This window comes from Miscanthus floridulus, chromosome 6 (assembly GCF_019320115.1).
Source record: "Miscanthus floridulus cultivar M001 chromosome 6, ASM1932011v1, whole genome shotgun sequence".
Lineage (NCBI taxonomy): Eukaryota > Viridiplantae > Streptophyta > Magnoliopsida > Poales > Poaceae > Miscanthus > Miscanthus floridulus.
In genome coordinates, this window is record NC_089585.1 from 20,526,517 (window position 1) to 20,598,605 (window position 72,089).

Consider the following 72,089-nt stretch of genomic DNA (forward strand, 5'->3'; position numbering starts at 1 on the left):
AAGAAGCGGCCAACCCCAAGTGATCGACCAGGTCTTTCAAGCCTATGGAGGGCACCAAGGATGTCCTTATTGACCCCAACAACTCAAAAGGCAAAGCGGTACGCATTGGCACCACGCTTTCCTCTAAATAGGAAAGCGCGCTCATCGGCTTCCTCCATGCCAACAGAGACATCTTTGTGTCAAAACCCTCGGACATGCTAGGTATTCCGAGAGAAGTAGCTGAGCATGCCTTGAAGATTAGGCTAGGCTCCAAGCCAGTGAAAGAGCGCCTGTGTCACTTCAATGAGGGGAAATGTAGGGCCATCGATGAGGAAATTGTGAAGCTATTAGCGGCAGGGTTCATCAGGGAAGTATACCACCTAGAGTGGTTAGCCAATCCCGTTCTTGTACAAAAGAAGAGTGGGAAATGAAGAATGTGTGTTGACTACATGGGTCTCAACAAAGCATGTCCAAAGGATCCATTTCCTTTACCATGCATAGACCAAGTAGTCGACTCTACCTCGAGTGTGAAACCCTTTGCTTCCTTGATGCATACTCCGGGTACCATCAAATCATGATGAAAGACTTTGACCAGCTCACGACATCTTTTTATCACCCCATTTGGATCATTCTGCTACGTCACAGTGCCGTTCGGTCTGAAGAACACAGGGGCTATGTACCAGTGTTGTATGCTCAAGTGTTTTGGAGACCTCATTAGGAGAACCATTGAGGCCTACGTGGACAACATTGTGGTTAAGTCCAAACGGGCTGACCAGGTCGTAGCCGACCTTGAGTAGACCTTCACAAAACTTTGAGCAAATGGCATTAAGCTCAACCCCAAGAAGTGTGTTTTTGGGGTCCTGAGGGGTATGCTGCTTGGTTTCATTATCTCTGGGGGTGGCATCGAAGCCAACCCAGAAAAGATCTCAGCCATCACAAGGATGGGCCTGATTCAAAACATGAAGGGGGTACAACAAGTTATAGGGTGCCTCGCCGCACTCAACCGCTTCATCTCATGCCTCGATGAATGAGGTCTCCCCTCTATCAGCTTCTGAAGAAGGCCGACCATTTCAAATGGATGCCCGAGGCCTAGGAGGCGCTTGACGTGGTCAAATAGCTCCTAACAAAGGCCCCAATCTTGGTTCCTCCGATCGATGGAGAACCGCTTCTACTCTACATTGCGGCCACCACACAAGTGGTCAGCACCGTCCTGGTGGTGGAGCGAGAAGAAGAGGGGCACGGCCTCAAAGTACAGCACCCCATGTACTTCATTAGTGAGGTCCTGTCTGATTCTAGGACCCACTACCCCCAAATCTAGAAGCTCATGTACACTATCCTCATCACTAAGAGGAAGCTACGCCACTACTTTGAGTCACATCAGGTGATGGTGGTGACGTCCTTCCCTCTCGGTGAGGTCGTCCAAAACTAGGATGCCATGGGAAGAATTATGAAGTGGGCACTTGAGCTAATGGGACAAGGCATCTCATATGCCTCCTGGATGGCCATCAAGTCCCAAGTGCTAGCTGATTTTGTTGCGGAGTGGACCGAGGTCCAAATGCCGCTAGCAGTCATTGACTAGGGGTATTGGATGATGTACTTCGATGGATCACTAATGAAGAAAGGCACCGGCACTAGGCTAGTCTTTGTTTTGCCCCTTGGGGTACTCATGAGGCACATGGTTCATATCCATTTCCCCTCCTCCAACAATGTGACTGGTATGAGGCGATCATCAATGGCCTATGCATTACCATCGAGTTGGGTATCTAATGCCTCGACGTCCGAGGTGACTCCTAGCTGGTCATTGACCAAGTTATGAAGGAGTCGAGTTGCCATGACGCCAAGATGGCTGCATAATGCTGAGAAGTCTACCAGCTAGAGGATAAGTTTGATGGCCTTGAGTTTAATCATGTCCTAAGGCATCTCAATGAAGCGGACAACGCGCTGGCAAAGGCGGTGTCCAGTCGAGAGCCGGTGGCAATAGGCGTCTTTGCTAGGGATCAGCACAAATCCTCGGTCCACTACAAGGAGCCAAAATAAGCTGGTGATGGGCCGCCTACCCTAGGCTCGGGGGCTAACCAGCCATTGGCTTCATTTGACCCTAAAGTCATGGAGCTTGACGAGGATCAAGCGACAGAGTCTGACCCTCTGGCCGACTAGAAGATGCCTTACCTCGACTATCTTCTCTGTGTGATGCTACCAACAGACAAGATAGAGGCTCGATGGCTCGCGCATCATGCCAAGTCTTTTGTCCTTGTTGAGGGTGAAATCTACAAGTGAAGCCACACCGGGATCCTACAGTGCTGCATCCCCATCAAATAGGGGAAGCGGTTGCTGAGCGATATCCATGGTGGGATCTGCGGTCACCATGCCACGCCTAGAACCCTAGTTGGAAATGCATTTTATCAAGGCTTCTACTAGCCGACCAAAGTAGCCGACACCGAACAGATTGGGTGCACCTGCGAAGGGTGTCAGTACTACGCTTGGTAGACCCACCTACTGGCCCAAGCACTCCAGACAATCCCCATCACGTGGCCATTCGTGGTCTAGGGGCTTGATCTAGTCAAACCTCTCAAAAAAGTGCCTAGAGGCTATACCTACTTGCTTGTCACCATAGACAAGTTTACAAAGTGGATAGACGCCCGACCGATCTCCATGATCAAGTTCGAGAAAGCCATGTAGTTCTTCCTTGATATCGTCCATCGCTTTGGTGTACCAAACTCCATTATCATGGACAATGGCACGCAGTTCACTAGGAAGAAGTTCCTCCAATTCTACGATAAATATCACATCCACATCGATTGGGCCGCCGTAGCACACCCTCGCATGAATGGGTAGGTCGAGTGCACAAATGACATGGTCCTACAGGGCCTCAAGCCTAGGATCTTTAACCAGTTGAACAAGTTTGGCAGACAATGGGTCACAGAGCTTCCCACTGTGCTCTAGAGCCTAAGGACAACCCCCAGCCGGGCCACCGGCTATACACCATTCTTCATGGTCTATGGTTCTAAGGCTATCCTCCTAACCAACCTCGACTATGGAGCGCCAAGTGTTAGGGTGTATGACAAACAGGGACCGAGGCATCCCTCGAGGACACCATGGACCAGTAGGATGAAGCATGCGATGTTGCCCTCCTCTACTCGGCCAAGTACCAATAAGTGTTGCACCGGTACCATAGCTGATGAGTGTGGGGTTGGGCCTTCAACATCGGAGACCTAGTCTATCGCCTCATTTAGAGTAGCAAGGACCACCACAAGCTCTCTCCGCCATGGGAGGGACCATACATCATCACGGAGGTGCTCCGGCCAGGCGCCTACAAGCTCAAGACCATCGACGGCGAGGTCTTCATCAACGGCTAGAACATTGAGCAGCTATGTTGTTTTTACCCTTAATAAACGCACACCTTCTCTTATTAGTTTCGCTATCAATCTCACCAACCTTTAGTGACACCTGGCCCCAGCAATGGTGGGGGGTTGGGCCTCACTCAGGGCATAAGAAGAGTGTACATATCTGGTAGACATTCTCTATGCCCAACCTTCTCTCACATTAAGACCCAGAAGTGAGGTTTATGGAATCAAATGTTGAGTAAAACAGGTTGGACTGCGAGAAACCTATGCCTCGGCGGCTACGACATCTTTGCTCACCAGCGTGATCAGAGTTTTTTCTGCACCCTAGGCTTTTCTTGTCTTAGCTACCAAAAAAGTCAGTGCGCGTCTAAGAGTATATCCACCTGGCAAACATTCTTCGTGCCCAACCCCCACTCACTCACGTTGAGACCTAGAAGCTAGGGATATGGAAACAAACTTAGAGTAAAACTGGTCAGACTATGAAAAACCAATGCCTCGACGGCTATGACATCTTTGCTCACTAGCGTGATTAGAATTTGTTCACCCGCACCCTAAGGTTTATGGCCTTAACGACAGAAAGGGTCAGAATGCACCAACCTTTTTATACGAAAGGTGGAGAAGGGCCAAAAAGCTATTTGGTCGTAACAAAATTAGAGAGCTTGTCCATTTATTTCAAGTTTGCCGCCTGACTTATCTGCCTAACTAATTTTTTAGGCGGGATGTTCTCATCCCCTATCTCCATAGGTAAGTCCTATCCCTGCAGGTAACACAAGTCGATCGGATGGCTTGGCCACTATCGAAAGACGAGTAGGGAGCAGCAGGATGCCCCACGTAGGTTATGCTGACCCCATCACGAACGACAGATCCTGATTCCACTCAAACATATCCAGTAAGAGCTCCCCAAACCCGTCACTTGTGCCATCAAGGTAGGTCCTGCGCCAACAGGTCGCCCTTAATTTGTGCATGTTTTCTCTTATCAATTTTGCTATCGAGCCTTTGACCCCAGCAACGGTAAGGGGTCAGGCCTCACTCGAGGGCTGGCAAGAGTATCTATTCGCTAGACATTCTTTATGCTCGACCCCTTCTCATGTTAAAAAACTAGAAGCAAGGTGTGTAGAAACAAACTTTGAGTAAAGCTGGTTGGACTGCAAGAAACCTACTCCCCGATAGCTACGGTGTTCTTTGCTCACCAGCGTGATCAAAGTTTTTGTCCTTGCACCCCCGACCTTTAGCCTCTGCCTTCTTGGGAAGGGTTTGGAGGGGCCCACCTATGGAATCTCCATTGAGGAGAGGCCAATAGGTCACCCAAAGTTGATCGGATGGCTCCGACCACTACTGAGAGATGGGTAGGGAGCAATGGGATGTCCCTTGCAGGTCACACCAACTCCGTCACAAACGATGAATCTAGACCCCAAACGAACATATCTGGTAAGAGCTCCCCGAACCCGTCACTTGAGCCATCGAGGTAGCATTACCAACCCTCACTTTACTTTTCTAGTATATGAGCATTCATTCATCCATTCTCTTGCATGCATTCATACATTCATCTCATATATCCAAGCATTGCATATGCAATTATTGCATCACAATGCTTCACGTCATGCCATGTCACGAAGTGGTAGTCGTCTCATTCGACATGAGTGGCAACTGACCGAGGTTCGAAGGCCGGCCCACGAAGGGCTCAAGGTGGCCTCGTGTTAAATAGAGCCAAGGGAGAAAAAAGTAGACGAGCCCTAGTGGCCTTGCCCAACCCCGCTTAGAAGCGGATAGGGACATCTAGACCTTTTTCGTTCGATCCTAACCTCGAGCCAAGCCCACAAAATCTCCATCGAGGAGAGGCCAGTGGGCCACCTGAGTCACTCTTCGAAGTGACATGGGCATCTACCGAGAGGTGGGTTAAGGAGTAGTGGAATGCCACATGAGGGCTATGCCTACCCCATCAGTGGATGATGGACCCAGACTCCACTCGAACATGCCCGTTAGCGAGCTCACCGAGCACGACACTCGAGCCATCGAGGCAAGTGTTGTTAGCTCAGCCCCTCTAGTTGCAAAAACCATAGACGAGGTGATGCATGAAACACGGTTGACCCCTACTGAGCCCCATGGGGCTCGAGGGCTCGAGCTGCCCGACCCAAACTTAGGAATCCACCTGACCAAGGTTCAAAGGCCGGTCTACGAAGGGCCCGAGGCCATCTCACGTCGAACAGAGTTAGGGGAGAAAACACAAATGAGCCCTAGTGGACTTTACCTGACCCGCTCAGAAGTGGACATGGTCATCTAAACCTTCTCGTTCGATCCTAACCTCGAGCCGAGCCCATAGAATCTCCATCAAGGAGAGGTCAGCAGGCCACCTGAGTCACTCTTTGGAGCGACACGGGCATCTAGCGTGAGGCGAGTTAAGGAGCCATGGAATGCCACATGAGGGCTATGCTGACCCCATCACGAATGATGGACCCAGATTCCACTCGAACATGCCCGATAGTGAGCTCACCGAGCGCGTCACTCAAGCCATCGAGGCAAGTGACGTTAGCTCAACCCCTTCGGTTGTGGAAACCATCGATGGGGTGACAATCACAAAGACGAACTGACCCTTGACCGGACCCCTGCTATATGCGAGGGCTCAAGGAAAGTTGGACTCGTAAGGAGACTGAACGCATGGTCATAGAACGATGGATTAGATCCTAGGGAGAAGGTACACACAAAAACAAGAGACGCTTTCTCCTACTAGTTTTGCTATCCTCTCCTCGATCTTTAGTGACACCCGACCCCAGCAACAGCAAGGGGTTAGGTCTCACTCAAGGGCTAATAAGGGTATACATACACCCTTTCTAAAACAGTCGCCACGCCCAACACCCTTGCTCACATTAAACCTAGTAGCAAGGTCTGCGGAAATGAATAACTAAGCAAGGCTGGTCGAACTACGAGAAACCTATGCCCCAATGGCTATGGCACTCTTGCTTACCAGCGTGATCAGAGTTTCCCTCCTACACCTTGAGCTCTATGGTCTTAACAAATAGAAGTGTTAGAACGCACCAAAACAAAAGAATAGACTTGGTCAAACAAAACAAAATAAACAAGTTTGTCTAAATGATACACAAGGGTCGGCACTTGTCCGTTGATTATAAGAATGATCAACCTATTTCACTAACTAGCCCCTCCGGGGGAGAACTATGCCTTTGATCCTGTCCGCCATGTCCTACAAAAGGGGAGCCATCGCCGCTTCCATCTACTCTCGTGGACTTCATAGCCAGGCGTGAAGCCATGGCTCATCATCTCTAGATCAATGCTATCCCCATAGTGAGAACGAGCAATCACAAAGGACTGATTGACCCTAGTGTGAAGGGCATTCCTCTTGAGTTGGCGCACCCACGCCATGATCTTGATGGCATGGGCCGCGAGTGAGCTGGTCCCCTCCAACCATACCACCTCAAGGTCATCGCAGACCACTCTGAGGGCAGTGCTTAGGATACCGAGCTCGTTGCTCTCCACCTAAAGATTCCTCCTCGCCTTAGCGAGGTCCATGGCTAGCCTAGCAGAAACGCTCTTAGCCTCTAGCTTTTGGGTCATCATGTTTTTGAGCTCGGTCTAGAAGGAGCCGACCTTCTGCTGTGCATCATCGCGCTCTTGGTTGGCCTAGTCACGCTCTCAGAAGCCCTGGTCACGCTCCTCGTGAGCCGCGCCACACTCCGAGCGGAGCATCTCCATGGTCTAGAGCAGCTCAACCCGCTCCTTGCGTAGTCGGGTGACTGCCATGGCATCTAGTCTCACCCTCTTCTCTAGGGCCGTGAGCTTCTCCTCAGCCCCCGGCTTCAGCTCCCTTTCCTTCTCATCCTTGGCCAGAAGGTCGAGGATCCACTAGCAGGTCTCGACGTCCTTCTGGAGCAGCTTGTCCTGCTCCTTCCTGACCTTAGCGGCCTCCTTGTCCCTCCGTGACCTCGCCAATAGGGCCTCGAACGCCTTCTTAGCCTCATCAGCATCCCAACGGGCCTCGGCTACCCGTGACCTAAGACTGTCTGCCTCCTCGATGAGAGGAATCATCTCGGCCACCCTCTACTAGGCGACAACAAGCTAAGCGGTCACCTCCTCGATGAGGCGGTCCTAGGTCTCCTTCTATTGATGAAGGAACCAAGACTTCCCCTAGCTGCGAGCTATGAGGGACTGCAGGGAAACGATGGTCAAAATACAAAAAGTATATAGAGAAAGAAAAGGGCAAGAAGCAGGATTAGGCAAATACCCTATTAGAGGGAACAACAATGTCGCGCAAGGCACCCCTAGCATGGTCCAAGGCTTCCAGCACGGACTCAATCCCCATGTCAAGGCTCTCCCACTGCATGCTCTCGGCGGCGGCGTCGAGGGTGAAGAACGTCGATGCCGGATCCTGCGGATTTGTCCACCAGAGCAGGGGCTCACCCCACATGGTTGAGTCACTGCCTACCAATGTTAGGGCCAAGGATGACTGCCCGCTAGTCCTCTCTACCATCACCATGACTCCTAGGGCCCCTCAGCCATGTCCCGTTCCGTCCGGCCCATGCCAGGCGCCGTCGCTTGGGCCGCCAATGGCGCGGGTCGTGCTGGTGCCTTAGGCGCCACTATGGCTGTGCTCGGTTGTGACCCATTAGTCACAGCTACCACCACCTCCACCTGCATTGGTAGGGTCATGACCGGCTATGTCATGCCCACCATGGTCGGTGCCACGAGCACGGTCAATAGCCCCGTCCGCTCCATCATCGGCAGCGGTATCATGGCCATCGCTGGCTGCTCCATGACCTCCAAAAGCGCCCTTTGAGCCCCCGCGTCTGCCCATCCCACCAAGGGCATGGGCGCTACCATGGGCAGTGTCCAACCGGCCGACGACGCGATCACACTAGTGTCGCCCCTACCCAAAATGGGCGAGACACCAGCCGACGGTTGCCGCCTCAATTGGAGGGCGACACTCTTCTTCGACGCCAGCGCCAAAGGATTGTGATGCCTACCGACGATGCAAGGGACGAAAAGCATGAGTCACGACAAAATTTGACTAAAATAGGAAAAAATAGGGGAACTGACAACTCACCTCAGCACCGTCGGGTGGAAGATGCGTTTGGGGGGTGAACCCCCGACCTTTGATCCGCCTTGTTGGAACGAGGCCATTTCGAGCCCGCCCCTTCCTCCTAGGCAGAGGGGCTAGCTCCCCTTGACTCTTAGGGAACGATGGCGAAGCCACCTACCTCCACCGACATCTCAGGTGCGGCAGCAGAGCCGCCCGCCCCTGTTGACTCTTGAGGGAGGCCAATGGTATGGCCCACCTCTGCCGCTCCCCGGACGTTCCCTCCCTCCATGGAATAGGAAGGATCCTGACTCCTGCAAGGACAAACCAATACCTATCAGCGCATCCTTGTTCTCTAGGATGTCCCACTCGACATCGTTGGCTACCTTGTCGTCATCGCCATCGTTATCATCGTCGTCGCTGTCGGTGTCCTCCCCCCGTTCCCGCACTTGCTGCTTCTGTTGCCTCTTCCTCTTCTTGTCCTCCTTTGCCTTCCTCAGTCGCTCGACCTTAGCGTGATTTGCCACCCTCATGGATGAATCCCTTGGTAATGGCATCGGGTGATCCGTGAAGATGAGGTCCCTCAGCTGGTCCTGCCCCACTCAAAATTAGTATCAAGAGGTCGGGAAATCTATTGAAGAGAAGGCATGAGAAGGGTAAACTTATGAAGATGACGTGGCCTGGTTTTGGCCGCATCAGAGGATGTCCCGGTACCGGGTAGACAAAATCGAGGGGGGCGCCCGCGTCGTCCCACGAGAGCTCCATTGCCTCCTTGATGCGTTGCGTGATCTCGGAGTTGGGGAGCGCCCCCTTGGCGAGCGCCGTTCCATCAAACGATGCCTTAGGCGCCATCGCGTACAGCGTGAGCATGCGCATCATCAACGGTGCCACCCTCCTTGCGTGGTAGGCCCCAATGATGCCCAACCCCTTCAAGGCATTCTCCTTGAGGATGTGGATGGTGGCGATGTGGTCCCTGATCTTCTTCTTGTCCTTCTTCGGGACACCCCACTTCCTCCACGACTTTGGGGCCTCTTCGATCAGGTGCTCAGTGAACTCCGGCAGAGGGGCAGCGGTGTCATTCTTGAGGTAGAACCACTGTGAGTGCCACCCCTTGTTAGACGTTGATAGCCGCATCAACGGGTACTCACCGACCTAATTGTTCCAGAGCTGGATTGCGATGCACCCCATTAGCATGTGCAGCTCCTGCCTGCTGCTCTTCTCCCTCTACTTTTGGAGGGTGACAGCAAAGAAGTACCTCCACAAATTAAAGTGGGGGCTGATCCCTAGGAACCTCTCACACAGGGCGACGAACACCGCCATGTGCTAGATCCCATTGGAATTGAGATGCTGCACTTCGATCATGTAGTAGTGCAGCAGCACCCGAAGAAATATGTGGGCGGGGGTCGCGAACCCACGCTCATGGAAGTGGGCGAATGGCACATCCTCCTCGCCTAGCAACAGCCACACCTCGGCCATGGTCCGCACGTGGAGAAGACCGCAACGAACGAGGCCCACCATGCGCTGGAAGGTGATGTCAGAGCGGCACCACGGATCCATTGAAGATAGGGGCAGGTGGATGTGAGCTTAATGGTGGTGGGGATGCGGAGATAGGAAACTTGAGCGATTAGCGGCGGTGGCCATGGCTGTGGAGGCATGGATGCAAGATATGGAATCCGGGGGGCGAACCCGTTGGTTTTATAGGGGTGACGGATGCAAGGAAACCAACCGCCCGCCTAGATCTCTGCGCCTACCATGATCTATCACAACGTCCCACCATGGGACGTGCGCACGCAATCTCTATCCGTTCCCTCAGAAAACTCGCCGAACATTTTGCCTCTCCGGACAGGCCACGACTCGTCACGAGTAAGAGGAATACGGATCTAAAAGCACCTCTATGGCCCGACTGGGCCCAGGAGTTCATAGGTTGGCCTATCGACGGGTTTGACAACCGCTCCAGGCACCTTTATGGTGAGAGATGGAAAGGGATAGGCCCGCTAGCGGCCGATACTTAGGCGCACGAGCGCCGCAGGCATCCCAGCCCACATTCGAGTCTTGGCCGGATATGATCCATGGTTTTTTCCTCGAAAATAAAGGCGGAAGAACGTCGGGACTGGTCGAACGGACCCAAGAACTATATGGATTGATCGCTAAGGGTCTAGAGTTGGTCACCAGTTGACCCAAAGCGGAGTCCCACAAACAGGATGCCGGGGCCACACTTGGACTAGCTAGCTAACAACTCACTGAGCATCGTGGCTCGTCCATAGAGGAAAATCACGGCACGGCTCAGCCCCACCGGTTGCAGAAACCGTGGATGGGGTGACGATCACAAAAACTAGCCGACCCTCGACCAGACCCCGGCTACGCGTGGGGGCTTGAGGAAAGTTGGGCTCGTAAGGAGACCGAACACACTATCGCAGAACGACAGACCCCCGAAGGGGTCAAAATCAGGGAAGGACCTTTTTCGACCCACCAAACCTCACGGTTATACCCCTGAGGGGTCTAATCTCGATGAAAGGGAATCATCGTCCCTAGATCATGCCGTGGGTGACAAAAGAAGGCCAAGGCCTTTAGAGTGCTCGCACTCGGAAAAGCCTCTGAAGCAGTATTCTACTCCTCCGCTGGCTTAGTGGCTACTGTCGAGGACCAATACTAGGGTACCCGAAGAGGAGGAGCTAATAACTATCAACATTAATTCATTCGAGCAGTCAAAAGCGCGACTACAGCTCCAACCGACCCCCAGGTATGCAAGCTCTACCTCGCTCGGCCTCTAGGGGTGGGCTCCACCTCGCCCGGCACCGAGGCCGCGGGCTCTGCCTCGCTTGACCTCTAAGGGCTGGCTCTGCCTTGTCCGGCCTCTGAGGGCAGGCTCCGCTTCACCTGACCTCTGGGTGCGGGCTCTGCCTCGCCCGACAGTGAGGCCGCGGGCTCCATCTCGCCTGACCTCTAAGGGCAGGCTCTGCCTCGTCCGACACCAAGGCCACAGGCTTTGCCTCGCCTGATCTCTAGGGGCGAGCTCCGCGTCACTCGACCTCTGAGGGCGGGCTCCGCCTCGTCCGACACCGAGGCCACGAGCTCTGCCTCGCTCGACCTCTGAGGGAAGGCTCCGCTTTGCCTGGCTCTAGGGTTTGCGCTCCGCCTCGCCAGTCCTCTAGGGGGACTCCGCCTCGACTGACCCCGAGGCCGGGGGATCCGTCTCGCCCGATGGAGACCTATACCGCCACCAACCACTCCAGGTCCAAGCGAGTGGGCCTGGATCAAAGCTCTGACACCAGGGAGGTGACCGGCATGCCCGGATATAACATGTGGTTGTGACGGGTCATACCTGGGGATTCACATCAAGAACAGCGTTGGACGTACTGGTGCTGCTCTGCCTAACCCTCGTACGGGCACTGACAGGCACATCAGTTCACCACGACGTCCTCCAGGACGGAGTGGAGCGCCACGACCGGGAGACGATGCCTGCGCATGGCGCCAGTGACGGACAGGGCCGCAACGTGGAGCTGTCCCTGTTGACGTCGACAGGGTCGGCGAGACCCACGTGAAGGAAAAGAAGGACCTGACGATCTTGGAGGATTTCTTCTCCTTCTCATTCTCCTCTTTTACCTCGACTGTAACCCTGCTTTCCCTTGGCCTATAAAAGGGAAAGCAGGGCGTCCCATAAGGGGTATCGCATCGAAATACATCACACCGATTCGGGCTCGAACCCCGAACCGATTAGAACACACAAGCACACAGCCGAGAAGCGACCGAGCCCTCGGCACCCGTTCGCTCCTCTCACCAGAGACTCGGGACATGTCTCTCTCTCGACCGTTTGTAACCCCTATTACAAACTTTCAGTGCTAGTAACACGAGCAGCAGCAATGAACTGTACGTAGGGACATTCTGCCCGAACCTCATTTCCTCTTAGCACACTATCCAAGTCAAACACGTAATATTAGAAATTTACTAGCCGGTGGCAACTCAAAACACCGACAAGTTCACAGCTTGCCTACTACTACGAGGCATCACGCATAGTCATATGTAGTTGTATCTAAAATGGCGTTTCATAGCAGTTGGGCCACACATTTGTTTCTACAGGTGCCTGCTCTTTATGTGCCACCTATGGAAAAAAACAAGCGTCAGCAAAAACTGTTTCTATTCTAGTACATTGCATAATTTCGAAACACAGACCAACAAAGTTATTCCATTGAATTAGCAAAGGAAAATGATAAGTGCATGGGGATAAGATGGTTTTATTTTTGTATCGAGCCCTTTGTGATGTAATTATGCTAAATAATTTTATCAGATTGATAGGTGCTTGTAATAACTGAGTAATTTGGTTGTCGAGGTAATAATTGTTTTTGGTTAACCCTCTTCTAAAAAATATTTTTGAATATATATTGAAATTTGAATTTGAAGCAAACCGAATGTTTAATTTTCACCGGTTATTAGGTATATCTGATCTGGTGATCGACGATGACAGTAAGGATAACTCCAGGATAGCGTTTGTGTCGGTGATTGACGATGGTAAGGATAACTCTAGGATAGTGTTTGGGTCGGTCCTATGTATCATTTTTTGTTTACAGTGTTAAGTGTTTGCGTTAAATTACATTTGTTTATGCCTCCACCGCAATCGGATCCCATGTAATCAGATACCGTACCATGCAAAATCGTTGGCCCTCCCATGGCTGTGTAATTGCCTAAGCAAACAGCAAAGCACCTATATATCGTCTTCGTTGCCGGATACCCCATCGTCGCCGCCCGTAGTGCCACGCCGCCATGGCTCCTTTGGCGGCTGGCGCCCATAGTCTTGGTTGCTAAGTACTGGATCCTCGCCTCCCGTAGTGCCAAGCCGCCGCGCAGTCCCTCAGAGCCCACTGTCTTTGTTGCCAGGTACTGGATCCGACTCACCTGTAGCGCCCACCGTCTTTGTTGCCAGGTACTGGATCCTCGTCGCCCGTAGCGCCGCTCCGCCACCACAGTCCCTTGGAACCCACTGTACGTCTTTGTTTGTTGCATTGCCAGGTAGGCAGATACTGGATTGTCGCCGGCCGTGCTGCCGCTGACTAGTGGCCACCAGACGCCTCGCCGCCGCGTGCACGCTTTAGGAAGCTCTGTATTGTCCGAGGACGAAACATGAAGCACCGTACCCTGCAGCGGGAACACAATAAGCTACTGCAACGGCACACTTTGTCTTGGCGCAGAGGCTAGCTCCTGCCTCCTGCAGGGTGAACGAAGTCGATGGCAGCCTTCTGGTTTTCGTTACGTCGTGGAAACCAAACAAAACCCGTGATTTGTTACATTGTTATCATCAGCGGTCGGTGCTTCTTACTAATTGCATTGGCGTCTGCGTTACAATTTTTAGGTGGGAATGCAAAAGCCGTAGTCTGCTGGTCCAAAACTAGACTAGCTCCGCAAAAGTACTTGGGGTAACAACTATACATACCTCGACAGATTACAGAATGGCACAGAAACATGTTAAATTAAGTGATGAGAGTTGATTTTGTAGTAACTAAAGCACGCTTGCTGTGAATCTGTGATGATCACTTGGTCGAAGAGGAGTGCCGGAAGAAGAAGAATGCGAGTGGCGTCGATAACAACGAAGAAGGTGTACGCAATAATGCATCAATGCAACAAAATTGACACAGGCGAAAGGATCGGACTTGTAGCTAGACCGGCCAAGGACATCGGATCCTTCGAGCGCTCCTGACATGCCCCACACACATACTTGAAGTCTCTGGATCATGCATCTCTGGCACGTATATATTCAGATCCAGGGTGCACCCACCGTACGTACGTGCACGACAATTGGTAGCTAAGTACGTAGCTACCTCAGCACATACGACTTGTGTAGCCCTGTCTCCTTTGGCTTATTTGTCTGTTCATGCATTTTGACATTTCAGTTAGTAGCTGGGATATGATCGATGTGCCCTATACTGCACGGCCGAATGGATGAATGGATGGATCCATATGTATATATGGGACACGGACACGGCACGGTCCCGGCTGTCTCGTTCTTCATACATCCAGCATGTATACGGCTTACAGAACTGCATGTGTACCACGAGCAGCAGCTAGCGATGGACGGAGAAATTAGGGTTCAGACGGAGAAATTAGGGTTCAGACGGCGAGACGTACAACAAATTAAGTCGCTACAGTACTCCAGATCGAAATTTTTAATTTTTAACACTTTTTAAACTATTTTTAATTCTACCACTGTTTATTTTTTTTAAAAGTAACACTTTTGGACGCGCCTGTTTACGCTGTCGCGCCATGCATTGCGGCGTGGCATGGGACGGTCAACGGCCGCGGCAACCGCTGACATGGCGGGGCCTACGCGCCGTGCATCATGGCACGTCGGTGCCGCGCCACCCATCATGGCGCGGCTAGGCTGACGCGCCCTAGCCATGGCGCGGCGGTCAAAGCGGCAGCAAGTGGAACAAGACACTTCTGTTATGTTCTCACATGAGCCAAGTTATTTCGTCGTGTCGGTTTAACGAATAGGTCAACAGGAAGGTTAAGTGCACGAGACAATCAATACACAAGTTCAGCAATACTAACTTGTACACGTCTCAAGTTCATCGCAAGGTCGACAATACCTCTGTTCAACATAAGTTCAGCATGTCATAACTACGACACAAGTTCATCAATACATAAGTTCGACATTACTTGACATACTACATGTTCCATCAGTATATGGATGTCCGAGTACAAGTGCATCATGTCATTTTAAAGAACTCCTACGACCCAGGAGTATATGGGTACCGCGGACGTCGCTGCCTCTTCGGATGTGAAGGCAGCACGTTAGGGGTGAACCCAACGTCGGTACGGTCTTGCTGGCGGTACACCCGGCGGTACTGCTGAGTGTAACTAGGACCCTGCAATTACAATATAGGCATCGTTACTTACAATGTTTAAGTAATTGTGACGTATATGGCGAAGGGTTGTTTCAAGTACCTGTTCGTCAAACTATGTAGGAAATGGTGCATCACCAAGCTGAGACATCCCAATCTCATCGTCGTCGTCGTCCTCATCCTCGTCGTCGTCCTTGTCCTCGTCCTCGTCCTCATCCTCGTCCTCCTCAACATCGTGCTCCACAGGACCCTTGCATGCATTGCTGGGAGTACGAACATAAGAGGTCCCAGCAGCCATCGTGTCGGAGGAACCTGCTCATGTCGGCATAGTGCTCGAGCGTAAGGAACGAGACAGGTTCGGGTCATAGGGCATCTCCCACGGAGTATCCACGCAGCTGAGCTTCTGTGCCAGCTTCTTGCAGCTCCTCCTCACTTTCTGCAAAAAAATAAAACATGGATGAATGAGTCATGGGAAACATTTAACCACCGTCATGGCTTTGAGAATAGAATGTACATCGATGAAGATATGTAGAGTGTCGTGTGGCTCCCCTCTGGTCTCGTAAAGTCGCACGGCTGCTTCGTTGGATAGGCTTGTCAACTGTGTTGCCTGCATACACAATCGAGGTAAGTTCGTATTACTATAATTTATAGGAACGCCGACGTGCAATTGTATTGAAATTCAAATTTCTTACCACGTATCTCTGTAGCGGGGCTCTCTGAAGCTGCGTCTCCATCCTTGTCGCCTCGTCATATGCATCAGCGGTGTCATCCTCGTCTTCGTCCTCATCAATTGACTTGTTAGTGTAGGAGGCCTACATATGTGTGCGGATACTCCTATGCAACCGTTGTAGGTAGCGGTCAAAGTTGCGTTGGTCGTGCGGCGGTTTCTCGGCGATCAGGACCCTTTGCCTATTCTCCTAGTCATGGACGTACCCCGCGTGCGTCATGGCCTAATTCTTCTCCTTGTACATGTTCCTTCGATCGTACCTAAAAGTTTAACGTAAGTTAGTGGTTGTAAGTATGCACATGACTGCTAAATTATTATGTTATAGTCGTCGCACTCGTGCAACATTCTGTTGGTTGTGTACAGTGGCGGTTGGCATGACTACAATCTTTCGAACTGCATATACACCCTTATAGGATAGTGCATCTCGACCATGTGGAAAAAAATTAGTGGCCCATTAAAAAGCCACCATCCGACTCTTCCTCGGTGCGAGGACTCAGGTATCCCTCTAGCTCGAATCTGGACCAAGGACATCAATTCACCTGAAAGTTAGGTAACTACAGTTTGATTTTGGGAACAATAAAAAAGCAACAACACCGACTAGCAGTATTAAAGTGGTCGTTACCTGGTGCTGTGTCAAGACGTCTAGCATGTCCGAGTACTTCCTATACCACCACTTCGTGTTCCCTCTAACTACCTCCGCTTCTTGCCAGATGTACAGAGCAGTCGGTCCTACATCCATGTGATTCCATGCCTGCATTGAATAGGATAGTCAGTCACAAGTGCGGCATCAAGTTTGAGGAAAATAAAAAATCGATGCACTTACAGGTAAACCGTGAACAACGGGCCTCCCGACTGGCCATCGCTCCCAACACCAAACCTGTAGTAGGTGGGAGCAACCTCCTAGGTTGGCACCTCCTGTACTGTGTCGGCAGGCAATGCAGAGCTGACGATAGATCCATGCTAGGACCGCGTTGCCCCAGCTGTATGCTCCTATATTCTCCCATGGCCGGCTCAGTATGTCGAGGAAGGCCCAGCTGATGGTGTTACTCGACGCGTCGGAGAACAGGAAGGCGCCTAAAAAGTGCCACAACCATACCCTAGCATATCTCTTGATCTCCTGCTCTGGAGCGTCTGGGTGCAGCGGCGCCCCGAAGTTTTCTGTTATCCAGACTGAACTAACACCGGATGTTTTTCTGAAATTTTTTAAGGACAATTACATAAGAGCTGAGGGAACAAAAATAAACATTAAATTACACAAAGACAATACGCATCATAAAAGTTATGTACTACACCCTCCATTTAAATAGCAAAATAATTTACAGAATATGTAGATCAACGACAGACTTAGACCATAACATATATTTGTGATATAAGAGACCAACCAAAGACTTGCATATGTTGGTGTCAAAATGATAAATGTTTGGAACATAGAAATTCTTACTTTGCTCTCTTAGCATCCTCGTCCTCGGGTGGTCTTCTGTCACAGAACTGCTCCACCAAGTTCATCCAGTGATCGTTATCAAGGATCCCAGTCACTGGAAGACCCCCCCCCCCAACCGTAGACACAGAATCATCTTCACGTCCTGCATCGTGATAGTCATCTCGCCACAAGGAAGAAGGAAGGTGTGGGTCTCTGGCCTCCACCTGTGGGTTTTTAATTCAATACAATAAGTTTTTTAATTCAAATAATGACATAAATCAATGCTTTGTACTTCACCAAACGTGTATCAAATCATACCTATCGACAGTAATAGTGAGAAGTGCAAGGTCGAGGATCGGTAGCCCAGTGTTGAAGACCCAGACGATCTCAAGGAAGCCGGCACGCTGAATGTACGGCTAGTTTCGCTCGTCCTAGCAGCACGACTGGTGTGTGCGTAGTCTAAGAGGTAGCAAGTCCTTCTTAAGCTCCAACAGGTGCTTGGCTCGGTGGTCCTTGTCATAGTGCACCTCAAGAATGGGGTACTGTGGATGATGATCCCCCATCCTGGTTCAAATTTCAAATGGATGCAGTCAAACTAAATTTGAATCCTAACCCTAGCAAAAAAATGACAGAGATGCAGAAGAGCATTACCTCAACAAAGATTATGGGTCACCACAATCCACCAATGGAAAGGAGATGGCCGGCGGCGGCAATGGACGGCCGGTAGCGGCCTACTTCTAGAGGGTGGAGGCAATGGCCGGCTGGCCGGTGGCAATCCCCCCTTCTGGAGGACGACGATGGGCAGCGCAGCAATGTCCCTCACGGCTCGAGACAGTGCGGAGAGATGGAGGGGCGGCGACGAGGACAGGTGGCGCGCGGCAGTGGGGAGATGGAGGGGCAGCGGTAGCAGTAAGGGAGGCAACGAGACAAGGGGAGATGGAGATGGAGTGAGGGAGGACGGGCACACAGCGGCGGGCGCGGCGGGCGGGAGCGTCGGGCGCGGTGGCCGTGGCGGCCGTGGCCTCGTCGGGCATGCGCAGCGGCGGTGGGCGCGGCGGCGGCGGGCGTGGCGTGGCGGTGGCGCAGTGGGCGGGAGTCGCGGCGGCACGTTTTCTCGTCTAAGGACAGAGACACTGAGAGAGGGAACAAGGGGTCTGACGTGACGCATGATGCGTGGCGTGGCAGCCCCACACCGTGATGCGTGGCGCGGCAGGCCCACCGCGCCGTGACGGGTGGCGCGTCAGACCTGCCACGTCAGTGGTTGCCGCAGCCGTTGACTGCCCCCTGGCTAGCCGCCATGCATGGCGCGGCAGCGTGAATTAGCCACGCCGTGCAAACAGGCACGTCCAAAAGTGTTAGTTTTAAAAAAAAAACAGAGTTGGTTTTAAAAAATAGTTAAAAAATATTAAAAATAAAAAAAAAATCTCCAGATCTATATAGCTAGCTACTGATCCATCTGTTGCTGTTGCTGCTCGAATAACAACCTCGCACCTAACTAGTTGCCGACGAATCGTCGACATGCTGTCCAACAAAAGAGTTATATTAGGTCGGCGGAGGGGATAGATAGGAATAGGAATAGGAATAGGAGAGCTAGCACCATCAGGCAGGCCGGCCGGACAATCGATCCATCCATCCAGGCCCAATTATCTGCAGTGCAGCCATGCAGGTGCAGCTCTCCCCACATGCATTGATAGACGACGATGATGGTCTGGTCTGGGTTTGTTAGGCTGCACCGCGTCGTCGTATGTGTTACTCTTGTGGCAACCAATCTGGAGACGCCGGGTCTTGATGCGCGTCCATGTTGCACGCACGACCTCACAGCTACTGGTGCGCAACTAATAAGCTGGGCCTGTTAGCTGCTGCGCCTGGGCACACGGCAGGTGAGCAGGGCAGCAGAACCTACTGACAGCCATGAATGCCCTGACGTCGAGCGCACAGCTAACTGCCGTCGGCTCTGATTCATGCATTGCACTGCATGCGTACGTCCACGCGCAAGTCGTCAAGTCGATAGATCCACCTCTTCGGACACCGCCGGGACCGTGGACGTTGGGCTTTCAGTGAGAGAGATCAATCCAGACGAAATGTCATGCATGTGTTGCCGAGCGAGCATCCGAGGCCAGACCACCAGAGGCCTACACTAGTAGAGAACAGACCTTTGATCCTCGGCCAAAATGGGCTCTAGTCCCGGAATTTTTTGCCCCCGGGACTAGAAATACCTTTAGTCCCGGTTGGTGGCTCCAACCGGGACTAAAGGTTCCTGCCCAACGGCTACTGCGCCAGACAGAGGTGGCAGGGACCTTTAGTCCCGGTTGGAGCCACCAACCGGGACTAAAGGTATACTTTTACTCCCGGTTGGTGGCTCCAACCGGGAGTAAAGGTCTACTCCCGGGCCGTGGCTGCGCCCGGGGTTGGAAAGTTACCTTTAGTCCCGATTGGATCTATCAACCGGGACTAAATGTTCTCCCTTTATAAATCGGCCGTCTCCTCCTTCCTCCCCGAGCCCGAGCTCAGCACATTTTGAAGCTCACTGCAGTAGTGTTCTTGCTTCCTCCCTCCCTCCATTGTTCCTCCATCCATTCTTCGATTCCTCCGTCGATTCTTCAGTTGTAAAGGTTACCAATCTCATACTCTCATTTTTTACCATTTTCTTATACCATTTTATTCACTATATATATTTATGGTTCTTTATTGTGGTTTTTTTTTCATTTGTAAGCAATTTGAGCTCAAAATCACTTTAAGCTTGCATATTTACATGAAAGAAGGTTAAAGTATATATAAATATAAAGTTAGAAAATAGTTAGAAAATTATAGCAAATCCTTACTAGTTGAACTTGCGGACCGTGTTCAGGTCGGCGAGGATGTTCTCTGCCGAGCGGTAACGGACGTCAAGGAGGAGCTTTGATTCTACGAGGGAGAGCGATAACGGTCGTGGAAGACCGTGTTCCCTTCCTCGTAGAATCGGAGCTCTTCCTTGACCAAGTACGGTGCCGTCCGGTGGAGAAATCCTCGCCGAGCTGATCACGTAAGCAAGGTCAACTAGTACGGATGGTTATTTATTCACATGTCCCGATATCGTCGTAGTAGTCTGTCAATCACCGTACCTAAACGTAGTATATATAAATAAAAACTTAGAAAATAGTTAGAAAATTATAGAAAATCCGTACTAGTTGAACTTGCGGACCGTGTTCAGCTCGGCAAGCATGTTCTCTGTCGAGCGGTAACGGACATCAAGGAGGAGCTTTGATTCTACGAGGGAGAGCGACAACGGTCGTGGGAGACCGTGTTCCCTTCCTCATAGAATCGGAGCTCTTCCTTGACCAAGTACGGTGCTGTCCGGTGGAGAAATGCTCGCCGAGATGATCACGTAAGCAAGGTCAACTAGTACGGATGGTTATTTATTCACACGTCCCGATATTGTCGTAGTAGTCTGTTATGTGTGTACATTCCCATTCTTCTGTTAATTTGCGGAAATATCATATGAATTACTTACCTGCCGCAGTAAAAGACGAGAACACAATGACCATTAAAAATATCATTGTTTAGAGATCTAGATAATTTTATAGTTTGTTAATTTTATTTGTTTATAAAAGAAGAAATTTATAGTGTATTAAAAAATGAGTATAGAGAGTAGATGGCAACTGCTTCCGGGTCCTCGGCCTCTCATGGGTTTCCAAAGCGACTTAGGCCGGGCCTTCCTCTCATTCCATGCGGCAAGTGTCGTGATGAGATGAAGATTGTGATGGAGTACCGAGTGAAGAAGGAGGGTCCCAACAAGGATCGTATCTTCTACAAGTGTCCGGATCGCAATGTGAGTTATTTTATCGTATTTAATGATTATGGTTAGTTTATACCTATTTTCATGATGGTTGTGATTAAAGTTCTAGTTTTTTGTTTTAATTTTAGTGGGATGGCAGTGGACGATGTTCAGGCTTCTACTGGGAGGAAGAGTATGTTGAACTCGTGCAAAAATATCTTGCACAACAGGCAGATACGGCGGCTAATGAGGCAGTGATCCAGTCGAAGAAGCCCAAAGATGTTGCACAATCGGGGGATCTGTCTGTTTTAGTTGAGATTGGTCGCGAAATCCTTGTGCTCCTGAAATGTATTTTAGCTTTAGTTCTTTTAGTGGTAGTTGGGATTGTCTACATTGTAGCGATGCTTTCATAAATTTGTATCTTTTGTGGTGGCACGCATGTTGTATAAATAATTAATTATGATCTAGGTTTTAATATGATATTTATGTCATGTAATACAGATGAGCCGTCATTGGATGTATAATGCTGATCGCCGCTCACAAGAGTTCATTGACGGCGTGCATTCTTTATTACGTGCGGCCGAGACAAACAAACGCGACGGTTTCATGTGCTGCCCATGTGCCATATGTAAGAATACGGTGGAATATCCTTGCTCAAGGACTCTTCATTCACACTTGTTCAAGTCGGGTTTCATGCCAAACTATATTTGTTGGACAAAGCACGGAGAAACCGGTGTTGTAATGGAAGAAGATGAAGAAGAACAATGGGACGACAATGATATTATTCCTGATGGTGCGTGCTTCAATGATACTGCAATGGGAGAAGCTGAAGAAGAGGTAGCCGCAGAAGATGAGCCGGCTGATGATCTTTGTCAGGTCATTCGTGATGCACAAAGAGAATGTGAAAGTGAAAAGGAGAAGATCAAGTTCGAGCGGATGCTAGAAGATCACAAGAAATTGTTGTACCCAACTTGTGATGCAGGGCAGAAAAAGTTGGGAACCACACTAGAATTGCTGCAATGGAAGGCAAAGAATGGTGTATCTGACAAGGGATTTGGAGAGTTACTAAAAATCCAAAAGAAGATGCTTCCGAAGTACAATGAATTGCCCGCCACTACCTACGAAGCAAAACAAGTTGTCTGTCCTATGGGGCTAGAAATAGAGAAGATACATGCATGTCCTAATGACTGCATCCTATACCGTGGCAAAGAGTACGAGAAATTGGATGCATGCCCGGTATGCCATGCGTCGCGGTATAAGATCAGGCGAGATGACCCTGGTGATGTTGAGGGCGAACGTCCACGTAAGAAAATCCCTGCCAAGGTTATGTGGTATGCTCCTATAATACCACGCTTGAAACGTCTGTTCAGAAACAAAGAACATGCAAAATTGTTACGATGGCACAAAGAAGACCGTAAGGTAGACAATATGTTGAGACACCCTGCTGATGGGTCCCAGTGGAGAGCAATCGATAGAGAATTCCCGGAGTTTGCAAATGACGCAAGAAACTTAAGGTTTGCTTTAAGTACAGATGGTATCAATCCTTTTGGAGAGCAGAACAGTAGTCATAGCACTTGGCCTGTTACTCTAAGTATCTACAACATTCCTCCTTGGTTATGCATGAAGCGGAAGTTCATTATGATGCCTGTGCTCATCCAAGGCCCGAAGCAACCTGGCAATGACATCGATGTGTACCTGAGACCACTTATTGATGAACTTCTCATTTTGTGGAATAAAGAAGGTGTACGTGTGTGGGATGAGTACAAACAGGAACACTTTGATCTGCGAGCATTGTTGTTCGTAACAATCAATGATTGGCCTGCTCTAAGTAATCTTTCAGGACAGTCAAACAAGGGATATAATGCATGCACACACTGCTTCGGTGATATTAGAGGTGTATTCTTGAAAAAATGTCGAAAGGTCGTGTACCTTGGCCATCGTCGATTTCTTCCTGCAAATCACCCCGTAAGAAAGAAAGGTAAGCATTTTAAAGGGAAAGCAGACCACCTGACCAAGCCTCGCAACCGAACCGGTGAGGATGTACTCGATATGGTCAATGATGTGAAAGTCGTCTTTGGAAAAGGACATGGAAGCCAACCTATTCCGAAAGACGCTAACGGTCACGCACCCATGTGGAAGAAAAAGTCCATATTTTGGGACCTACCCTATTGGCAAGTCCTGGAGGTCCGTAGCTCGATCGACGTGATGCACCTGACGAAGAATCTTTGTGTGAACCTGCTAGGCTTTATGGGTGTGTATGGAAAGCCTAAGGACACATTTGAAGCACGACAGGACCTGCGTTGTTTGAGAGAAAGAGACAACCTGCATCCAGAGAAGACAGATGATGGACGCCATTACTTACGTCCTGCTAGCTACACTCTAAGCAAAGAGGAGAAGGAAATCATGTTTGAATGCTTAAACAACATCAAGGTACCATCTGGATTCTCCTCGAATATAAAGGGTATTATAAATGTGACAGAGAAGAAATTCTGTAACTTAAAGTCCCATGACTGTCACGTTCTCATGACGCAATTACTTCCAGTTGCATTAAGAGGAATTCTACCTCCAAATGTACGTCTAGCCACCGTAAAGCTATGTGCATTCCTCAATGCAATTTCTCAGAAGGCAATTGATCCAACTGATCTAGCTAAACTACAGAATGATGTGGTTCAATGTCTCGTCAGCTTTGAGTTAGTGTTCCCTCCTTCCTTCTTTGATATTATGACACACCTCCTAGTTCACCTAGTCAAGGAGATTTTCACTCTCGGTCCTGTGTTCCTACACAACATGTTCCCCTTAGAGAGATTCATGGGAGTCCTAAAGAAATATGTTCACAACCGTGCTCGCCCAGAAGGAAGCATCGCCAAGGGCTATGGAACAGAAGAGGTCATTGAGTTCTGTGTTGACTTTATTCCCGACCTTGACTCGATTGGTGTTCCTGAATCGAGACATGAGGGGAGACTAAGCGGAAAGGGGACACTAGGGAGGAAAACATATATTGGTACGGATGATGATTATTTCAATAAAGCGCACTACACAGTTCTACAGAACTCCTCTTTGGTAGATCCGTATATTGAGACACACAAGGATCTCTTACGATCCGAGTTTCCAGGCAAGACTGAAGCTTGGATTACGCATAAGCACATGGAAACTTTCGGCGGTTGGTTGCGAAAAAAATGTCAAGGTGATGAGAGCATCCATGAGCAACTGTATTTATTGGCTATGCAACCATCATGGCATATCGTCACATACAAAGGGTACGAGATAAATGGGAACATATTCTACACAGTAGCCCAAGATAAAAGGAGTACCAACCAAAACAGTGGTGTCCGCATAGATGCCACAGACCCGAATGGGAATAAGCAGACATATTATGGACGCATAGATGAAATATGGGAACTAGAATATGCACCTACTTTGAAGATCCCATTGTTCAAGTGCCAATGGGTCAAGGTGACCGGAGGCGGAGTAACAGTAGACAACGAGTATGGAATGACAACAGTAGACCTTAGTAATATTGGGTACAAAGACGAACCATTCGTCCTTGCCAAGGATGTGAATCAGGTGTTCTATGTCAATGATATGTCTACCAAACCAAAAAGAGGGAAAAACGATAATGACTCAACCAAAGAGCCAAAGCGCCACATAGTTCTTTCAGGGAAAAGAGTCATCGTGGGAATTGAGGACAAGTCGGACATGTCAGAAGAATATGAAAAGGATGACCGAATTCCGCCCTTCAAAGTGAACAAAGACCCTAGCATCTTGGTAAATGATGAGGACACTCCATGGTTACGAAGCGATCATAACCAAGGGACATACGTAAAGAAGAAGTTCACTGCTGTGCCCACTTGATGATATAGTGATTTAATATAGTGTGTGTTTGAGATATTATGTAATAATTGTGAATTCAGATGTTTATTATGTCATATTTCAAATTAAATCAATGTTTGATTTGGTGGGATTTCTCTCTCAAAAAGGTAAATTAGGATACTGAGTGATGAAAAATTAAAATATTAACGTTAAAATGATGTGAAAACAAATTTCCTGTCCAAAACCAATAATTTTAATAATTTTAATTAAACACTACATTTTTGCATTAACGAAATAATAAATATTAGTTACATTATGTTTTATAATTCTAACAAAAAATAAAAAAAGTTAGGTTATCGATTTTTCCTATGTGCAATAAACAAAAATAAAATTCATATTTTTAACAAAATAATTTTATGCCTTTTATTTAATTTACTATGTATTTAATAAAAACTATTGCATTTCTATTGTATTTAACAAGACTATTGCTTAAAACAGGCGGGAAACGAAACTGCAGGCCACCTTTACTCCCGGGTGGGAAGCCCACCCGGGAGTAAAGGTGGGCTGCAGTTTCGTGGCCCGCCAAAAAAAGCCTTTACTCCCGGTGCGTGTTACCAACCGGGAGTAAAGGTATACCTTTACTCCCGGTTGGTAACACGCACCGGGAGTAAAGGAACCTTTACTCCCGGTTGGTAATACGCACCGGGAGTAAAGGGTTTTTACTCCCGGTTGGTGGCTGGCACCGGGAGTAATTCTCCTCTGCTATATAACCTCCAGCGCCTGGCAGATCGATCTGCTCGTCTTCTTCCTCGTCGAACACCGCCGCCCGGCCTCTTCTTCGACCTCGCGCCGCGTCGGTTCGCCTTCCGTGACACCGGCGCCGCCGTCTTCTTCCTCGTGCGGCCTCCACCGCGCGCGCCCGTGCCCCTCCTCCGCGCTTGCCCGTGGCCCTCCACCGCGCCCTCCTCCGCGCCCGAGGCCCTCCACCGCACGTTGCCCCACCGCGCCGGCCCGAGGCCCTCCAGTACGTACACTGCCGAGCTTCGAGGTGATATATTCGTCGATCTCTTTGTACATTCGTCCGAGCCCTCCACTGCCGAGTTATAGATCACATCGAAAACTACAACTTTGGTGTAAGCCATGTCAACGGTCGAGGTCGATTGAAAATTCCAAATTTTGAATCACAAAATCTATAGAAACTAAAAATGAATATTTGGAACTCTAAATGATTTTAAATAAAAACATATCTTAAGGCAAGTTTTGAATATTTGGAACTCTAAATGACAAGTATAATTAAGGATCACCAATGAAATTATTTTAGAAATTAATTAGATCGATGTAAATCCATGGCTTGTATAATAAACACGCTATATATTATTTGGAAACAACGCTACGAACCATCCGCTAATGATCCAGCCCATCAACCGCCATATATTCATCACTATATGATATGCCATTATTTCAAGATGCAGTTTCAATAGAAGAATTTTTTCTATCTTCATAGATCAATGTTTGTTAACGAAATTTTATCCAAATATATTCATGTAGGGTCTTTTTTTTGAAGGATTTGTTGTAGGATATATAATGGTCAAATAGGAACTCAATTTTGATACCCAGTTTATAAACTAAGCGTTTTTTAGTTTATCAAAAATATCACATGTTTCTTCATTTGTGAACTTTGAATATACAGATATAATAAATATTAATGTTGCTAAAGTAATATGAGCATTACATATTTTTTTCCGGGAAGACTATCTTCAAACTTTATATCATAGCATCAGAGATCGCCTGTAGAAGAAGAAAATAAATTCTTATCATTTCGGAAATAGTAATGGTTATATGAGCAATAAGACACGTATACTTACATTTCATAATGGCTTATACTTATATTATTAACATAGAATTTTCTCATATGATGAATGACTACATGGTTGATCACATGGTACATAGGATCACAACATCACGCACCGACACCGCCCCGGCCCGCCTCACGTCGTCGTCGTCGTCAGCACGCCGGCCCGCCTCACGTCATCGTCGTCAGCACACCGGCCACCGCGCCGACACGTATATATACGTCATTTGTATTCATATGCATTTCGTCCATGCGTTTCTATGTATACGGCGGAGCACCGCCGCCCTCGTTCACCCATGTGTACAGACATATATACGGCGGAGTGGAGCACCGCCACTCTTGTCACACCGCCCTTTCTCGTGCCCTAATTCGCCCTAGTACCGACGTAGTTCGTCCTAGTGTGGCGAATTGCGTCCGTGATCGAGGGGCAAGATTTAATAATGCATATTGTTTGTAGATTTTACGCATGTAATAAGCAAAGATTTGACGTACTATATATTGGTTTTGTTTTTTGAAGCTAGATGGCTGACCCGAGAAATATGGATGAGGAGGAGTTGATGATGAATTTGATCAACACTGGCACTCAAGTTGCCGGCGATGATGGTGCTAAAAATAACGTGCAAGAGGATGTAGATGACGGGAGTCAGTACTTAGCTCTTGAACAAAATGAGCAACAACATATTGGCCAAGTATATATTTTTTATTATTAGCTATATATATATATATTATCATATGTCTTATGTGTGCTCATGACATTAAAAATAATGTTTATGTTTTGTAGCCCTCTGGATCGACATCAACAACTACAACGAAGAGTAAAAATGTTCGAGGTCCCAAAAAGCCATTGGAGGGTCGCTTCATCATCTCGGAGTTCAATGTGGATACAGGAGAACCGGGGGGGGCCGAATAAAATGAAATTTGTGCACCACTGTGGTTACCTTGTACGGGACCGGCTCCCGATTAGTACCCGTGAATGGAAGAAGAAGACCAATGCTCCTCATATCAGTTTTGTCTCCGATCGTGACAAGGCGTTAATTTGGAATGATGTCTTGGTACATTTCACGCTCCAAACAGATGATTATGATGATATAATAGATGGTGATGAATTGAAGGAGCGAGTTAGGGATTGGGCAATGAAGAAGATGGCCACCCAGTTTCAGACTTGGAAGAAACACCTATACACGACGTATGTCAAGAAGAACATAGCACCAGATTTTACTGTCCCAGGCCCGATCTCAAAGCAGAGGCCCTATTGGGATGAGTTTGTACAGTACAAGACTTCAGAAGAGGGTGTGAGTCGGGTGATAAAGAACCAACGTAATGCCCAACAGAAGACATACCACCATACCTTGGGATCAGGTGGCTACCCGACTGCCATTAAGAAGTGGAACAAAATGGAAGCAGACCTTCTTGCTAAGGGTATCAGACCAGAATCACTCGAGTGGGGAGAACGTGCAAAGAATTGGTTTTTCGCTCATGGGGGAACACTAGACCAGGAGACAGGGAAGTGCGTTTATGGCGCAAGACTGCAAGAAGCAGCAGAAAGATTGTTTTATGCTCAGAGAGCTGCTGCTAGTGGTGAGTTCAGGCCCAACAGAGAGAAGGATGAGCTGACATACGCCATCGGGACTATTGAACATGGTGGCCGAACTAGAGGCAAAGGAAGTGTCTCGTGGGAGCATGGATTCCCTCAGGACAGACCTTCCTACAGAAGTCGCCAGAGAAAGAAGGAAGAAGAGGCACACCGGCTCCAGAGGTTGGAGGAAGCGGTGCGTGAAGCACAGGAGCGGGAAAAAACCTTGAAGCGAGAATGCAGGAGGAAATCAAAAGGCAAGTGCAAATAGCAGTGAGTGCAAGCAAGCAGGCATCAGAGCCAGGAATCAACATTAGCCAATCTGTTCAGTTGAAAAGCAGCTGCGCTTCCATGGAGATACCAAATCAAGGGGACACAGGACTGCGCTTCCCTGTGGATGACGTCACTGAACCTTGTACAACGTGTGAGCTACACATTCCGAAGGAGAATTCCACAATCAAGGTGGCTATCGGTCTTGTTAATCCTATCGACCGAACCAAGACACCAAGGATTCATGGGAATATAATCCAAGAAGGATATGCCACCATCTCGGTAGATAAAGCTGAAAAAGGTTTTAGTGATTTGCCTCTTGACATTCCTGGAGGTGATGGCGAGAAGACTCTAGGAGAAGCGGAGAAGACATTCATTCTATGGCGCAAGCGCTACATCATCATTCCAGGGATGTCGGCTCCACCTCCTTCTGAACTACCTCACCATAGGTACGTGCGGATGAAAACACTACATCATTAATTTGTATTGGCTTAAATAATTAACAATCTGCTCATAATAATATGTCATTCCTTTTTTTGTAGCAGATCCTCCCCCAACCTAAATCCAATTGTTCAATCGCCAGATCATCATAGTGCTCTGTATGATGACATTGTGTTGGAAGACGAGGCTGCATCCACACCCTCTCCAAGGAGGTCTCCAACGCCACAGCCGCCACCTCCAAGGAGGTCTCCAACGCCGCTGCCAACACCTCCAAGGAGGTCTCCAACGCCGCTGCCAACACCTCCAAGGAGGTCTCCAACGCCTCCCCCGCCCCCGCCTACCAAGAAGCCTAGCAAGAGGCCAGCCCCTCAAACGAAGAATCAGTCCCCGCCTGCAAAGAAAGCCACCGTGAAACCAAGGGCTATTCCCAAAATAATATCTGAAGAGAAGGAAGAAGGAACTGATGCATATAAAAAAGACATGTCTAGATTCTATGACAAACTTAAAATGAATCAAGAAGCAAGGAGAAACCCAGAGAAACCGTACTTCTTCGTAGCTCCGGATATTTTAAGAAAAAAGGTGACTTCTTACCAGCATCAACAGCGGGAATCTCGTAAGCCGTCCAAATCAACGTTATCAGACTATGACCGCACTCTCACCAAGTCAATTGAGGCGGCACAGAAAAAGAAGCGGGCAGGGAAAGGAGTTGCCCAACTCGGACAACAAGCGCACCAATCAATCCCCCCGCTAGTTGTTGGTAATGAATATGGTTCGAATTTAGGATTAATGCATCAGGCAAACATACCTCCGGATGTCGATTTGGATCACCTTGGTGAATTTCTTGATGAGACTGGTCTCGACCTTTACCAGATGTTTGGTGATGGAAAAATTGAGAGTGCGGCGGAGGTTGATATTTGGAAGAAAAAATTTGTACTAGGCCAGAGTCTATACAACCCTCAAGCCTTATCTGATCTGGGGACGCAAATGTACCTGCTAAACAAGTGGTACATGCAGGCGTCTACCAGTGGAGACTTCTGCGTTGGTGTCAGAATTAGAGACGAACATTGGTTCCGTGGCGATGATGTTATGTATGTTGACTTTGCAGAATTTCATCAACTATGCCACCTTACCTCTCTGGACAAAGTTATCATTAGCTGCTATTGCCTGTAAGTAATAATTCTTTCGATCTATTATTAAACTCATCATATGTGTGCATATGCATATAAATTATCCTAACAAGTACTATATATATGCAGATTTACAATGACAGAGCTCAGAAAGGAAGGCTGCAATGAAATTGGTTTTGTTGATCCGCATATAGTATTCAAAGACCCAATTACTCCAATGACTAATTGGAAGTCTGAGTCAGAGAGTAACATCATGAACTTCTTAGTGAACCAACGCCACAAGAAGGATATACTCTTTCCCTATAACTTCAAGTGAGTGTTAATCATGTCGATCATAGCCTTAATGGCTCATATGTTGATTCTAGTTAATTAATGAGTGTTATACGTTATATCCTATAAACACATGCAGCAATCACTGGATATTGATGGACATCGATCTGGTGAAAAGTCACTTGATAATCTATGACTCGATGAGAAAACCACAACAAGACTACCAAGATATGATAGATATTATCCAGAGGTAATTTCGGGATCTCTAGCAACTATATATACACACAAACATGATGATTAACTATATCTGATGACGTGGCAAATTTTTTATTGGGCAGTGTTTGGAAAACCTTTATTGAGAAGCAACACATGGAAAAATGCAAAGCGCCACTGAATGTAATCCCATTGAAAGTAAGTCCCCTGAATCGCATCATCTTTATTAATTAAACATATAGCTTTCACCGGATCACCAGATTGGATGACAAATCTTTTTCTCGTAAAGTGGTGTCTGAGGCAGGAACAGGGGAACAACTACTGTGGTTACTATGTTTGCAAGTTTATCAAGGTGCTCTTCCAAAGAACTCCTACAGAGAGACTCAAAGTACGTTAAAAATACACTATATATTCATTTAATTATTATTATTGATTGTGTTACTATGTCTTTATATATATATATATATGTACATATATTAATTTATTTTCCTTTAATTCAAACCTGTAGACTCGATGGTTGGAGGAAAAGGTCATACGGCAAGACCAAATCAAAGCAATTCAAGAGTCTATAGCCGGATTTTTTAATGAGCAGGTCATCGATTCCAAGGGCGAGTTCTACTTCGACCCAACACTGCCATTGAAGCCAAGCTAGAGGATGAGAAGAAACTTGTTATGTCACAACAACTATAATGCAATCTTTTGTAATATATGCACATGAAATAATATAATGTAAAATACACATATGCATGCATGCATGTAAATATATATATGATGCATGCATATATATATATATATATATATATATTTCTATGCTTGAATTGTGTGATTTAATACGTTCATTGTGCTTGAACCGAAACATACTATATGCGCATATAAATGTATAATTAGCAGCGTACAATACGACTTCGAAAACCTATTTTGAAAAGAAAACAAAAAAATGAAAAGAAAAGAAAAAAGAAAAAAACCTTTAGTCCCGGTTCGTATTACCAACCGGGACTAAAGGTGCCGGCCATCGTGGCATGTCAGGAGGCACCTTTAGTCCCGGTTGGTGTTACCCACCGGGACTAAAGGTCCTCCTTTAGTCCCGGTTCCTGACCCGGGACTAAAGGACCCCCCCTTTAGTCCCGGATGCTTGCTCCCGGGTGGGGAACCGGGACTAGAGGGGGTTCCCCACCGGAAGTAAAGCTCGGTTCTCTACCAGTGCTAGTCGATCCATCCATCGAGCGGTCGCGCTCCGGCCTCCGGTTCAGGCTCATCAGCTGCGCGCGGCGTTTTGTTGCGGCCTTCAATTCGTTCCCCGGTGCCGGCTGACGTGGTGGTCTGGTGCGCCGTGCCCGTGCGCGTGAACGTGTGGTTTATCGTATCGTCGCGGAGGCCAATCCCTGAAGAAGTGAAGCTGGACGTGCGCGCGCGTGCAGGCGGTGTTTCCATCCCCGACCACGACCAGGGTCAATTCAACGGCCACGCCCTGCGCTCTATCTGCATGCATGGGGAACGGAACTCGTCGTCTTCTTCTTCGCGTGCGCGCACGCGGTTGTGAAGACGCGACCGCCGATCAGGCCGCGCAGGCACGCCCTGCATGCGTAGAACCCTGACCGGCAGTAGTGGAAAGGTCGTTGCTTGTTCCACGCAACCACCACGTACGGCCGGCCAGTCAGTTATTTGGAACAGCTACCACTGCTGGATCTCCGTTCATGCCTAAATCTAGTGTGTAAAGTTTTAGAGTGTCACATCGAATGTTACATGGGGTGTTGCACGGAGTGTTCGGATACTAATAAAAAAACAAATTACAGAATCCGTCAGTAATCCGCGAAACGAATTTATTAAACCTAATTAATCCATCATTAGTACATGTTGTTATTGTAGCACCACATTGTTAAATCATGGACTAATTAGGCTTAAAAGATTCATTTCGTAAATTAGTCGTAAACTATGCAATTAGTTATTTTTTAGTCTATATTTAATACTCTATGCATGTGTCAAACATACAATGGGGTAGAAAATAAATTTTAGTGGAGAAACTAAACCAGACCTCAAAACTGCATGTATGCGGGCTTCCTGTTTTTTCTGTCCGGAGGCCATATCCATGGCAGTTGCTGGTGACTTTAGTGAGTCATGGCAAGTTGGATTAATTACTCTCTCTCTCTCCGTTTCAAATTATTGATCGATCTATCTTGGTGTAAGTTAAATTTCTTTAAAATTGACCGAGTTTCAAAAAAAAATATCACTGCTATCTAGTACTCCCTACATTCCAAATTATACGTAGTGTTTTAAATAGCCAGCTAAGACAATTAGCTAATCTTTGTCCCAAAACACGGTATAGCCGAATATTGCGGCCGCTAAGAGCTAAATTGTACATGAAAAAACATAGTCAACTTGTATAAATAAATATATTTTATAAAGACGTACCTAGAGAAGAAACTAGATAACTTAGGTGGGTGATGTGTTAACTAAACACTATACAACTTTCCTATATGATAAATTTGTAGGTCAACTTAACCAAGTTACTATAGGGCATTCGTTTACAGAGAATTAAAATACACCTAGCTTAACAAAAAGGACCAGCGATGTTGTTGTTCAACATTAGCTACCATATTAAAGGTGTGGCTTTAAGATAAATGTGACACCTAGTATTTCATTAAGTGACTTATTTATTTACATAATAATGGAGGTTCGTTAGGGTAGATTAAGTGTTAACCTAAGCTTATCCTTGATGGGAACGGTTCCTGATCTTCCATCACGTGGAGGATTTGTACGGAGGTGACACACAGATTCGGCTTTAGATCAAAAGACCTGAATTCTTAGCACCACATCTCCTCTGGTTATCGATTGTGTTGTTACCCGGTTGACCTCGCAGAGAAGGTTAACCTCTGCCTGCGAATCCAAGAACGCAATCTGCATGAAGTGACAATTGCAGATATATGATTAAGCACACAAAGTTGGGGTTTCACATACTGTTAAAACCCAAACCCTAATTTAAGCGACAACCATTTAATTTAAACGTTCCGCAAAAAAAAGTTTCGTTTAACCAATAAAATCGTTTCAGAATTGGTTTGTGAAATATTTAGCTCGGACGCATGGTCGATTTCATTGTTTTCAGGACTGAACTGCAGAGCTTTGAGTTTGTTTGATTTGGCATACTTTGGCTCGAATTTTCGAATTCAAAGCAAGTTTAGATGTCATCAAGATAACCTTGCATGTGACCTCCGTACTAAACTCTACCACTTTAAGTTTGGCACTTGGGTAAGTTTATTTATATGAAAAAAGTCAAGAAAAACTAATGTCAATAGCTGCACTTGAACTGTTTTTCAAAGACTTCCTCTAAGGGTGGTTGACACAGTATACTTTTGAGAAATTTTATTATGGTTGAAAAAAGGAGAACAGTTGGTGAGGAGGGATCGAGTGGCTAGAAAAATAGAGGTACCAAAGAAAAAGTACCCAAAGGTACCAAATAAAGTTAGATTCTTTTTTTTCAGAATTATTTTTATTTAATTATTGGTAAAAAAATGTTATGCATGATGGTCAGTCCCGATGTCTATGTTCTTCCTTCCGACCACATCCACCCTGGTGACTTCTCTCTACTCTTCTTTCCACCCCTATCCCAGCGACTCCACTCGATTTGTGCTCCCTAGTCCCCGCCCATGGCGACATTGCCCAAATCTGACGACACCGGGCCCCGAGGCTCAAGTACTTTATTTCCCCCACCCTTCTGCTAGGTCCACAGTGAATTGCGTCGTGGAGATCCGGCCAAAGTGGAGATGAAGGAGCTACTCGCGGCAAACTTTCGACACCCTCATGGCAGTTGCAGTCTACCGCAGGGAGGAGGCGGGGTCAAGGTCACGTAACACACCCGTGAGGACGTGACCCTTCCCCTTCGGAGACGTCGGAGGGGTTGTTGATAGAAACAATTGCCTTATTACCCTTAACTAAATAAAATTAATTAGTGAAATATTTTAGGGTCTGCTTGATTGACTTTCAAAATTTGCCATGCCAAAGATTTGGCAAGCCAACAAAATTGAAAGCGAACCAATCAGATCCTTACACACATCGGACACTCAGGATAGTTTAAAGACTTAGGTACTCAAAAGTACCTAGTAGTACCCACCAACAACGATAAAAGAGCTAATACTTTTTGCCTACTTTGAACGCTTGCAAAAATACCTAAATCCTTAGCAGACTCATGTCAGATCAAAGAGGAGTGACTACTCTACAAGTTTGGTTACTAATGTTTGGGAAAGTCTGGACGTAAAGTATTTTTATACTGAGCCCTAAACATTGCTAGTCAATACTAATTTCAAAACTTAGAACAATTCAAAGACCACCTTTCGAATGTACGAATTCCACATGAATCATACAGAAATTTCCATGTTCCAAAGGAGGCCCAAGTGTCGTTGTGGCTTTTCAGCAATTTATTTAAACTTAGGCTGCGTTTAACGTGCATTAATATTTAAGATAAACTTTTCACTTGGCCCTATGCTAGGTTGAAGTGATGACCTATATATACTACACCACATTTTCAAACGTTTAAGAAAAATAATATTTATGTAGCCTTAAACATAGATATTGTAATCATTTCATTAAATTAGGATTTTCCTCCCTTTTCTTAATGTTGATTTCAATTGGGCCATGAATTGCTCTTATAGTTCCTCAATCTCCCAAACTTCTAAGGTGAATGGAAATCAAAGACTCGATCATGTGCCTCATCCGGGGCCTTATCCACACATCAAAGCAAACACTGATAAGTGTGGGGGGACTGCACCCATGAAACCCTAGTTGGTGACCAACCCACGCCCGCCCGCCGCCGTCGCTGCTGGACGCCATCCCCGCATCGACGGCACCCCCATCCACCTCCCCTCCCCTCCCCTCCCCATCCCCCACCCTCTCCTCTCCCCTTCATGTAGCCTCCAGCGCGGATCCAGCCAACGTCGATGCCGCCAGGACGACGGCACCGTAGCTCGCCGTGGCCCTATGAGTCCCCTCCTCCTCTCCCAGGCGCGGGTGCGCGGCACCGTCGCCACCGCCACCCGCATCGGCCGGCGCCACCGGTGCCCCCCAGCATGGTCAGGCCCAACCTCGCGACCTGCCGGCTACCTCCGATGGGTGCTTCCCCGGGCCACCAGCTGCTGGATTGGGCTGCTCGGCGACCCCGCGCCCGACATCCCCTTCCTCGGCTGCGGCGTCCTTCATCCCCGCCTCGCCTCTGGTGGCAACGGGAGGCACCTCGCTAACTGGTTCTATTTCCAAGCTGTACTTGTCACTGGTGGCTGGGGCGTCGCCCCTAGCGCCTCCGACAGAGGATGAACGCGCGCCACCCATGCCAGGTGCACTGGCCACCCACCCGCCTCAATCTCCAGTGTAGGGAAGGATTGACGAGCATGGATCTGGGCCTACGTGACCCACTGCCGCAATGCCGCTTCCAAGTGCGCCACCTCTGTAGGTCTCCGCCTGCCCCAGCTGCTCCGAGGGCCATGACCCCCTCAACCTCTTCCTCATCCATGCCAACCACCTTGACCTGCCTGCGATGGAGACTGAGTCATCGACAGCCAAGGGACCGACTGTGCCTAAGGGCAGCCCATCACCCCTAGCGGGGACTACGGCAGCGAGCCCAGCGCCGAGCACATCGACATTGTCGTCTTCACTCTCCTCCCAAGCTTCCCCCTTCCACCTAGGCGGGAACTCAATGGGGTGTTCCAAGGTTGCCGCTGGGCGAAGGAGGACCTTGACTCCTCCGATGTGAAGTCATCGTCGACTATCTCCCAAGGTTTTAAATCTCTGGCTATAGCCTCCGCTATCTCCGGCTATAGCTGTTTGAGAAGAATTTAGCTAAGTTTTTCCTTGTACAAGTTAGCCCTTAGCAGCCGCTATAGCCCGCTATATCCGGCTATAGCCTATTTTCGGACAAAGAAAGCTAAATGGTTTAGCTAGCTATTTAAAACCTTGCTTCTCCCCAACCCTATACCTCGACGCTGCACGGTGGGAGCCACAGCTACGGACGTCACCGTTGTTGGAGCATACCCAAACACACTCCACCATCGGTAGGGGCACGCATGACGGGGCCGCCATGGGGTCACGAGCCGGGGGCAGGGAAAGCACCTGAACCATCGGCGTCCACGCCCGGAGCTCATCCACGAGCTCCTGTCTGAGGCCGCGATAGCGGCAACAGGATCGGCCGGGGTTTGCGATTTTGCGCAGCATCGACCGGTCCATCGGAGGCCAGGACCTTAGCCTACTTCCGACATCTGGCAATGCTTCTTCGCTCTAGACGCCGATGGCTGGCGTAAGGGTCGTCTAGAGGCCGAGCTGAGGCTCCACCGCCACGTCCAGTGCCCCATTTCCTAGCAGAGCTGCAAGGAAATGCCTCAACTGCCTCTCCACCTCGCATAGGGTGGTGACCTGCAGGCTGCCCCAGTGCTGCCTGCGCTGCAAGGGCTTCCGCCACCGCGCGCATGACTGCAAGCGGCTACGGAGGCCGAGTTCACCAAGGAACATCGTACCTGGTGACTTGGGTGCACACCATCGACGTCCTTCCCGAGGTCACCGCAACCAGCCACGCACTCGTACAGCGAGCTTGGGCGCAGAGGGAGGTACGTCAAGCTCGGGCGAAGCCGTGCCGAGCACCGCTAGGCGCTATGGCAAAGGACGGCGACACCGACATCGATGTCGTAGACATCGAGTGCGGCCAAGGGATGACGGCAATGCTGCGATGCTGAACAACATTGCCACCACCGATAGTGCTGCCCAAGAAGGTCACGATGAGCCCACAAGTGTGGTAAGGGACCTTTCTGAGCTTGATCTGTTGCTCACACAGTACTCGGACTCCATGCACACCGTACGTGAGGTCTCGGAGGACCCGATGATGGAGGAGATTGCAGCATCGCTTGCCGTTTGTTGGACGACGGACGCCATGCACACCGCACGTGAGGTCTCGGAGGACATGCTGCAATCTCCTCCTAGGATGACCACACGGTCGACATCAGCGATAGCTCTGCCTCACGCCGCCTCAAGAGCTTCACTAGGCGAGTGCTGAAGAAGGTTGACTCTCCGCTTATTCACGAGCCTCCCAAGCAGGCCCCTGCTAAGCCGGCGTTGCCGCTGCGGAGTAGGCGTCTGGCGGCTCAGCCCCTCTCTCAAGTACCTGTTTTCAAGCGAGGTGAGGTCCTAATCATGCAGCGTATGGCTACACCAAGAGTCCATCAGCGCCATCCGCATGGGAACTGGAGGCCTATGATAGGATCTTTGACGGCAACATGGCTGCGTCCAACATGAGGCACTAGACATGCTCTTCGCGGATGGTTCGTCTAGGTAGCCGTGAAGACACAATGCCACCTCCTAGGTTGCACCGCTGCGTCGAAATTGGTTGTTTTTCATGTATGCAATATCGAAATGTGAGTTCTTTTGTAAGGATGGTCCAGCTACAGCTGTTTTAGGTTGACCTTCTTTGGCGCTCGACAGAAGCACGTCGTTTGTAAGTTCAAACTCTTCTTAATACAAAGATACGCAAATCTTTTGCGTATTCAAGAAAAATGTGCCTCATCCAATATTTTCTTCTTGGGTTCAATTTGGGAATAACTAACCTCTTCTTGAACCATAGAGCCTTGCTTCTCACCATCCTACTTTTCCTCAGCAACGTGTTGTAGATGTTGGTGTATTTTTTTCTATAAAACTAGTCATAGTTAGAGAAGAAGTTTGATTAAAGAAAAAGGCTAAAATAGGCTATGATGGTTTGGGACGGAGGGAGTACATCCACTTCATCTGTTGTTGCTTTCCTAAGTGTCAGATCGAGCTCAGAACAATCATTAAGAGGTATAGGAACTATACATACTAAGAACATCAAGTAGTCCTTTGCGACAGAACCAACCTTGACAATCTAGTTTTGATGATAACAAGCACGCTAATTATCCAGCCAGAAAGATGGTATTGATGTTAACAGGATAGTAGCAAGATGCCAAAAATATTAATTGCACACAACTGGTAAGAATATACTATAACTCCCCTAATATTGATGATATCTAGATAACTGAAGTTAACATCCAAATAGATGGATATGAAACTGGAAAAGTTGGAGAAGATACCATATCTAATACTAGCACACATAGCTAGCTAGCTAGGGTAGATAGAGAAGCAGGCTAATCATTTGCATGTGTTATATTAAGAACTCTCACCATGCCCTCCACCAGCAATGTCAACGCCGAACAGCTTGATGGCACCAGCCTCCACGGCATCTGCAATCGCTTCGGCCGTGCCTTCGTCTTGCTTCTTTGGCATCTTCCTACAGTCGATGAGTAGCTGATTGTCCTACCCTATCACGACACCGCACCCAGTCATTGCCGAGCCCAAGAGGAGTACTCGTAGCAGGCCCAACAATAAGAGAGTGTCCAAACTAGAATGGGTCTGTAACATTTGTGAACACAAGCCCAACAGTGAGGAGTAGAAGTAGAGTGGAAGGGAAGGAAGAGAGACAACAACCAACTACTCTGTAAAACATAACCTAATCACTCTACCGCAGCTGATAGCCTATCCGGTGGGCTCTCGTCTTCCCCATCATCGATTCCCCAGCGCCGCCGCACCGCCCGGCGTCGACACTGGTATCAAAGCGGTCGATCCGGCGCCTCTGAGGGCTAGATCCGCCGGAGCACACCCCCACTTCACCCATCTTTAGTGTGCCAAGGGAGTCATGGATCCCAATGTGCGCTCTCTCTTCGGCGAAGTCCTCAAGCGGATCGACGACCTCCGCACTAATTCCAGCGGCCGATGCGAGCGGTGGGAGCGCCGCTTTGAGGAGGCGACTTCTAAGCTCTAGGAGCAGGACATGGCTGTGGACCGATGCATCAAGTCGCTGGAGGAGTACGCCTCTGCATAGTACACCGCCGCCATCGTCGTTGACAACTGGGGGGGCACTTCGACGAGCAAGTCTCCACCCTCGAGCAGTGGATGGTGGACCTCGAGCTGATTCGTATCCAAAAGATCAACAATGAGCGCGATGACAGGGTGGCCGCCGTCAAGACCGCTATGGAAGAGCTCGTTAATTGGCGCCTGAAGGTGGATGGCCTGATCAACGATCTTCTCTTGGAGGTGAAGAATCTCCGGTCGAGTGGAGGTCGCGCTGCGGTGGAGCTGCCCACATCGGGTACTCTGTGGGAGTTGGTCACCGCATGCTCATCTACTGGGACACCGATCGACTGGCCCAGCGGGCACCGCGTCAAATCAACTACACGGGAGTGGGGCTATGGGTTGGTCACAACCATAGCTCTGACCCCATCCAATGGTACATGTTGGTTTCCCGATCCTCCTCCTCATCCTGCTCCAAATCCCCGTCCTCCTCCCCCTCCCAACCCCACCTTCAAAGTCATGGATGCCCACCTTCCACCCCCACCACCAGATCCTACCCAAATCCAACCCCAATCCTCCCACCTTGGCCAATTACCCAAAATGCACTTCCCCCAATTCGATGGTACCACCCTCAACTGTGGATCACTTAGGCCCATTCCTACTTTGATATGTACTTTATTGATCAATCCATGTGGGTTCGAGTCGCTACAATGCAATTCACTGGTACAACCAAGCGTTGGATTCAATCCATTACACACCGCCTTGAACACATTGGTTGCCAGGACTTCTGTGCAATGGTGCGCGAGCGATTCTGCCACGATCAACATGAGCTTCTCATCCGCCAAATATTCCACATCAAGCAAACCGCTTCGGTTCAAGAATATGTCGATCAATTTGTTAACCTTATTGAACAACTATCGGCATATACACCTAACCCAGATAACCTCTCCTACACCACACGCCTCATAGATGGGCTCCGCGATGATATTCACTCTGTTGTTCTTGTTCAGTGTCCCGCCGATCTCGATGATGCTTGTTCGCTTTCCCTTTTGCAGGAAGAGGTCGTTGAGCCGACACGCCGAAGGGAGTTCCGGCATACTGATGCTCCTGCATTCCTGAAGTCGGCTGTGTCTTAGGGGCCATTGCCGCTTCCTGCTCCTCCCCAACGGCTGGCACTTCTAGCTCCTCCCGTGCCATTGAAACCGAAGCGCCCACCTAAAGACCATCGTCCTGACTTTCGCCGTGTGTCAGTTGACGATAAGTTGTAGTCCCTCCGCTCTTACAGGACAACCCGTGGCCTCTATATGCGTTGCGGGCAGAAATGGCACTAGGGCCACAAATGCTCTCTGGCCCTCCAATTACATGCATTATAGGAGGTGTGGGATCTTTGTGAAGAGTTGTTCACTAGGACAGAAAGTTCTGAGACAGATACTCCTATTACCACAGATCAGTCCTTCATGCTCCTGTCCGCTGCTGCTGTTTCTCAGTCATTCCACCCAAGAACTCTGCAGTTTCAAGGCATTCTTCAAGGATAGCGTATCAACATCTTGTTAGATTCTGGGAGCACCAACTCATTTTTGGATACCAAATGGGCAGTTTCTCTAAATGGGGTCTAGCAATTGTCAGTTCCAACTTCTGTCAAGGTTGCCGATGGTGGCTTAGTGCCTTCTACTGCTCAAATACCATATGTAGAGTGGTATATTCAAGGATATGTTTTCCATTCTACCCTCAAGCTCATTCCCATTGGCACATATGACATGATTCTGGGGATGGATTGGTTATAGGCATTGTCACCCATGAAAGTTCATTGGCTTCAACGTTGCGTTCAAATTCCTTATGGGCCCAACAATGTGGTGTTACAAGGTAGTCTACGGGAGCAGCTTGATTGTTCTATAGTTTAGCTCCATCATCCATCCACTGAAGGGGATGAATTGACTACATCAGTGCACAGTGATCTGCTAGAGATTCAAGCATTGTTGTCTCAGTATCAGCACTTATTTAGGTTGCTGACCGTGCTCCCTCTGTGTTAGGCCTATGATCACTCCATTCCCCTCATTCCAGGTGTTTAGCCTATTTCTATCTATCCTTATCGGTACTCGCCAGCTTTGAAGACTGAGATTAAGGCTCAGGTGACAGAGATGTTGTAGTCTGGTTTCATTCGCCCTAGTACCAGCACCTTCTCTTCTCTAGTTCTCTTGGCTAGGAAGAAAGACAACAGTTGGCGCTTTTGCGTCGATTACTACCAACTCAACACACTCACTGTGAATAGCAAGTTTCCCATTCCGGCCCTCGATGAACTTTTAGATGAACTCTCTAGGGCTAGTTGGTTCTCTTGTTTGGATCTATGAGCAGGTTTCAACCAAACATGCCTTGCTCCTAGGGAAGAACACAAGACTGCCTTCCAAACACATTGGGGCCAGTTCGAGTATATCGCCATGTCCTTCCGGTTAACAGGCGCCCCAAATTCATTTCAAGGTGCTATGAACAATACATTACATCCACTCCTTCACAAGTGTGCCTTGGTGTTTTTCAATGACATCCTTGTGTATAGCGCCTCTTATGAAGACCGTGTTAAGCACTTTACACAAGTTTTTGATTTGGTTTCCAAAGACTAGTGTCTGGTTAAGTTCTCCAAATACCACATCGCTCAGTAATGTATCAACTACTTAGGTCATGTCATCGGTGCGCAAGGAGTCTCCATAGATCCATCAAAGGTTGCCGTTGTGCAAGCCTAGCCACAACCAAGTGATGTCAAGCAGCTCCACAGTTTCCTTGGACTCACAGGTTATTACCGGAAGTTCGTTAAGCACTACGCTGTGATTGATAGGCCCTTGATTGATCTGCTCAAGAAGGGCGAGCTCTTTATTTGGACTGCCTACCATACTATAGCCTTTGAACACTAAAGCAGGCTCTCACTAAAGCCCCAGTTTTGGCCCTGCCTAATTTCTCCAAGCCCTTCCAGTTACAGGCTGATGCAAGTGATGTCGGCATCGGAGCAGTCCTCATTCAAGATGGTCACCCATTGGCCTTTGTTAGTAAGTCGCTTGGGCCTCGTTCGCACGGCTTATCTACTTACGAGAAAGAATACTTGGCTATTCTTATGGCGGTGGAGCATTGGAGATCCTACTTACAGCACGGCGAGTTTACTATCTTCACTGACCAAAGGAGCCTGATGCATATTACTGAGCAGCGCTTGCAGACTCCATGGCAGATGAAGCTTTACACCAAGCTTGTTGGGTTAGAATTTAAGGTTGTCTACAAACCGAGGGCTTCCAATTTGGTAGTTGATGCTCTCTCATGACACCATTTGCCTCTAGAATAGCTCAATGCCATCTCTTCTTCATCACTGACTTGGTTATTAGATGTTGCTAGATATGATTCTGATCCAACCTCTCGCAAGTTATTGCAAGAACTGACACTTAACCCTGATAACCACCTGCCTTATACTCTGGTCAATGGTGTTATTCACGTTGGAGATCGCATTTGGGTGGGCAACAACAAGACCCTCCAGCTGAGAATTTTTGAAGCATTACATTCCAGTGCTATCAGGGGCCACTCTAGGTTCCCTATTACCTACGCCCGAATCAAGAAGCTATTCGCTTGGAAGGGTATGAAATCTGACATCAAACAAATTGTTACTTCTTGTACCATCTGTTTGTAGGCCAAGCCTGATCATGCCAAGTACCTGGTACTCCTTTCGCTATTGCCTGTACCCGTAGAGTCGTGGAAAGTCATCTTGATGGATTTCATCGAGGGGCTCCCCCGTTCTGACTTAGCTAATTGCGTCATGGTCGACGTTGACAAATTCAGCAAATTTGCCCACTTCGTGCCTCTACTTCACCCATTCACTGCTCAACAAGTGGCTCAGGTCTTCCTCGACAATATCTACCGCCTACATGGCATGCCAACCCACATCATCTCTGACCGCGACCGCATCTTCACCAGCCACTTCTAGAAGGAGCTGTTCTGTTTGGCAGGTACCAAGTTATGCATGAGCTCCACCTACCACCCTCAATCCGATGGCTAGACAGAGTGGGTGAACCAGTGCCTCAAAGCATTTCTACGCTGCTTCGTCCACTCCTGCCCCAAGCAGTGGTTGCGATGGCTCAGCTTAGTGGAGTATTGGTATAACACCAGTCTCCACTCTTCACTCAACAGGTCACCATTCGAGGTACTATATGGACACACTCCTCGCCACTTTGGCCTTTCACCACCTGAAGCATCATCTATATCTGATGTTGAAACTATGCTTACAGAGCGTTCCACTATGCTTGATCTGGTGCGCCAACATCTCCTCTGAGCCCAACATCGCATGAAGATGTATGCTGATAAGCACCGATCGAGAGATCCTTCAACATCGGTGACATGGTGTTCCTCAAGCTCCAAACCTATGTCTAGGCATCGCTTGCTCCACGTGCCCACCAAAAGCTCTCCTTCCGTTACTTCAGGCCATACAAGGTGTTGGAGATGTCGCCTACAAGCTGGACCTATCGGAGTCATCATCTGTTCATCCGATATTCCATGTCTCTCTACTCAAGGCTGCCCCATCGACCAAGTATACTATCTTGGTGGATCCACCAGAGTTGGTAGAAGGCTTGCAAGTCCCTAAGGCAATGCTGCAGCGCCGTCTCCATCCCTATCGCACAGGTGCGGTTGTTCAATTCCTAATCAAATGATCTGGCATGGATGCGGAACTCGCCACCTGGGAAGATGCAGAGGCAATTCAATAGCGCTTTTTGTTTGCTCTGGCCTGGGGACATGCTGGGTCGCAAGGGGAGGGGGGTATCACAACGCCGCACCCAATCATCACCGAGCCCAAGAGGAGTACTCACAGTAGGCCCAAGAACAAGAGAGTGTCCGGCCCAGAATGGGTCTGTAACATTTGTGAACCCAAGCCCAGCAGTGAGGAGTAGAAGTAGAGTGGAAGGGAAGGAAGAGAGACAACAACCAACTACTCTATAAAACATAGCCTAATCACTCTACTGAAGCCGACAGCCTATCTGGCAGACTCTCATCTTCCCCATCACCAATTCATTGGTGCCGCCGCACCGCGTGGCATCGACATGCCCACACACTAATTTGGAGAAAGCAATAGTGTCGCTGGCTCAGAGGCCCCTTGCCTGCACAAAGCGGCTCTAGCCCTTGGTAAGCACGTAGCTCTAGCTACTATTCTAGTATGAATATCGAAACTGCCACACCTTGCCCTCACCATCCTCAAAGTTGAGGAGCACACCCTTGCCGATGATCGTCTCTGGCCCATGCTTCAGCGGGAAGTGCTTCTCCACTTACTGCTTGGGCATGATGAGACGGTTGTGTTAGTTTGATCTCCACCAATTGGCTCAATAGCCAATCGAACCCCTTGATCGTGTCCTGATAGGGGACGCTTAACCGACCACTGGTCAATGGGCCCCTATCACACAGCGCTATATAAAATAGAGAGGTGGGGGCTAGGGCACGGGTGACAAGGTTTACCACCGCCACTGACCCACTGAAGTAACCCTAGAAGGCCCCTCCGATCATGGGCAGCGCTGTAAGTGATGGGAAGCACCATCGACTGCCTTGGCGCCACATTGGACTCCACTGCATCTTCTACCCCTTTGGATGACACCACCAACTGGACCTCGACATGGACTACTCATCTTCCTCCAAAGCCAATGGTCAGCCACTCCTACATCTCCCTCTCTCATAGCCTCCCTCTCTGTATCATGTTATAGGTCGAATTGAACTAAGCCAGAAATGAATTCACCCTCCAATACGCACCTAGATGAATCCTAAGGACTAACAATGGTATTAGAGCCACTGCTCTAGGTGTAGATCTGGTAGGGGAAGTAGCAGTTTAGAAGGAGATGAGATAGATCCGATTCGGATCTAAGCAAAAAGGGTTCGATGCGAACCCTAACCCTAATCGGGGTGAAGAAAATAACAACAGAAGGGGGTCTCAGTTTTGAGAACAACTCAAACCCTAGCCCTAACCCGTGAAGATAGATGGGGAAGATGAATAGTAGGGCTAACCCTAACCCTAACCCTAAATCGGATCAGCTCCGAGAAGAAAAGAAAGAAGTTCAAATAGAGAAGATCAAGGGGAAAGGGGAAGGGCTAGGGAGGCAGCTTACCTTGCCTATCTCCACTCACCAGATCACCCTAGGAAGAGCCTCCACGCTAATTGTAGGGTCAAGATGGCGACTAGAGGGGGGTGAATAGTTGTTTCTACATTTAATTGTGTCGGCTAACCGAAACAAATGCAGAATTAAACAATTCGGTCTAGCCAAGACAACACCCCTCTATCAAAGTTCACAAGCACCTTATAAAGTTCCTAGTTAGGCAACAAAGGTGTTGGGCTAGCTAGAGCTCACCTATTCAATTCTAGGAGCAAGGTCACACAAACCTATGCCACTAGTATTTCAAGCAATGAGGGAGCTCCTACACATGCTAGTAAGCAAAAGCACAAAGCCAACTTAGCTCACTAGCAATGCTCAATAACAAGGCAACCAATGCCAAACTAGAGAGCACAAATACTTAGCTACACAAACTAAGCAATGTGACTAACAAGGTTACACAAACTAAATTAGCCACGCAAGAGAGCTACTTCTATGCTACACAAGCATCAAGATAACTAATGAGCTACACAAGCTAACTAATTACAAGAGCAACTACACAAGCACAATGTATATGAAAGTAACCATGAGCTTGTGTAAGGGGATTGCAAACCAACAGGAAGAACAATGTTGACATGGTGATTTTCTCCTAAGGTTCACGTGTTTGCCAACACGCTACATCCCCGTTGTGTCGACCGCTCACTTGGTGGTTCGGTGGCTAATTGGGATCACCCACCAAGCCCACACATCAGGCACTGCAAGAACCTACCCCAAAAGAGAGGGTAGCTCAATGACACGCTCAACTAGAGTTGCTCTTCGCAGCTCCCGTGGGGCGAGCACAATGCCCCTCACAAAGCTCTTCTTCAGAGCACCACACAAGCTTCTTGCGGGCTTCGAATGGGACCACCACCAAGCCATCTAAGAGATGGCAACCTCCAAGAGTAACAAGTACCACCGGCCTACAACCCGATCACCTAGTACCACTCGATGCAACCTCATGATGCAATCGCACTAGAATCGCTCTCTCACACAATCGAATGATCACTATCAAGCATATGTGAGATGGAGGGCTCCCAACCACTCTCAAGCCTAGACACAAAGTCTCCCAAGGTGCTCAGCCCCGGCCATGGCTGAGACCACCTTCTATTTATACCCCCCATGAAAATAGAGCCATTGTACCCCTTCATTGGACATAGCTCGGGGTGACCGAACGCGCCGGTCAGATCGACCAGACACACCCTGCTAGCGTCCGGTCAATGGATGCATGCCACGTGTCTCCTCTGTTCAACCTCAATCGCTTAATCTCAATGGTCAAGTGATGACCGGATGCAGCATAGTGCCAAGGCCGAACACAGGACTCTAGCGTCCGGTCACTTCCAGCAAGCTCCTAGAGCTGCTTAATCACAACCCAACACGTCCGATCGATCACGATCGGATGTAGCATCAGCGTCCGGTCCTTTCTCCTCTTCTTTGTGATGCCACATCAGCGGGACCAGACATAGGCCCTGAGCGTCCGGTCACTCTTCGCGCCAGCGTTCGGTCATGAGGCCAAGACCGCACGCTCACTGCTGCCACTGACCGGACGTGCCAATCCTGCCGAGGCCAATGTCTGGTGCACTCTGTGAAACCCTATCTTTTCTGTACAGGGCGCTGGTGGCATCGTCGGATGAAGTTTCGAACCCTTCTCACCTCCGTTTCATCGCTGAGTTGATCCACATTAACTCCAACTTCATCTCCTTTGTAAATGTGCCAACACCACCATGTGTATGTGTGTTAGCATTTTCACAATCATTTTCCAAAGGATTAGCCACTCAACTTGCCACGCCACTCGATCCTAGCGATGATGCAAAGTTAGACCACTCGAGTGTCACTAGATGACCGATATGCAAACAAGTTTGCCCCTCTTGATAGTATGGCCATCTATCCTAAATCCGATCATCAACTTCTCTACACACCTATGATCGGTGAAATGAAATGTCCTAGGTTATACCTTTGCCTTCATTGTTGATGCAACACACGCACCAACATGATCAACAATGATATGATCCACTTCATATCATCACGTGATCATATTGGTTCATCGATCTTGACTTCACTTGCTTTTCACTGTTGCCTTTATTCATTGGTGCCAAGTCTTGCTCAAGCTTCATCGCCACGCGGTCCATCGCTCCAAAGCCTCCGACTTGCCATTCACGCTTGCAACCGGTCTATCAAGCCAAGTCTTGTCTTGATCTTCTCCACCTTGATCACATGACTCAATATCATGTCTCATGTTCAATGAGCTCCTTCATCATCACATGTGTGAGCTTTGCAACATCTCTGAGCCATTTTCACCTTCACGGCATATGTTGCTCACATACATGTACATGCGGACTAATCACCTGTGTATATCACATAAACACAATTAGTCCACCTAGGTTGTCACTCAATTACCAAAACCACACAAGGACCTTTCACCGGTGCACTACGGCCGTGCTAGGGCACCACGGCTAGGCCGCTCGATGGTGGTGCACTCACCCGCTGGGGAGAGCGCGCCGGCGAGGGGGCCAGCGACGGTGCCACCATCCCTCCGCCATGGGCTCGCTCTGGTGGCTCTCAGCGGCAGGCCACTACAGGGGAAGCCTTGAGCCAGGCGGTCAAGGGCAACGGCGCAAGGTCGCTTGACGGCGGCGCGCTCAGCCTTGGGCGAGGATGCTCACCGGCGAGGGGCCCTGCGGCGGTGGCACCATCTCTAACTGCCGAGATTCTAGTGAGAGAAAGAGAGAGAGCCGACCGTCGCGGCGAAGAGAGAGAGGCAGAGGAAGAGAAATGAACCTAGGGTTCTGGGGGAGGCGGCCGAGCGCCGTTTTTGATCCGCCGAGACGCGCGCGTGGCCATCCGATCTGCATCAGCGGCGCAGAGGCGACGGGCCGAGGTTGTGGCCTCGGAGGGAGCCGCACGCGCGCAAGGCAGGCTGGGCCGGTTTTGCTGCTGGGACATGAACAGTGAACGCAGAATTTTTGTTTATATTTTCAAGAGTAGTTTTGATGAATTTTGTCAAGTTTTGAATCTCTATCAAAATTTGAACCAACGGGATAATTTTTTCAGAGAGTAGATGAGAAAAGTAAAATGTTTCTAAAAATAGATAAAGAATTTTTTCATGTTTCCGCTGTAAAGTTTAATGTTTATTATCTTCTAATTAAATTCGAAACAACGGGAAAATTTAATTTAAAGAGCAATTATATTTAGTAAATTATGATTATATTGATCCTCTAATTAAAATTGGAACCAATGGAAAATTTTAATTAGAGGAGTAGTTCATTTTTTTAAGTAAGATTATGGTATTGTCATTTTCTGACCAACGTTGATGATGACAATATTATAATGAATTTAAGTTTAAAGTTTAAATCTCTGATAAATTTTACACCAATGTGGTCAATTTTTCAGAGAGTAGATAAGGACCAAGAAATGTTCCTGAACTAAAAGAATGTATTTCATTATCAAGTTTCCGCTGCAATGATGTTTATTATCTTCTAATTAAATTCGAACCAACGGGAGAATTTAATTTTGAAGAGTAGTTATATGTATTTCAAGCTGATTTATGAGTTTTATGTATTAATTCTATTTTCTGCCCAACGGTGATGTAGAATTGATGCAGAAGCATATTGTATGTTTTATTTTTTTAACCGACGAGATCACTCGGTTGCATGCCAATAGGCTGTAATACTGGGCTATATGAATGAAAAGGCTTGAGTCAAGCCTGTTCAGGACTGATTTTTTTGTTAGTTTACTAATTTTCTGATTAAATTGGAACCAACGGGAAGATTTAATTAGAAAATAAAAAAATAAGTTAATGTTTTATTCGTCATGACTAAGTTTTCGTTACAGTAAATTGTGTATAGATTTATCCCGCATGAGGAGAAGTTTTAGCATAGTACTTATGCTAGTCAATTCTACATGGCGGGAAAAGTTTTGTGATGATTCACATGTTTTGTATCCCGCATAGAGAGAAAAGTTTAGGTAGCTCTTATGTTGTCCTAGTATTGACCATGGCACAATAGAAATACATCATCATGGTCAATACTAACCAAAAGATAAGAAAAGATGCAAGCGTGACTTACAAAAGTACTGCTAATAAAAGACCTCGTTGAGTTCTTGAAGTGAAATAAGAAAAGTGTACTCCTAAATGGATCAAGAAATAACTTTGTTTACATGATATAATTATGTGAATGAAGTAAGTTATAAGTGTCTCCTCGTTCACAGGCTTTCTGAATAGTTCTCGAAATTATGGTAGTAAAGTTCATGCCATATTTTGAGGGGAGGAATATTAAGATCAATTAAGAAAAATACGCTACATTAATAGTCAGATAAAGATCAAATAAGAAAGATACTCTTTATTAAGAGTGAGATAAAAATTAATTAAGATGAAATCGTTGGAGGAGTACAACGGTCACAACAATGATACCCCTAAGCAGAGAAATAGCTAAATTCCTGAACTTTTTAAAGTTTCGACAGGAAGATAGCGTAGTCAACCTCAAAGATGTTAAGGTGGTGCTTAAAGCGCCATATGAGGTTTTAACAGATTAAACCCAAAATAAGATATTTGAAGATACACCATCTTTAGAAAAGATAGATGGTCTGGGGGAGCATGGTATGTAGAGGTATGTAGAGACTTAAGACTTAAAGAGAAGAGGGACTACATGCCCACTCCAGTGACTCAGGAGCAACATGTTTCTCAGTACCTGTTGATGTTGTATGACTAATACAACACCTGTTGTTAGCTCTTCAAAGAAGATGAATAATATAAACAAGGATCTTGTAATATAGGAGCCTATAGAATCAATTGTCTCTTGGTAATGAAGAGCAACAACAGCCCCATATGAAAGTGCCAGTAGCTAAGGCCCCAGAATGTCTCAAAGAATTAGTAAACCAGTTTTTCTGATGACTATGAAGTCTATGTTAGTAAAGAAATTCAAATAGAGGGTGATCCCACCTCATTTGAAGAAGCCATGAGAAGCGTTTACTCGTTTAAATGGTAAGAAGCTATGGAAATTTAAATGAATTCGATGAATACCAATGATGTTTGGGACTTAGAAGAAATTTCTAATAGAGACAAAATAGTAGGCTGTAAAAGGGTCTACAACACAAAACGTGATTCCAAAGGGAATATAAAAAGATATAAAGCACAACTTGTAGCAATATGCTTTACGCAAAGATGATGAATAAATTACGATGAGAGTTTTCTCTTCAGACTCATGCAAGGATTCTTTAGAATTAAAATGCTATTATTGGTACATTATGATTGAGAGTTACATCTATGGATGTAAAGATGGCATTCCTCAACAGGGATTTATATGAAAACGTTAACATGGCACAACCCAAAGGTTTTATCGTGGAAGAAAAAGAATGTATGGGATGCCGCCTGTAGAAATCCATTTATGGATTAAAAGTAAGTCTCTAGACAGTGGTATTTGAAGTTGATGGAACGATAAGAAAGTTTGGGTTTTAAAGAAAATGAGAAGGACAATAGCGTTATGCGAAGATCAAGAATGGAAAATTTATTTTCCACATCCTGTGAATAGATGACATTCTACTCACTAGTAGTGATGTTAATCTATCATTGGAGAAGTAGAAGTTTTGTCCTCAAGTTTTAATGTGAATGGTCTTGGTGAAGCGTTATTGGTTCGAAGAATCGAAATTCACCGAGATATAAGAAAATGGGGTATTAGGACTATCGAAAAGGCATACTTAGAAAAGATTCTAAAGAAATAAAGTATGCATATGAGTAAACCTATGTCTGATCCTATAGTCAAGGGTAATAGATAAGGGAACTTTCAGTGTTACAGGAACCGATATGAGATCGATCGAATGAATATGGTTCCATATGCTTCAGCTGTTGGAATCTTGATGAGTGTACAAGTACAAGTAAGAACTTTCCCTGACTAGTTTACGTATTTAGGATATTTTGGCAGAAGTCCAGTCCAGATATAGATCACTGAAATGGAGTTGAGAATGTATTGCAATTTTTACAAAGTATCATAGGCCTCATGCTAAGTAAGAAAGAATAAGTACTCTCAAATAGTTGTGGGTACAAATGTTAAGTTTTGGCGAGATGTGTAGTAAAATCCACAGTAATTGCCAACACTCACAGTTGGAGTATTATCCTAGAAAAGCTCCAAAGAAACTGTTATGATGTCATCAATGATGCATACCATAGTATAGCTCGACATGAGGCTTAAGGAACAGGCAAAAGGAGGTTAAGGAAATTTATGCCCGAATTTAACAATGGTAGACAGCAGCAATAACCATTTAAAGTAAGTTAACTTCTAAGACAACATGTCAAGTGTGCTGCCAAACACATTGACACTAAGTTATATGTTGTAAAGGAGAAAATCCATAATCATTTTGAAAGCATTGAGCATATAAGTACCAAGCAAGTATTTGTGGATCCACTTACCAAAGGCTTATCACCCAGCGCGTTCAGAGAAGACGCAGTCGACATAGGTTTATGGGAAAGCCTATAATTTTTAGATACTAAGGGCATAGTTGAGTATCTGTTTTAAAACAGAGATATGCATTATAGCTGTTAAATCTAATGGCAACTGACTGTGACGATGAGGCACGTTCTATGCACTGATCTGTGATGGAATGGGAACAATATAAAGTAAGTAAGTTAAGTTTAAGTCATAAGGTGAGATCAAGGGGGAAAATATTAGTTTGATCTCCACCAATTGGCCCAACGGCCAATCGGACCCCTTGACCGCGTTCTGATCGGGGACGCTTAACCGACCACTGGTCGGCGGGCCCCTGTCACATAGTGCTATAAAAGAGAGAGGTGGGGCTAGGGCACGGGTGACGAGGTTTACCGTCGCCATTGACCCACCGAAGTAACTTTTGAAGGCCCCTCTGATCGTGGGCAGTGCTGCAAGTGACGGGAAGCACCGTCGACTGCCTCGACGTCACGTCGGACGTCTACACCACGCTGGACTCCACTGCGTCTTCTACCCCGCTGGACGACGCCACCGACTAGACCTCGATATGGACTGCTCATCTTCCTCCAAAGCCGATGGTCAGCCATTCCTACGTCTCCCTCTCTCATAGCCTCCCTCTCTATATCATGTTATAGGTCGAATTGAACTAAACCTGTAATGAATTCACCCTCCAATATGGACCTAGATGAATCCTAAGGACTAACAGGTTGAGCTTGCCAACGTCACTCGGAGTCACGACCTTCTCGAAGAGCAGCTTCCGAGCCCACGACGGCATCGGCTACGCGCGCGCGCCCATGCCGCGGCCGCGGCGTAGGCCCTAGCGTACCTCGGCAGCGTAGGTGTGCTTCCGGAGCATGTCCACAATCTCCGACTTGGAGTGCGCGGCCAGGAAGGCGAGCTCACCAGCTGACGCGCGCTCCTCCGGGAAGTTGGTGATGGCCCCGTGACCACGGAAGCGGACGGCAGCCACGTCGTAGGCGCGCGCGGCGATCTCCTTGTCCGGAAACGTGCCGAGCCACACGCGCGCGTGGCGGTCATAGATCTACGCGCCCCAGCGCCCGTTCGGCTGTGGCACAACCACTACTAGAGAACAGACTTTAGAATGATGTCCCAATTTGGCATTAGCCTCGGCATTTTTTGCCCCCGGGACTAGAAGGCCTTTAGTCCCGGTTGGTGTCTCCAACCGAGACTAAAGGTCCCTGCCTAATGGCTAAACCGGGACTAAAAGTCCTCCAACCTTTAGTCCCGGTTGGTAATACCAACCCAGACTAAAGGTAGACCCTTTAGTCCCGGTTGGTAACACCAATCCGGACTAAAGGACCCTTTAGTCCCAGTTGGTAACACCAACCGGGACTAAAGGTCCTCGGATGAGTTAGTTCAAAAGGAAAGCATCACATCCATTGTTAGATGTGTTGTGTAGGTGGGGTGGTAAGCTACGCGCGAGGCAGTGCATGAGGTCTTGGGTTTGAATCTCACAGAGCGCAGCGGTGGGAGGCATTATTTTTTTTAAAGCTGGGAGGATCTTTAGTTCCGGTTGTGGCAAACCGGGGCTAAAGAACAACACCTTTAGCTCCGGATTGCTAGTCCCGGTTGGGAAAGCGGGAGTAGAGCTAGTTCCCAACCGGGACTAAAGCTCATTTCTGTAGTAGTGGACGCCCTTGAACCTCGACGACTGGCGCGACAGCATCAGGTGCAGCGCCGCCATCAGCTCGTCGGCACCTGATCCTTAGCACGAGTTTGAGACTGCGAACTCCACCTCCGGTGCTGGAATCCGTCGTCGTCGTCGCGTTCAACGTTGCAGCGGAGTTCCACGAGAAGGTCATACTCTGATGATGCTGCTACTACTATTTTGGTAGCTAGCTAGCTCTTCTGTATGTATGACGTCGCTGGTTGTTGTGTGTGTGCATGTATATATTGATGAGGAGCTTGGTGTTTCTATTTTATAACTGTTTGTTTTGTTTGATTGCGTTTATTTATGTTGGGGCCTGTGATTGCATTTTACTTGCTGTATGGATTGTTATTTTATGCTAATTAAAGCCATCGTCACTGCTTCCGCCTCTGTACTCTGTGTAGTAAGGCCAGTTTCGATGTGAGTTTCATGTTCTAACTTTCAAGACTCTTATGCGTTAAAAATAGTGTAGACAAGTTTCATCCTATAAAACTCATTTTATCTTATTATCTCTCTCTTCATCTATATTGTATGCCATGTCAGTTTATTTAATGACCATAAAACTCTTAGGAAATTCTTACCGAGACTGACCTAATGTGTTATCATGAGTTTGTTTAGTCATTTGCATGGGTCGAAATATATTTTTATTGCAAACCTAGCTGAAGACATTAATGATAATAGTATTCACTATAAATTTGGTCAAAGCTAAGCTAGTTTGATCTACACAAATCCTATATATAGTTGCATTTTTTATGGATGGAGCAGGTATCTCGATGCCTCCGATACCACAATAGGTAAGCGCTGCAATTTTGGATTCAGGATCTTTCATGCTCCCTTAGTCCTTGTTATTTTTTATACATTTTAAGTTTGTTTGAAGTTAAACTATTATAAATTTGATTAAATTTATAAAGAAAAATATTAACATTCATTATTATAAAAACTATTTTTTAGAGACACAATATTTTATTTTAGATATAGCCTATAAGGGCCTCCGCTTGTGCTATATGCCAGTGGCACCACTATCTCGTCCTAACCCTAGAAATCAAATTTCCAGAGACAATCCATCTAAGACAAACTATATCTAGAAAAGCCGTTCTAGAGACCAGTTTTAAAAAATGGTCATCTTATTAAGTGGCCATTTCTAGAAATAGTTGCCACACATATAAAGATTAATATTTTTCATATGAAGTTGTATGAAGATAAATTTTATATCAAAATTATTGTAGGGCACCACATGATTTAAAGCTTTATAGCTGACAACTTTTCATTTAAGATCATTTTTGACCCCAAGTATTTCTTATATTAATCAGATTTGAATATCAATCTTTACAATTTTTAACAACTTCAAATGGATACATGATTTATAACAAAGTTTGTAGCGCTTGAAGAGATCTATGATTTTATAGTTGACAACCTCTTCGTTTAATATGGTTTAGAGTGGCAAATATATAATAATACATGGTTTGAAGAAGTGAATTCAAAGTAATAGCATCCGTTATCTAGACAAAATGGGATGTGTAGATGAGATGGTAAAGAGGATATACGTGAAGAGAAATGATGATCATTGATATTGTTGATATTATTGTTTTTTTATAAATTTGGTTAAACTTAGAAATGCTTGATTTAGAGTTCCTTATATCTTATGTCAGAGATAGAAAATAAGTACAACAAAAATTTACTCATAAAATACAATTCATACATGCAAACATATTATTTTGATACAATTTTGTTGTTGTATAGTCTTCTACTCCCTTTGCCCTAAATATAAGAGATTCTAAGATTATCCTAATTCAACCATCCTATCCTATCCTATATATGTTTAATAGACATTATAATATTTACGATGTCAAATTAGCATCACTAGATACACTATGAAATATATCTTCACAATTTACCTTTCTAATGTGGTAGACGATGTTATTACTCATCTATATAAACTTGGCCAGATTTAGGATATGTTGACATAGGAACCTCAAAATCCTTTTCAGGACGTAGAGATATTGTTGCTTGTTTCAAAATTTTAATTTCCTTACATTTTCCACTATCAAGCTAGCTAAGTACGCATTATCAAGTTAGGGATGTTGGTGTGTCTAAGAGCCTTGGAGACATTAAGTTTACAGCTCCCTATCAGTCTTTCAATTTGATATTAAGGGCTTACAAAATTTGAACTTTGTATGATAAAATAAAGTGGCTTAAAACATATGTGTTTCGATCGAAATAATATCCAAATTTCTTAACCAAGCACTTTTAGTGTACCCACAACTACTCCATCTCCATGATTCTACATGAGCTAGCGATGATCAACTACAGAAATTCTTGGAGCTGGAGCCATGGCTAAATGCCCAAAGAAATGAGTTTACATGCAACGGATGTCACTTGAAACAAAGTAAATTTTTTTGAGAAATTACATATTGTTTGAATCGTATATGACTAATATCTATGAAGCCCTTTAGAGTAAAGGATCAAACATCTAGAATTCAAAGGGAATGGCTTATTCTATATTTATGAACTTTGAGTCACAACCTTTTTCTTTAAAAAACCATTCCTCAATGTGCACCTCTCTTCTTTGATTCCTAACCTCCTGTTTAGGTTTTTTTATAAATCAAATATTTCTAGTTTTGACCAAATTCATAGAGAAGTCAAAGTTAAAGAAGTTTAATTTACAACAAAACTAAAATGGCATATATTTTGAAATAGAGAGAAGATTAATGCTCACTCTATTTCAAATTATAAATCATTTAACTTTTTCTATGTATCTAGACATAATGTATATCTAGATGCGCAACAAAAGCTCCATATCTATAAAAGGCAGACAACCTACAATTTAGGATGGACAACTAAGCAGTATATATAAAAATCCTCATTTCTAGAGTTTTCTGTGTTTTTGTCCATAGGATAAGATACTGAAGCTCTATAGTTCTGTGTTTCGCCTATTTCTCGATCTGCTTTGGTAATTTCGTTGTTGAGTAGCGGTCCTCTAGGTGTGGGAGCAGACAATGCATAGGACAAAAGTGATCAGAAATGACCGTAAATAAAGCCATTAATATACATGATTAGAGCAAGTATAAGAGCAGATCGTAAGTTAGTTGAATGCTAAGATGGAGAAAATAGAAGAGGAGAGAGAATGTAAGCGGGTTGTAAGGTTACACAACCGGCTAGCTTTGTGCACAGGCACCAAGATACTTTATGAGAGAAGAAAGTGGATCATGTATTAATAGTGGAAAGCTAAGTACTCCCTCTGTTTCAAACAATAAGTCGCTTTGATCTTTTTTTTTATATCCATTTCGTTATGCATCTATACATAATAATATGTCTATATATATATATATAGTAAAATAGATAAATAAAAAAATAAAACGACTTATAATTTGAACGGACCGAGTATTTTATAGGTGGGCCAAGGATGAACTCCAGAGATCTGGCCAACCATATAGCCTTTCTCTTATGCAGCGGGGAGTTCGAGAAGAGACGAAGACCCCATGGTTCAACAGAGCTGGAGACAAGAATATTCTATTATTCCCAGTAGGCCAGTACTACGGCATATGTGGGCAGGGGCCGGGGGTGTGGTCGCCACACGGTTGCCAGAGTACACGTAGGACAAATACCCCAGTCCACTTGCTTTTGCCCTTGTCCATCAAACGATGTGTAACCGGAAATAAAGACCAAGCAAGATTGCATGAACCTGGGGAGAACCTGTGACTGTATAGTAGGCGACCGAGAGAAATAGCATTAACGAAAACCAAATGGACGTGGTGGCGGCGTTTCTCTCGACGTCCGTCTCGATCTCAACGACAGCCAGCCCCACAGATGTCAAATGGCTGCTTACTCCGTTTCAGAAAGAGTGACTACTTCCAGACACAGTGTTTCATCGTTCGTCTTATCTAAAAAATTTATAAAAATTATAAAATAAATAAATTATTATTAAAGTATCTTCAATGATAAAATAAGTCATAACAAAATTGATAATATTTATATAAAAAATCTGAATAAAACCGATAATAAGATGTCTAAACATAAAAAAAAATGATACTCTCTTTTGGACGGAGGGAGTAGCGGCACGTACTCGTACAGATCAGGGCTGTCGGCCACACCTAAACCTAATTGCTTGCAGCAAGCCGGCCAATGAGCAATTCGGGACACGAACTTGACGTAGTACCAACTTGCATTGCCCCGCGCGGGGGAGCACGTACGGGCACGGTGCATGCATCTCATCTCATCTGCCCGATCGAGGTCGAGCTGCGCGCCCCCTCTCGGCGGCGGTGCGCTGCGGAGTAGCTTTTGAGACGCTCCGTACGGTGAGCGCGCGGCCGATAGTAGGATTCCAACTTTCCAAAGTGTGGCCGGCAGGTCACATGCTCACAGAGTCACATTCAGCTCATAGCTAGGCCGCCCATGGTTTTATTAATTTCTTGGCTCCATCGACGACAGGACCGCAAAAATGGTCCACTTGCTGGGGCATCTCATCCTCCGTCCACTTGTATGCGTGTTTGCTTTAGTTTGAGAAATTAGACGATAAGCGTGCAGTTCATTGTCACACCTTATTATTCTTGCTATGCTACGAACAGGATGGTGTTGTCTCACTGAAAAGGATCACAGTATTCCCTCCGGGTTTTTCATGTTGTATTAAATTTGTCCTAAGTCAAATGTTACTAACTTTGAACATTAGGTTTTTGAATATATATATATATATATATATATATATATATATATATATATGGAGAGGCTATTCAGTAGCCGGCTACAAAATAAGTTATTTTGTAGCCACCTCCATTTACTATAATTTTATATACTAATTTACCATAATGTCAATACATATTTACGATAGTTGGGTTACTATAACACATGGGGATATTTACCATAACGTTATATTAAACCACTTAGTAAGGAGTTACTATAATCTCATAAATTAATATAGTAATTATCATAACTCAAAGTGGCTACAGAATAAGTTATTCTGTAGCCAGCTACAGGATAGTAGTTCTATATATATATATATATATATATATATATATATATATATATATATATATATATATATATATATATATATATATATAGGTTATTAACAACAACATAAGATTTAGTATGCTTTAAGATCGATTCACTACGGAGAAATACTATGCATCGCCAAATTGGAGTCTATATAAGAAAGTTACGACCTCGGGAAGATTAACCCTGTGAAAGCCTGCTTCCAAAACCAGCCATGCAAATTCGAGTTTAGAGAGTTGTATTTTGACAAGATTTTTAAGGGTTTTTGGCCCCTCGTAGGATAAGTTCCACCCTACCTTGTATTTTGACAAGAATTGAATATAATCGCATAAATCAATCTAGAATTAAATTTTTACCATATCTTCTCCTGTGCTCTTCTTTCTAACCATTATTAAATGTTGTTTATCTTCCAATGACTAGAGGTGTCATCCTAGGTTTGCCAGCTGATCTAGGGCAATCCTATGATGTTTGGGCCTTGACGGGTCCCTCCTGGACGAGAGTTTCGATGGTTCCTATGCTAATTTGCTTGAAAGCTAATCGTTTGCTATCATGTATAGGCAGAATAGACATTCTTTGTTACTTATAAACCAAGCTGTTCTTCAGCATGCCAGCATGATAGTTATTGAGTCTAAGCAAAATTTAGAAAAATCGGCTAGACCGATTCCTGAACCCACTAGCTAGTCCGGTTTCTGCAGGATGGCATCACATAAATAGTTTACTATCCGTGTGCAGTAACATTTTAGGTGTGGGACCGTACTCCCGTCGGCTGGCAGAGAAGTTTTGTACTGATTTTGCTGAACAAGAGTGAGTGAAGTCCAATTCTGAATTTAGTGCGGAGGGCCTTCACAGGCGGTTACGTCTATGTGCAATAAAGCGTCCCTGAGCAAGACGTGTTAATCTTCCTAGCGTTTTAGGTGTGCATGCATATGTGCCGATGTACCGTGTGATTGTACTGGCGAGTGGCGACGGCCAGCCATTCGCTCAGCGCAGCAGAAACAAGTTGCACCGTACCTGTGGCGTGGCCTCATTGTCGGAGTCCTCAAATTTGCCGACTGTTTTCATGGTTGCCAAGTGTATTTTTTTTGGACACTCGACGAAAAAGTTCTTTGCCGAGTGCTGCGCTAAAAACACTCGGCAAAAGAGGGGGTTTACCGAGTGTCAAAAAAAACACTCGGCAAAGAGCGGGTTTGCCGAGTGTCAAAAAAACGCTCGGCAAAGAAATAAAATCTTTTTTCTACAAAAGAAGAAGAAAAAAAACTTTGCCGAGTGCTCAGATCTAGAACACTCGGCAAAGAAATAAAATCTTTTTTCTAGAAAAGGAGAGGAAAAAACGAAAAAAAAAACTTTGCCATCTAGAACACTCGGCAAAGAAATAATTTTTTTCTAGAAATAAAACCCTGCCTCCCTCCTCCTTTCCCGCACTGCCTCCCCCCGCACGGCGCCCCCTCCCTCCCGCCGCACACCGTGCACCCCTCCCTCCCCTCCCCTCCCCTCCCAGCTCCCTCTCCCTGCCCTCCCCGCCGGTGGCTGGCCCTCGCCGGCGCACCTCCTCCCTCCCCTCCCCTCACCTCGCCGGTGCTCCCCTCCCCTCAAATCCCAGCCGACGCCCCCTCCCCTCCTCTCCCGGCGCCCCCATGCAGCCCCAGCGCAGCCCCTCCCTCTCCCCCATGCGGCGGCACACCCCCCTCTTCCTCATGCAGCGGCGCGCCAGCTGGATCCGGTGGCGGTGTGAGCGGAGGAGCCGGATCTAGTGGCGGGGGTGAGCGGAGGAGCTGGATCCAGCTACAACGATGCTCAGGGAGGCCTCCCCCAGCGGCGGTGGCGCTCGGAGGAGCTGGATCCGGCTACGGCGTGTCTGGGAAGGCCGGTGGCAGTGGTGGGGACTGAGCGGAGCAGGCGGGCTCGACGGTCCCTCTCCATCTCTGCTCTCCATGCCGGCGTAGCCTCGATGGCGGCGGATCCAGTGGCGCAGGTGCGGGCGAGGCCTCGGTGGCGGCGGATCCAGCGGGCGCCCCTCCCCTCCCCTTCTTCTTCTTCCCCGGCGGCTTTGGTGGTGGTGGTGGTGGTGGCAGCAATGGTGGCGGCGGTGGTGGCGGCGGCGGCGTGGTGGTGCTGCCGGCGACTTGTTTTTTTTTATTTTTTTCATGAAAAATATTTGCCGAGTGTTTTTTGGGACTCGTCATAGTCTTTGCAAAACAGTCTTTGCCGTTAAAACCTACGCCGAGTGTCGTTTGCCAAGTGTAACACTTGGCAAACGCTTTGTAGAGTGTTTTGGTGGCTTTGTCGAGTGCCTGTTGCATGTGGACGACGACAACAATATGTTTCTGTGGAGTGACAACGAAAAATCGAAATAAAGTCGCGCTGAGCTTTCCACAAACATCACCATGTTGGTGGAGAAATCCAACTTTCATGCTCGAATCAAACAGCCAGCACGCCTAGCAGAGTAGCAGACGTGCATGAGACACAAGCATTTAGTCTTTGTTCGGATGTTATTGGATTCAACTCAATCCACGTGGTTTGGTGTGTGTTGAGGTAGAATTTAGTTCTAAGTTCCACTTTAATTCACTCCAATAACACGTGGATTCATACGAATCTAACTACATCCAAATAAGACTTTAGTGAATTCATTTGCACGGAAGTGGCCGATTCTGAATTCTCTAAAAATAAATGGCTTTGTGTCAGATGGATTATGGACGCCTAGGTCGCCGTCCTGATCAGTTCTCGGAGGAGCGCTGCAAGGATTCATTTGAACGGAAGTGGTTGATTCTGAATTTTGTAGAAAAACTGGCTTTGTGTTACATGGATTATGCACGCCCTAGTTCGCCATCCTGACCAGTTCTCGGAGGAGCGCTTCAAGGAGCCCCTTTGACGGTGCAGTGGGCATGCTCGATGTGACAGCGTGTTTCAGCGTTAATATATTTTTTTTACGACTCGCTGGAAACAATGATTCGACTGTTGATTGGATTTTTGTTGCCGCAAAGAAACTGCCATCAAGGGTTCGCAATCTACAAAGTCAGTTATGTATTCACAGTCTAATTATGTAGATACAAATCTCCATGCTAATGTTGTTGGACTGGCTGGTAGTTATACATATACTTCAAATTCTCGTTATATTAGTGTCGGGTATCAGTATTAGGATACCCGAATAAGGAATCTGAGGACCGCGGACGACGACTTGCCTAGATAATCAAGGACATATTTCAGTCTCGATCGGCCCCGAAGGGACGGTCTCCGTCTCGCCCGTCCCTGAGGGCACGGGCCCCGTGTCGCCCGACCCCGAGGGTACGGGAGCCATCTCACCCGACCCCGAGGGCATGGGCTCCGTCTCGCCCGGGACCCATACTGCCTCCAACCACTACGGGTCAGAAGCTACGACCCCGGGGTCAAACTTCTGGCACTGGGTGGGAAGCAGGCACGTCTCAATGTGACCCATGGCCACGTTAGGCCACGCTCGGGGGTTCACATCCTCAACAGTGACAGGTGTGTGGTCGTTGTGCTGCCTACTCCCCGTACGGCCGCTGACGGGCACGTCGGTTCACCACACCGTCAGCAGGGACGGGATGGGACGCCACGACCAGCTAATGAGGTCGAGGCATGGCACCAGTGGTGAACAGGAGTCCGACGCGGAGCCATCCCCATCACCATCTACAGTGTCGGCGGGACCTGCATGAAGGAGAAGAAGGACCCGGTGGCCCTGGAGGCTTTTTTCTGCCTTGCTTTTCTCCTTCTTTCTCTCTGTAACTTGCGCCTTCCCCTTCACCTATAAAAGGGAAAGCAGGATGCCCCAAGAAGGGGCGAACGAGCACACGGTTGAAGGAGCACATAGCTGAACAAGATCAACAAGACTCAACTCCGTTTTATTTTTTCATCAGAGACTTGGGAATTTGTCTCTTTCTCTCGTCCGTTTGTAACCCCTACTATAAACTAGTGTCGGTAACACAAGCAGCAGCAGACTGGACGTAGGGACATTTCTCCTGAACTAGTATAAATCCTTGTGTCCTCCGAGCACACCATCCGGGCCAGACGCGCAGATACAATTTTACTAGCCGGTGGTTCAAAACACCGACAGTTGGCGTGTTAGGTAGGGGCTTTTTATGGGTCTCGACGTCCACAGTAGGCCTCGGATGGCTAGTCACGGCGTCAGCTGGGTCCCGGGCGTGCGCGTGCACTTTGTCACGACGGAGGGAGAGTTGTCGCAGGCTTCCGCTGTCGTCTAGCCTCTCCACTCCATCGGCCTCAATGCGATCGTCGAGGCGCTTGAGGAGCTATAGCTACACGCGCCGAAGGCCCGTGCCCCCAGGAGCAACCAGCTCCTCGGCTTCAATTACGGGAGGCTAGAGCGCCAGCTCAATGCCTTCCTGGACCCCAACCATCCCGGGAGGACCTGCGCTACCTCACCTTCTCGTTCGCCAACATCATGACACAGCTTGCAGGGGGACTGCTCTCTCCGGAATACCTCATCCGGAGCACCTCGACAGCATTCCTGTTCGGTCTACGCAACGTCGCAGAGACCGTCGGCCACCTCGTGGCGCAGCGCATGCACCCATCCCCTATGAACGATGAGTTTGTGGGGATGACCGAATATGTTGTGGAATCTTTCCATGACCTTCTCGTGGGAGATTCAGAGTCGCCCTCTGACTCTGACTCCAGCAGGGGGAGCCATCATCCCTCACAAGAATATTTTATGGCAGGTACCCCCGAGGGATGCATCGAAAGCATCCACGAGGGAGGGGCTACCCCACCAAACGACCTCGATGATGAGGTCAAGGAAGATGCAGGGGCCCTTCCTCGTATGCGGGTGGAACAGCTAAGGCCGTTGCACTAAGATCTCGAGGATGCATGACTCCAACTCGAGCAGGAATGTGCGGAGCTCAAGCAAGAGATCGAGCGCCATAGAGACGGTGGGCGCGCGCGTGCCATGGCCCGTGAAGTGAATCGGAGGATCATCGAGGACGATGGAGCCCTCCCACACTTCACCCGGGCTAGCTAGAACATCGCTGCTGTGGCGGCCAGCCTCCAAGGGCATCCAGAGCCCACAGCACCCAAGGATCATTGGGCCCATCGCGAGATCCACACGCTGCTCGAGCGCGTGGCAGTGCAGCAGGCGGAGAGCTCGTTGTCTCGACGACGCGAGCTCAACGCTAGTCAGCAAGCGCCCTCGGGACAACATGTTAGGGACATGTCTGTCCACCAGGCACCGCGCGCCGGCGGGGGACGCGCCGCGGCCCCGGTGCATGAGCGTCTTAGCCTCCGTCGTGATGCACGTAACACCCTGGATGCCCGTAGGCATGGACGAAATGGTGAGGGAGAAGAAGTCGGCCACGGCTATCACCCTCGCCGCAACAGACGCTACGATGGTGGCGAGGACTAGAGCCCGAGCCCTAACCTGTCAGGACCTCAGGCCTTCGGCCAACACATCCTCAACGTCACCTTTCCACCATGGTACCGACCGCCGACCAACATCCTAAAATACTCTAGGGAAATGAACCCCAGACTATAGCTCAAGGATTATCGGCTTGCTAGCCTAGCCGGTGGAGCGGATAGTGATAGTTTCATTATTCGCAACCTCCCATTGTTCCTTGTTGATTTTTGTGGTTGGAGCACCTTCTGCCCAACCGGATTTAAAGTTGGGCGGACCAAAAGGAGATTTTTGTGGGAAACTTCTAGGACACCTATGTGTGTCTTGGAAACCCATGGGATCTCAAAAACTACTGATAGAATCCAGGAAACTCTTCGTTAGTACATTTGGTGCTTCTCCCAGCAATGCAACGAGCTGCCCCACGTCGTTGACACTGAAATTATAGGAGCCATCCTATCTGGGACCACCTGCGAGTCCCTGGTTCATAAGCTAAGACACAAGGGCCCGTGAACCACCAAGGAGCTCCTCGACATAGTCACCAGCCATGCCTCGAGTGAGGAGGCAGTCAGAGCAATTTTTGACCACCCCAAGGGCAAGGTGAAGCAGGAGGAGGACGCTGGCGAAGGTGCCTCCAACAACCCCAATAAGAAGAACAAGCAGTGGTGCGAGGGCTCGCTCATGGCTGTTGTTGACCGCAAGGGGGTCAGAAGCCCGTCGAGGGAACCCTAGACCACTTCGAGAAGCTACTTGAAGGGCATGCTCAAACCATGCCTTCCCCATCAAGCACCTATACAAAGACTGTGTCCTCATGAAGCGGATCCTGTCCGGTGGCTCCAACAAGGGGAAGCATAGGAAGGACCCCAAGCTGGTGGTAGACAATGCCGAGGGGAAGGACGATGGCTTTGCAACACCAGATGGCTGCCTCATGATCTTCGAGGGCTTGGCGGCCTACGACTCCAAGCGCCACCAGAAGCTTGCGCGTTGTGAGGTCTATACGGCCAAGCCGGTCATGCCTTCCTTCCTCCGATGGTCGGAGTCCGCCATCACCTTTGATCAGACCGACCACCCAGAAAGCATCCCGGAGCCGGGAAGATACCCGCTCGTAGTGAACTCGATCGTCGGCATGAAGCGGCTCACCAAGGTGCTGATGGATGGAGGCAGCGGTCTTAACATCATGTACACTGAGATGCTTGATGCCATGGGCATCAATCGATCACATATCCAGCCAACCGAGGTGCCTTTCCATGGCATCATGCCTGGAAAGCAGGTTGTGCTACTCCGAGGGCAAAGTGGTGCGCATCAGCACCACGCTTTCCTTCAAATACGAAAGCGCGCTCGTCGACTTCCTCCACACCAATAGAGACATCCACTACACCACAACATTGCAAGACCGTTAGACATCTGACGCTAAAAATTTTGTTTATCGATGGACAATCTGACGCTAAAGATATCTCATAGATGATCTATCGCTGAATCCTCATTTAGTGATCTACTATCTGATGCTATAGATAATCATGTATAGCGTTAGTCTGTCTGTCCCTAAAAGGATATACAGCGTCAATCTATCTAATGCTAAAAAGAAGTGGCCCCCACCCAGCTCGCCCACCGGGCTTACATTGAGCTCGTGCGCCTGCTTGCTTTGAGTTCGCGTGCAAAATTTTAGCTTGGGCCCAAAAATACAGTGACAATTGACAAACCCTAGATGCTTCTCACCCCCACTCCAATTCCAAATTCAGCCGCCGCTGCCTTACTCCCGCCTGCCGCACTATCTCAAATCACGTCGGTCGCCCTCTCCCTCTTAGCGCGCGGCCGCACTCAAATCCAGTGCCCCACCCCGCCCCGCCCAAAGCTCTACGCTCGTCGCCCTACTCACTCTAAATCCCGCCCACCCCCAATTCCTACCGCCCCATGCCACGACTCAGCATGCCGCCCCGCTCTATGACCGCCCAACGCTACTGCACCGCCCACCCTACAGTGCCGCTAGGAACCCCGCTGGCCCCGCCTAACTGTCCTTGCGGGAGCGCTGTCTAGAGCCCTACTGACCCCCTGGTGCCACCTGCCCCGCACCTAGAGCACGCGACGGTGGAGCATGCAAGCAGGAGCAGTTCTGCCATCTCCGCGACTTCACTGATGGAGCAAACGACTGGGAGTGGTTCCGCCTTCTTCGTGACTCCGATTCGTGCTTCTGTTGCATATCCATTGGTATGTCCAAATGCTCTCCCCTACCTCTTTCTTTCATGTGCTGAAAGCTAAAAATAAGCTTCATCGCTGGCTGGTGATATTTCCTTGTATCTTTTATCACCAACTCCTCGGTTCAGTAGTAGATGGTTAGTCAAATTAACATACGTAACTCGACTGGAGTAGGATTCGCTAGAATTCAGTAGTAGACGATTAGTCAATTAACATGTGTGAAGGGTCCTAACTCGACTGGAGTAGGATTCTTTTTGGTGGGTCTACTGATTCAAGGTGTCCTTTATAGGAGTATGATTGTCCTTTATAGGAGCTAAAAATAAGCCACAGTGCAATTAAATATTGGCAGTTGGTGATATTTCCTTATATTTTTTATCTGCATCATCGCCAGCAGCAATCGCTGACCGAGGAGTGCCACCGCTGCACTCACGAGAGACCTACATAGAGCAGGCAAAGGGCCAGCGAACAAGCACGGGAGAGGATTGGGGGAACTTCAGCGTGTTGCATATATGCAGGGTGCAGTGGAGAAATTTGGAGGTGCGGTAATTTTGGGAGAAACAAAGGGGAGCTGTTGGAGGCGGAATTTCTACCTTAGTTTCTAAAATTTTGTTTTGGGCTGTGGTTGGGTATCTCTTGGAGTTGCTCTTAGGTTGGGGATATTCGGCATCTATAGTTATATTTTTCTTCTCTATCTGTTGCTAGTTCTAGTATGTATCTGTCTAGAAAAAACTAGAGCTATGACGGGCTAGCAATTACACTAGCCGTCGAATCCTCATACCTTATGCCCTATGCCTTGTCCAACTGGCATGAAGAAGATGAATTATAAGGGTAAATTGTGCTCTTCTTTTTCTGTTGTAATCTTACCATCAACAAGAGTCAAAGGTTAATGTATTGAATCCCATGTTTCCTTCTTACTGAAACCATTCGGAAAATAATTAGGGTTCTATGTACTTGTTCTTACTATAAGCCCAAAACTATTCTAGGAATTGTTTGGGGCTTCTATATTTGTTTCTCACTGAACAACCATCCTGAGAAATTTGTGTCCCAAATTAACCATGAGTTCTGAATGTATGTATGTATGTATGTATGGTAAAAGTTTTGAAGAAATTAATTTCCATGCTTTCTGAACATGCTTCGTTCCACTTATAGTTGAGTACATCCAGATGTCTAAGTTCAAGAGATCATCCTACAATTACCAAGGCCTTGATATATTTAGTAATATTAAGAGATTGTTGTTTTCCCGTGTTACAAGCAGGCATAATTGATTTATTCTTTCCTATTCTTATGGGAGCATCTTTTATTTCAGGTTGGAAAGGATGTGATATTATTTGCTATATTGAGATCTGAGTTAGCTGTGGCTAGGGGAATAGTCATTTCAACAAATCCAAACACCATGGTAGGAGGCCAGCCTCTTGGGAATGAATATTGTGAAGTAGTTGACAATGTTGTGATGAGAAGGAATGCTATGCTACCTCGGACTTATGGCGAGATGCAGACTATGGCTAGTGCTCTCAAGATGAGCATTGCATGGCCATACAATAAAGTAATAAACTAGACTTGACATAATTTTCATTTTGTTTTGATATGTGATGCATGACCAATGTCCTAATTAAACCTATCTATGATAGATAAAGGAATGCAAGAAGAAGGAATGGAAGAAGGCATCTAGTACACCATTCAAGGGCACAGCAGGTATGTCCCTAAATTAGAGGCTGACAAAGTGAATAGAGGCTGCAAGTGAACAGAAAATAACAGCTCAATTACATATGCAAGTACTAGCTAGTAGTACTGCTCATGGTCTGACAAAGTCACAAAGTGATGGCTTCTACTATTAGCAATAGGGCCCTTAAGTTTATTATTGCAATGGACTTGCTTCCCAGACAACTTCAATCGTCTAGAAATATCGTATTCACAACTACAGGGTCTATCTCTATCTACCTGGTTGACTTACCAATTGCTAAGTATCATAGTAGCGAGTATAATGGGCAGGTAGGTACTTTTTGTTTATGTTATCTGTATAATAGATCACCTTTAAAATTGATACCTACATCAGCACCAAGCAGTTTGATCTTAGCAGTATGAAGAAGATCACACTAGTATGTAGGTCGAAAGAAACTTGCTATCTTGACTTTTGGATTGAATGTTCGCATTATCGACTTTTCAATCATGTTGAAATTATTCATGCAACACAGCCTGCCTGCTTGTCTCCTTGACTAATTATGTAGCCTAGAACTTCTTGACATTGTCATTTTCTAAATTCTGGATAAGCATTGAATGGAATTTTTCAATGGGAATACTGGATATAAAAGGCGTCCAAATTATGGTTGAATAGTGTATTTGGTATTCTGGGTGGTGAGCAGGTTTTAGTTAGTGCATGAGATCGTCGTACAACTCATGCATAGGATAAATATGAGCCAATAATCACTTGTGCACTTGTTACAAAGTCACAAAGTCACAAAGTGAAGACTCTACCAATTGAGCTACTATCACTTATTTAGTTTTTATAGTTTCCTCACTATTGCAGTGAGCACAAGAAATCACTTGTGCACTTGTTACAAAGTCACAAAGTAGTTTATAGGTAATAGCTATACTAAATATGATGGAGAAAGAAGGCATTTATTTAGAGATGAAAATTGTAACTGTAACTATTACTTGCACATGTATCCAACCACTATGAACTGTGCTGAAATATGTAAACTGAAGTTCACGACTGTTACCTGTACATTTCAAATAAATCAAAGTAGGAAAATTACATAGGTTAGCTACTCAGTTACTGTTGATTTGGAGTGCCTACCCTGAATAAAGAACAAACTGGAAGTTTTGTATGCATATGTCATGAACTTTGTACTTACAGTTTCCTTGAAATAGTTAATTGCCACGGGTGAAGCACCATCCTTTGACACAAATTCTTCGAGAGTCTTGGAAATATGGAAAATTAAATACCAGTAGCAGTCCCCAATCTGTTTAGCAGCTTCTTCGTTCCAACTATTTGTTGAAAACCACAACAATAGTAAGTGACATAGCCGTCATTAAATCTGAAAGACTATAGTCCATTCGATGCAATCTAGCTCTTATTAAAACAAAATAGGTAGGAAGTTAAGACTCACTCACTCAAATTAAGGTCTTCTGTTGTATATGGGAAGAGGCACCATCTTGGCTAAAGATAGACTAGTCAAAAGAAATTGGAATGGATGTCCACATTGTTACTTTTGTAATCATAATGTTCAACATATATTTCTTACTTATATGTTATTTGCTAGTAATTCTATTTGCCATCTAGTTAAAATTGCCATAGACCATGCTTAATGCAGCCTAATTACAAGGTTGTTATATTTTTTAGGAAGTGTTGGACAGTCTTTGGCTTGAGTTTTTGGAAAATGGTTCTGCACATAACATGGTGGAGGCTCTAGTGTTGGCAAGCCATTGCTTTTGGTTTTTGAGTTCCTAGAAATGATTGTGTGCACAAACCTTAGTATGCCAAACACAAACTACTAGTATTGCTTGCTGGATGTGCATTCATCTGATCTTTTGGTGGCATCACTTGTTGGATGATATACTGTGCAAGACAAGATTGTAGGTTATATATGTATTGATCTCCATGTGATGTATGTGTTTCTATATCTTTATGTGATGGACCTTAAGCTTGAATCTGGGTATGATAGGTGCTACATATTTTCTCATTGTATTTATTTTTTTATATATTTATATTGTCCTATAGAACAATTTGTCGCTATAAATACATGGACTGTTGGATGATCTATCGGTATATGCCTAGTAACAGAGCATCTGTCACCAAAAAGTAGCAATGGACTATCTGTCGCTAAAAAAATTCTAGGCAACAGACTATCTGTCGCTAAAAGTACTGTCTGATGCTAAAGATTTTTAGCGACAGGACTTATAGTGTCTGCAGAAGTCTGTCGCTGTAAGTTTTTAGCGTCAGATTGTCTGTCGCTGTAGCCGCTTTTAGTGTTAGATCGTCCATCACTAATCTCGGTGTTGTGGTGTAGTGATCTTTGCATGGAGACCCTCGGACATGCTAGGCATTCCGAGAGAAGTCACCGACCATGCCTTGAAGATTAGACCAGGCTCTAAGCCAGTGAAGCAGCGCCTATGTCGCTTCAATGAGGAGAAGCACAGGGCCATCGGTGAGGAGATTGCAAAGCTTTTGATGGCCGAATTCATCAAGGAGGTGTATCACCCTAAGTGGTTAGCCAATCCTGTTCTTGTATGAAAAAAGAGTGGGAAATGGAGAATGTGTGTTGACTACACGGGTCTCAATAAAGCATGTCCAAAGGATCCGTTTCCTTTGCCACGCATAGACCAAGTAGTCGACTCAACCTCAGGGTGCGAAACACTTTGGTTCCTTGATACATACTCCGAGTACCATCAAATCAGAATGAAAGAGTCCAACCAGCTCGCGACGTCTTTCATCACCCCATTCGGATCATTCTACTACATCACAATGTTGCTCGGTCTAAAAAACGCGTGGGCTACATATCAGCGTTGTATGCTCAAGTGTTTTGTGGACCTCATCGGGCAAACCGTTGAGGCCTACGTGGATGACATCGTAGTCAAATCCAAATGGGCTGACCAGCTCGTAGCTAACCTAGAGTAGACCTTTGTGAAACTCTAAGCAAATGGTATCAAACTCAACCCTGAGAAATGTGTTTTCGGGGTTTCGAGGGGTATGTTGTTGGGTTTTATTGTCTCCGAGCGCGGCATCGAAGCCAACCCAAAGAAGATCTCAGCCATCATGAGGATGGGCCTGATTTAGAACATAAAGGGGGTACAGTGAGTTACAGGGAGCATCGCCATGCTCAGTCGTTTTATCTAGCGTCTCGACGAATGAGGTCTCCCCCTCTATCGACTTTTGAAGACAGCCGACCATTTCGAATGGACGCCTGAGGCCCAGGAGGCACTTGACAAGGTCAAGCAGCTCCTCATGAAGGCCCCAATCCTAGTCCCCCCAACCAATGGGGAACCGCTTCTGCTCTACATTGCATCCACCACACAAGTGGTCAACGCGGCCCTAGTGGTAGAGCGGGAAGAAGAGGGACACGCCCACAAAGTATAGCATCCTATGTACTTCGTTAGCGAGGTCTTGTCTGATTCCAAGACTCGCTACCCCCATATCCATAAACTCCTATATGCCATCCTTATCGCCAAGAGGAAGTTGTGTCACTACTTCGAGTCGCACCCGGTGACGGTCATGACATCCTTCCCTCTCGGTGAGGTCGTCCAAAACTAGGATGCCATAGGAAGAATCACAAAGTGGGCACTCAAGCTAATGGGTCAGGGCATTTCATATGCCCCTCGGACGACCATCAAGTCCAAAGTGCTGATCGATTTCATTACAGAATGGACCAAGATCCAAATGCCGCTAGTAGCCATCGACCAAGAGTAGTGGAAGATGTACTTGAATGGATCGCTGATGAAGAAAGGCATCGGCATGAGGCTAGTCTTTGTTTCATCCCTCGAGGTACGCATGAGGTACATGGTTCACATCCATTTCCCTACCTCCAACAATATGGCGATTATGAGGCACTCATCAATGGCCTATGCATCACCGTCAAGTTGGGCATCCGATGACTTGATGTCCAGGGCGACTCCCAGCTAGTCATCGACCAAGTCATGAAGGAGTCAAGCTACCACAACGCCAAGATGGTTGTGTATTGCTAAGAAGTCCACCAGCTGGAGGACAAGTTCGATGGCCTCGAACTGAACCACATCCCGAGATGGCTCAACAAGACAGCCGACATGCTGGGGAAACTGGCGTCCAACCGAGAGTCAGTGATGTGCCTCTATGAGGAGCTAGAATAGACCAGTGATGGGCTGCCTGCCCTAGGCTC

General features: G+C 47.1%; 2 pseudogenes; both read right to left on the reverse strand.

Moving 5' to 3' along the window:
• Positions 1-16,215: 16,215 nt before the first annotated feature.
• LOC136460322 (serine/threonine-protein phosphatase 7 long form homolog) lies at positions 16,216-17,510 on the reverse strand (annotated as a pseudogene).
• A 26,937-nt stretch (positions 17,511-44,447) lies between these two features.
• Positions 44,448-53,856, reverse strand: LOC136460323 (AP2/ERF and B3 domain-containing protein Os01g0141000-like; annotated as a pseudogene).
• Positions 53,857-72,089: the final 18,233 nt, after the last annotated feature.